Below are 64,465 nucleotides of genomic sequence, written 5' to 3'. Positions count from 1 at the left end.
GCTGCCCATGAGGATTGTCTTCTTTTGATCTTCAGCTACTTTCAAATGGTTGACCACCGATCTAGGTTGATTTGTGTAGAATATTGTAGTTTAACATTTTCCTCTTTTTGGGGGGGGGGGGGGGGGGGGGGGGGGGGGGTCTGGCACTGTGAATAAATCAGAAACCCAAATTTGGATCCATATGATGCATATGAAGCCCACAATTATTTTAAATAAATTCTAACAATAGTAGAATGATGACCTTTCATTGTAGCGGTGTATTTCTCATGATCCACGGTGAGCTGACGTCTTCTTGGTGAGGTAGTCAAAGCCTGTTTGAGGACCCGGGCCACTGTGGATTGTTCTTCGTCTGTGCAAAGAGAGCACACAGCGGAGCGCTGAAGTCATTTGTTTTGCTACTTGATGTGGAATGCCCTCAAAGAGAGAAGCCATTTGGAAAAGACAGACATGGGGAGAGAGGGCGGCAAAACAAGCGTTTGAGCAGCTTCACTAAGTGTTGGCAGACAGGGACAGCAAGGAAGAGTGTGAAAATAAAACACGTTAGACTAAACATTTACACACTGTCTGCATGGGAGCTGGCTTTCCTACCAGAAGTTGCAGTGTTTCGTGGCCCTGTATTCTACAGTTTGCAAGAATCACGGTCTCCATCAGAGTTATGGGCCCTTTCAGACTATTCTTCTTTCTAAGTGTGTTAAGGAAAAGCCAGTATTGTGAAGGGTTAGTGAACGTATGTGTTCCGAGATATATAACACACGTTTAGTTAGGAGACAGAATAATTTTTTAATGAGACGCTTTCCGGCAGGTTGGGGTATGTGTGTGTGCGACCAGTGTTGGTTGTGCTCTATTGCACTGAGTTAGGTGAACGCATGATGTGGATGGGGTGAATGCGTTCATGGAGGTCAGGAGGGCGTGAACTTTGTGTGAGGCTGTTGTCTTTGTATGAGAGCAGAAGACCTTTACATTTACAAGGCCTGTAGGAATGTTGTTCAGAGGGTAACAGGCTTGTAGAACAGGGGTTGCCTAGGACAAAATCCGAATGTAAAACACGTCCCGGATTTTACAGCCTTTTCATTCCTTTGATTTAGTGTCAAAGTATAACAGTGTCCATGTTTTCATATGCAAGAACATAACTGAATAAAGTGCCAGATTTTTCGTGCCTGTAGATTTTAAAATCCATCTCACTATTGGTCTATTGGTCCAGAAGTGTTGAGGAGAATTCAGAAAATGCCAAAACACCAGTGGTTTGTTGGTCGATGTTTTAAAAACCAAAAACCAGCAATTGATTGCCAGACGGTCATCAACATGGCACACATCAGAACCGTTTTTAGATTAATGATGAGTAGATGGATGATATAATCCATCAATGAATCAATCCAAACAATAAATGGCACTGTTACTCGGACGTTTCCATTACAGAACAAGAATGCCTCTGTGAGATGGTTTTAAATGGGATCCAAAGATTGTGACATTCTATCAGTCAATTCTATTGCATGTGGGAGAAGTGCTACAAAAGCCTTCCTCATCCACTACCACAAACACACTATGTAGAGTTTACATTAGGTGTTGGCCATCGCTCACAAATGTGTGAGGCTGCTTTGGCACAAGCCCGTTCTCCAAACAAGCTTCCAACCACTCCACTCAGATAATGAACTAATGGCAGTCTTCAGTCAAGGCTTTCATTAGCTGAATCAGTTCTTGCCTTGAGTTGGCTGATGTGTGCTAAATCGGTGCCCACAAAGGCCCCTCCTGAAAGTGAGAGTTCCTGCCTGTGAAAACGCCATACGGTCAGGGGCGGTTCTACACAGGGGCCTACAGGGGCCAGTGCCCCTGTAAAAATGTCCCTGCTCCCCCTGTGTTTTTTTTACACGTTTTTCTTTTTCTAGTAGTCATCATGAAACGAGGAAGGGACATTGCAGCCTTTTTTGCCCCAGTAAATAAAAGTGAGAGAAACATATCAAGGTATTGAGAGAGCTGAGGAGCTGGAAGAGGGAGAGCCAGAGCCGTTTGTATGATTTTATTGTAAAGCTAAATTAAAGTATTTAATGTTTAAATATCCTATGTTTCCGTTTTTTAATGTGCCCCTCTGATTAAACACTGGCCCCAGTAAAATGTGTCTAGAACCGCCACTGCATACGGTAACAGTTAGAGGAGGACTATGAGAGGCCATTTTGACTCTGACTTCAGGAAAAGGAGCTGCTGAGTGTCACGAGGGGCTGGTTCATCTGCGTCTTACCGCTTCCACAGCAACTCTTCAAAGGATCGGCCAAGACGACAATCTGATGGTCGTAAATACCGGGCCCCGAGTGTAGCACTTCAGCGAGGCTTGATTGATGGTAGGAACTGTGGGGTGTGTACACTGGCATGTGTCTTTGGGGGGTGGGGGGGATCAGGGGGTATTTGCCTAATATGCGTCTTGACATATTTGTGGAGTGGAAAGGCTCATGCACTGTCTGAGGGGCTCATGGCCTTGGTATTCTAAAACAACCCCAGTCCCCCCAAACACACACACCAACGGCAGTTAACCTCTGCCTACTGTGTTACCAGCTGCAACGGGAGAATATTTAGGAATAACTAAGTGCTGTAACTTCCACAAGATGTTTCAATTGTGATATAAAATACAAATCTGTAAAAGCTTTCTAGAGCTGTTGATGGCATGAGGTTTGGATGGGATAATGTACACTCTAATTTTGGAACTGGTTCTCGCCGTCCTAATCTACTACAGCATTGGATGAAGTAACTCCCATCCTTTGCCAAATAGATCTGAAACTTGATAGAAGCACATTGTATATTGTCTGATGGAGAATCCCCTCTCGGTAAACATATTCAAGGGAAATCTGGGTTTACTTGTGCCTGCTCCATCCCTGGACACACGGCCGGCCATGCGGCATGCCAGTGTAAACTTGTTCTACTGGCAGGCAGTGAGAGAACGCAGTCCATCAAAGCTGAGTAAACAAAGAGCCCTGGCCTTGCCGCGGGGGAAACTATGCCCTCCTGGAGGCTGACTGGGCACACCAAATGTCCTTAAGCCTCTTTCTTCTTCTCCACATCATCATTGTCCTGGATGTCGATCTCCTAGCTCTCTATAGACAGGTAGCTCTTCAGCAGTGTGTGGTGTATATCCTGCCAAGCAGCCAGGCAGCAGTGTATATCCTGCAATGAGCTTCGAGGCCAAGGCGTATGTGACCTCAACGGTGTGGTAACAGAATGCCCGGGTCAGTTTGCTCTGGTTCCCCAAGGAATTCACGGAATTGTTTGCACTGTCTCAGTGCTGCTTCTGACTTGGCCAGTTTGATACTTCCACCCTACGGCCTGTCAAGGCATTTATGATTTTGTGTTTATCTTATGCGTCCAAGACCTTCAGCGGTTGATAACCACAAGCTGTTATACATGTGTTTGTCTTGTGTGGTGTTGCAGTGGCTTTATAATGTGTGTGTGTGTGTGTGTGAGAGAGAGAGAGACAGAAAGACAGAAAAGGAAATGGATAAAGAGAAGAGTATATTTGTGTGAGTGTGTGTGTGGGGGATGGAATGCTCCTTGTTCCTAAAGACACAATCTTGGAACCAGTTTGCAACTTTAAAGGTTATGTGGTTTGATTGGAGAACATAATCCGTGAGTCTGTTTTGAAGCGATTGATAAACACATTAAACCACAGCATAGACTCTTAGTTGTACCAAAGGATCTGATTCCTATTATGTTGAGATTTACAGTTTATTTATTAATGTCTCAATGTTTCCATTATTAAAGGGACAGTTCACCCCAAAATGAAAAATACATATTTTTCCTCTCACCTGTAGAGATATTATCTAGATAGTTGCGCGTTTGCGAGATATTGGCTGTGGAGATGTTGCCTACTATCAAATAAAATTGAACTAGATAATCTAGAGCCCTTTTCACAAGCAGTTTCATGTAGGAACTATTTTATTTCTACCAAACTACACCCGCCAACCGTATCCCTACGCGAAAGAAAGCGTGCATTTACTCCCTAGTGATATAGTTGGCGGGGACTCTGTATCTCACACCAAAACAACGTAGATGGATAATTGGCATTACAGGTAAGTATTTACATTTTTGAGTGAAGTGTCCCCTTTTAAGTGCTGTCCATTGAGATCCATCCCACATTCTTCCCTCAACACTTTGTTTATTTAAAAATGTTACCCAGTGTGACTGCTTTTTATAAATGAAACACAGCAAATGCTAACATTATTTCAAAGGGAGATTTGTTTAATGAGGGTTTTAAACAATCTGCTCTTTGTACTTGGATCCTTGATGTCTTGCCGCTCTTTTGGATGTGCTTGCTCGCTTGTGTGCCTGAAACAGGCTTGCTTTGTTTTTACGGTACGTTTGTCTGTCATGCACACCTGAAGCATTTATCTACAGATGTTTTCTTCAAGTTGGATAACGCAAGGTTCCTGTGGATTTCAGGTTTCAGTAAAGCTAGCAGATCTTGGTAGAAATACTGTATTTCTTCTGGAACTGTCACAAGTAACTGAGATAAGCTTTTTTTTTTTACTCCTAGGTTCAATGGAACCTGTACATCATATAAGAAGTCCAAATTCAAGGGCTGTCGACTACATTCTGAGATGCTTGAAAAGTGTGAGAAGGGTTGTGATCCCCCTCCCTCCTTCCCATTCTGTCTTAAGGCATGTGTCAGTCAGAAGATAGGCTTGTTCATTACAGAGACGTGAAGGGGGTTTGTGGTGTGTCCAGACACCTATTTTGTCTTGTTCAAACAGCAAGCCCATGAGGAACTCTACCTGGGCCCCCTTCGTCTCCCTCTATAAGGAGGGGATGGTATGAGAGTTGAGAGTGGCATGCTGAATGGGATCAACCTAGTGTATGATGCAACCTTCAGAATCAGCATTTTCCTACTGTAGACATTTGTAAATGATGCAAGTCACAATGGAAGGCATCATAGAAGGCCTGCATACACAATAGAGAAACGGCAGTTTTTGTTTATTTAATTGCTTAATGTTATCTAATACTACATTATTTGTGTATTATGTAAGAAACCTCCAACATTTATCTTTACCTGTTGGTCAGTGTGATCAGATTTAAGATTTTCACACTTGACATTCACAGACAACAGCATCAGGCATCAGAGAAACTAATTGCAGCTTTCAATTGCCAACTGGTTGCTATGAAGGAGACCATCTCAAAAGGGAAGAGAAAGAAAAACAGAAAGAGCCATAGTGGAGGACAGACGAGTCTACTCTTCCTCACCACCTTGCTACGACTTTGAACTTCTCGCTTTTGAAAACAGTCTCAAACATTTACTTCAAACTTACTTTGTCCAGACATTGGCCAGACAAGGACCAACTATTTGACAATGACTCCGCAGCTTTCAGTGTTACCAAGAGTTTTTCGATCTACTTTAGTGTAGCCTATTCATTTACTTCCCAGAAAACAGTTGCCAGTTAAAATATATGGCAGGCTTTCCAAGGGCAGTGTTGGAATGAAAACCTAACCTAGGATAGCTGGCTCAGGGTCATGGACAAATAAATACACCATTTTTCAAGAGAGAGAGAAAGTTCCCTGAATCCCATGATATAATCAAAGACTATGTCATAATCTGATGGTCAGGGATTACCTTGACATTCAAGGCAGTTTTGTACAGAATAAACCAAATTAACAATATGTAGTCAATTCTGTGGGATTTTTTTCTTTAAATACAATGGTAAACTATGGTAACATTATCTTGCACACCTAAAGACAGACGAGAACAGAATATTATATTACTAGTGATGTTTTTAACAGTTTGACTCACTGCCTGCCATTTGAATAGGTTTAAATAACAAGTATAAAACTGTCTTGAAAAACAGAGCAAATAATAGTGGGCAGAAAACAGTGTTTAGGCATATCAATACAAAGTTTAGAAGTGAAAAGGACAAGGATACCTTTTGTGTCAAAGTGTGAAGGGTGATCTAATATAGTCTTCAATATGTAAAGGAACCGGCTGCCATCCATAAAGTTACTCTGAGAATAGCCCAGCCATCAAGGGTTTGTAGGGTTTAGCGTCACAAGGGGAGATATTTCATTAATTTTGCCCTCACTTTTTGTTTCATGAACTGGTGCCCACGGCAGGAAATGTCAGTTAAGGCTAATTGTCTGTTTCCTGTTACCTCAGGTGTGTTTGGGTACAACTGCTGTTTGGTTTGCCCTCCAGCACCCTCTGACCTCACCAGATAAAAACACATTGAGGCTGAAAGGTACAGAGGGCATCTGTGATGTTGACAAACTCCTAGCGGGGGTCATGAATGACACCCACTGTATTTATGCGGTCTTTACAAATAGGGTGAGGTGTGCCCAAAAAATTATGTTAAAGGTTTTTCATAATCCATTAAAATGTGACTTCTTTGTTAAACTTTATGAAAAGTAAAAAAACTCACCAATTCAACCATATAAAAAGACCTACAATCTTATGAGACTAACCATGGATTTAAGAAAATCTGCAAATGTGCACTGCATATAGTATTGCTGCCTATACTAATATGCATTTCTGCAGTGGGACATGCTGACGGTATTAGAAGTTATAATACTTGCATTCATTCCATTCATGAGTCCTGAATCTGAAACACCAAGGTCAGGTTTAAACTAGACAATGCTCATGGTTTTCCATGTTCCTTTCGTTCAGCTGCTAGTGTTGCTTTGGCTGCAGTTTCCTCTTCATAAAGGAGGGAGTTACGCCTGGAGGGGGTTGAGGGGGACCCCATGGATGAGGGATTGCACCCCGGTGGAAACCAGTGGCCAAAGCTCTGTGCTTTGAATGTCTGTCTAATTTATCAACCTTGTTGGATGTTACTATAAGTATTACTATGCAGTTACAAGTGGTAGTTACTGTTACCTTAATGTAAAGTGATGCCGAACCGGCTGAGTCGGTTTCCAGTAGAACGCTCTGTCTGGATGTTGGTAACTAACTACACTGTAAATGTACAGTACACACAGAAACGTATGCGTTCAAATTTGCCATTATATACAGAGAGAAAAACCTCCCTCCACCATCACTGTTAGCAGAGGGGAAGCCTCCACTTAAACAGACGGTCAGTTCCTCTGCACCCAACATCATCGTCCTGGTGTTCAACACGGATGGATGACACAGGCGTCAGACTCCATGCCAGCCCCAGAGACGGGTGATTAACAGCCGGACAGCAAATTCAGGCTCTACCCGCTAGCAGAGGTTACCGGGTGTAAGCAAACAACTGGCCAGACTTTCATACCACATAAAGGTTTCCAGTGCAAAGCCCCTCCATCAGTTTTACTATGTCACTGTGAGGAAGTGGTGAGTGCAGTGCAGAGTGATGTATTGCATTTACATTAAATTCCATGCATTGTGAAAACAGTCTTTTTTTTCCTTCAATTTTTTTATTTCACGACATTAAGTGAGCATGAATGCAGTTTTGCCTCATTGCTTTTTGACATGCGCCATAGTCCAAAAGGACATTTGTGCTGCATCATTTAATTTAATAACGTCATGACAATTATAATTGAAACCTTATCATGACGGAAAGATTATTCTTGAGCTAAAAATACAGACATAACATTAAACAGACTTTTATTGTGATTCAAAAGTTTATTTCACATGAACTACTGAGGTGAGTTTACTGTTTACTGCCAAGCAGACTCACTCTTTTCACAGCATTGGATGCAGTTTTTCTACAGCATAGGGCCCAAACAGTCTGTTGACAATTAGGAAATGACTGAATCCTGTCCTAAAACCGTTTTCGTCATTATTTAGAAACGTAAACTAGATTATTTATGATGCACGACACTTGATATTCGTCTGTGAATGTGAGAATAATGACTGCAACCTCCTGTGAACAGACAAGGAATTGATGCAGAAAGTTTATAAATCTCTCCACAAGACCTTTGAGTTACAGGCATACTTTACTAAATACAGTCTGGAGCTTTTGACAAATAGGCCAATCTGAGAAATGGCTCAGTCTTCGCAGTCTGTTTTCCAGTTCTAATCCTAGTGGTATCTGTTTCAGGTCAAACCTCACACTATAAACGTATATATGGACATGGTCTGTGGCATGTTGTGACCATGTGGGTGGAAGAGAACCAAAACATGGTACATCATATCCTGAAAAAGGTATAATTTTAAAATGTATAAAAATCCACAAAACAATTGTAGATATGATCTACCGTCAGAAACAATGAAATAACACTTTTTCCAGGTAAGCAATGTGAATGGACTGCTTTACAGCCTGCTTTTGAATTAGGCTTTGTGTTAATTACTCCTTAAAATGCATTGGGTTCACCAAGCAAGTTCTGCTCTATCTTGGCCAGTAGTGACTTCACCTGTTCAGTCATGAGGTATCATACACCACAGCCAACAACCACAAACTTGTATAGGCTAAGCCATAGAAATATGTCATTGGCCTGTATTTGAGATGTCTAAATTTTCCAGTCTTTTATTACTCTGGAGTCTGGAGTTACTTCACTTTACATACCAATGGTGTATGTGGCTTTTACTTTCTATGCATACTTTACTTCCTGGGATCGATATTAAAATGACCAGTTATTATTAAGGTTTCATCAAATCAGACACATATTTACAAATCACTCTGACTCTGGCGAGCTCTGGAAGAAGGGACTGTCTGCATTTTTTGAGGAGCACATGGCTGACTCGATGAAATGTTCTCAGAGGGAAACGTGTCAACTCAACAGCCAAGCTTGACAGCTGTACTTCTCCTAAACGGAGGCTAAGTGCTCAACCCAAGCATAACTTGGTGGTGCTACATTACAAATCCTTACCTTTTTTCTCCCTACGGAGCCTTGGAAACCAAGAAAACAGTCTAAAATGTATCCTGTAGAAGTACCACTCCAGTACTACAGAAACTCCTCCAGAACATTTATCTTTTCGTAGAATCTTTTGGTATCATTTTTAATGAAGCACTTGATCACGTTAAAGGGAACATGACTTTTGTGGTGAAGGGGTAGGCAGACAAAACACTTTCTTATGGTGCACTCTGACTGAGAATGGGTTCACTCAATGGTGATAACTGTTGGCCATTGAGTATGATCATTGTTTTCTCGTTTTGACAGGTACAGTGCCCTCCAAAAGTATTGGAACAGTGAGGCGAATTCCTTTATTTTTGCTGTAGACTGAAAACATTTGGGCTTGACATCAAATAATGAACGTGAGACCAGAGATCAACGTTTCAGCTTTTATTTCCAGGTATTTACATCAGGATCTGATGCACAACTAAGAAAATATCACATTTTGTTTGAATCCACCCATTTGTCATGTGATCAAAAGTATTGGAACAGATATACTTAAAACATATTTAAGTGAATAAGACTTAATATTTAGTTGCAAATCCTTTGCTTTCAATAACTGCAGCAAGTCTGTGACCCATTGACGTCACCAAACTTTTGCATTCTTCCTTTTTGATGCTTTCCCAGGCTTTCACTGCAGCCTCTTTCAGTTGTTGTTTGTTTTGTGGGGTTCCTCCCTTCAGTCTCCTCTTAAGCAGGTAAAATGCATGCTCTATAGGGTTTAAGTCTGGAGATTGACTTGGCCAGTCTAATACCTTCCATTTCTTGCCCCTGATGAACTCCTTTGTTGTTTTGGCAGTGTGTTTTGGGTCGTTATCTTGCTGCATGATGAAGGCTCTGCCAATCAGTTTGGTTGCATCTTTCCTTAAATTGGCAGACAAAATGTTTCTGTAGACTTCCGAGTTCATTTTGCTGCTGCCATCATGTGTTACATCCTCAATGAAGATTAATGAGCCCGTCCCAGAAGAAGCCATGCAAGCCCAAGCCATGACATTACCTCCACCGTGTTTCACAGATGAGCTTGTGTGTTTGGGATCATGAGCAGTTCCTTTCTTTCTCCAAACTTTAGCCTTTCCATCACTTTGGTAAAAGTTAATCTTTGTCTCATCAGTCCATAAAACTTTGTCCCAGAATTTTTGAGGTTCATCTCTGTACTTTTTGGCAAATTCCAGCCTGGCCTTCCTATTCTTCTTGCTAATGAGTGGTTTGCATCTTCTGGTGTAGCCCTTGTACTTTTGTTCATGAAGTCTTCTGCGAACAGTAGATAGTGATACCTTCACTCCTGCCATCTGGAGGTTGTTGCTGATCTCACTAACAGTTGTTTTAGGGTCTTTCTTTACAGCTCTCACAATGTTTCTGTCATCAACTGCTGATGTTTTCCTTGGTCTACCTGTTCGACGTCTGTTACTTAGTACACCAGTAGTTTTCTTCTTCTTCAGGACATTCCAAATGGTTGTACTGGCTATGGCCAATGTTTCTGCAATGGCTCTGATTGATTTTCCATCTTCTCTAAGACTCACAATTGCTTGTTTTTCACCCAAAGACAGCGCTCTGGTTTTCATGTTGTTTTCACCTCTGAATACAGTCTGCATAGACAAAACCTATCTTACCCAATCTGAACCTGAGTGTAGACATTCAGTGGTATTTATTGATTGAATAATGTATGTAATAGGACACACCTGGGCAACAAAACACACCTGTCAGTCACATGTTCCAATACTTTTGCTCACGTGACAAATGGGTGGGTTCGAACAAAAAGGTGATATTTTCTAATTTGTGCATCAGATCCTGATGTAAATACCTGGAAATAAAAGCTGAAACGTTGATCTCTGGTTTCACATTCATCGTTTGATGTCAAGCCCAAATGTTTTCAGTCTACAGCAAAAATAAAGGAATTGGCCTCACTGTTCCAATACTTTTGGAGGGCACTGTATATTGTGTATTGTTATTTAATGGTTTATATATATTATTTTTTTTATCTCAGATCAGGGCGATAGCTTTGCTTACACAGCATCATCCACCTGCTTCCATTAGTCATGACTGCAGACTGCCATCTGTAAGATTAAAAGAAGCTGATCAAGCAACAGGAAGCATATTTTAATAATGGCCAGTGTTCTTCGCCTGCTCTGACATTAAGTCAACCACTTAACATGTTACTTAGATCTCAGAGCCAACTACACTAACAGGAAGTCTAGACAGCTATGATGTCAATATTTCCATTCGGCTGGCTGTTCAATGTTCTGAACTGTGGCTTTAGCTTAAGTGAATATGTCTACATGACATTAATAATACTTGTAATTATCAGTTGATACAAACAAGGGTGAGTTGGTCCCTCTTTACAGTTTAATCTAAGACAGCTGGTAGAGTAGGTTCACAGTCAAACAGTTGATTCAAAACTGGGGTGTGTTTGTGAGAGAGAGCAAAGAGGGGAGTAAGAAGAAAGAGAAAGATAACAAACTATTTGCATTATGATTTCTCGTAACGAGACAACCTCATTGATGTGAAACAGGTATAGAGAGGCTGACAGTTAAATCAGTGGTGGTTCTCATTACGTTTTCTCAATAAGCCAGATCACTGTGGGGAGGACATGTCAAACAGCAACATTACAACGCAAACAAACACAGTATTTCCAATTCAGCATTCAATTTGAACCAGCTGTGTCCTTTTGAATTTGTCCTCGACCTCCTTGGGTTCTGCAGAGCTTTTGTTTGGCAGCTGACATAGGCGAGAGATACTGTACCAAGGCGCGGCTTTCCAATCTCCGGTATGTTCTATTGTTTTGATTGAGGAGCTTTATAATCCCTAACACCACAAGGTTTTACAGCAGTATCCTGTCTGCAGGAAATCATCATGCAAAGAATGGCCCTTCGGAGATCAAGTTGGATGTGGATTGTGTTTGCCTGGAGTTTGGTTGTTTTAGCGTAGTGTGAATGATGTCCCTTTGTCTATCCTCTCGTCTGCCTCTTTCATTCTCATTCTTCCATTTCATTCTCTCTCATATCTCTATTTCCCTCTCCCATCTCTCTCTATCTCTCTCTCTCTTTTTCTTCCCCCTCTCTGTAAGGAGCATGTCTCAGTCAGCCCACTTTTTTGGGAGGAACGGTGGAGCTCCACCCACCTGTACATATAAACTACGTCCATGCTGTCTGCTGCTGCTCAGAAGTCTGTACCACACTTCTCCTACTCCTGTGATACTTCCTCCTCGCAGAAACACTCTGAGCAAGGTAAGAACAGCCCGGAGGTGTTACATGTTCTGTGATATCGCTGTCTTCAGGATCGCTGACGTACATGCTTGCAAGTGTCACCGTGGAGGGCTTCATTGACATGAGTGTTTATTTTTATCCTCTTAAAATGGGTTGTAATAGCACCTCACTGTTGTGCTTTAAATGTCTGCATTCTTTCCTCTTCCGTTGACTGTGTTTTGGAACAAAGTGTCACGCACACTGAGGGAGATTCTCTGCAAGTGTCTTGGCTGTTGAGGTCCTAAGTGTATGAAAGAGCATCTGGACAAGAAGATCCACATAATATGCGGCCCACATAAAATTTGACATGTTTGGAATCGGCAACATATAAGAGCAGTAGCCTCAGCTGTCCAGTTTCTTCAGACAGCATATATTTATATTCATAATAATAATAATTTACGTAAGCACTGTGCTATTACTGCAGTGTCTGATGGCAACACAAATATTTGTAACATTGCCTTTTAGAAGAGTTACAGGGGGTTGCAACTACTGGGGACATCCACACTATAGTCAGGATCGGATCATGTGCAGCTGTGCCACTGATGTCATTGCCAGTGCCTGATGTAGCAGCTACCGAGTAGCTCTGTTGCCCTGTGTTTCCAGATAGCACCATGGCTTCTGGCTCATTCATGTCCAAACCTCCCCGATTTTCCTCAGCTCCTCTGGCAGAGTTCTCTGACCTTCCTCCCTGAGGCCGTCTGAATCCTCCTGTCCCCAATCAGAGCATTCCAAAGCTTTCCCACAGAGCACATAAAAGGGCTGCTAGGTAACAGGTCGGCATTTCTGTTCAATCTAAATGATGGCTGAATTTAAACCAACAATCTGACAGTTACACCGGAGGGGTTTAAAGATGAATAAATCTGGTATTGTTTTCTTTCTGTCTTTCTCTCTCTCTCTCTCTCTCTCTCTCTCTCTCTCTCTCTCTCTCTCTCTCTCTCTCTCTCTCTCTCTGTCTCTCTCTCTCTGTCTCTCTTTCTCTTTCTCTTTCTCTGTTTCACTTGTTGAAAATAATGTATTTGGCTCAAAGGACTGGGCTCTAGGGTGCCAATGATAAAAGCTTGCCTGGCTGCCAGCCTAAACCATACTACCTAACAGCAGCGTTTCAATTTGTCTACCAATCAGCAGGTGTCTTGTGTTTCCATAGCACGTGAGATGTGGCACATATCTTTAAATTCACTTGGAAGAGGAAGAGAGCCTAACTGAATCCGCTGAACTGAATGATCCAAGTTCTGCAATGAATCTAATGAGAGATGTTAGATGGCATGTGTGGTGTACATCACATACATGATCAGTCAGGCCACCTGACATTTGATAGCATGACATTCAGACAACACATCTATTTTTGTGTCGCTGTTCTTCCACAATGAATGCTGTAGAGATACTGCAGAAATTGACTAATTCAGACAGTCTGTTGTGCGGAACTTACATATGAGTTTAGGGATAGAGTTTGTTGATCCATGGAGCTTTTCATTCGGAATTGTGCCCCCAAGCGAAATCATTACCTGGGCCCAAATCCCACTCTGAACACTGTTCACAGTGCCTAACCACACCGCTTGGACCACACCTCAGTGCTACTTACAGTTACTTCATTTTTTCAGGATAATTTGTCCAATTATATTCACACAAAGAAATACTCTTGTACACATGTGACTGGGAATTTCCTTACACTATCATTGTCCAAATCTTGGACCATAGTGTTTTCATAAGCTTCTTGGACACAGGATGATCAGTGTTGACACAGCCAAAGAAAATGGAGATATGATTCTGCATATAGTTGTTGTCTTAATTTTTGTCAACCACCCAGTTCCTAGTGAGCCTGAACTTCCTCTCCTTCTCCCTCTGTTCCTCTCCATCTCAAAATAACTCACCTCTCCCCCCTCAATCTCCCTTCTTCTCTCTCTTTCCCTCCCACTCTGGTAGCCCTCTGGCATAGGCAGGCTGGTTAACCTTGTTGACTCAGTTAAAGTTTGGGCATCTGTCAATGCGGCCTTTTCAGTCTAACAGAAAGCTGTTGACCTGCTTATGTAATTCTCATTCCACCCAGGGCTGACCCCTGGCTCCTGTTCTGTTCGGCAAAGAAAGTGTCTATGTGTGAAGGAATGCTGAAAGCAGGAGGCACACAAATGATTAGAATCAGGCAGCAGACTGGACTATCGTAACAAGGGAAGGGTTGGTAGAGGCACTGACCTCTGTGGACAGGTATTTAGGTGCAGTGGAAGGACTGTTTGCAGGGGGATAAAGCGATAAATCATCCTGACATGGCCGTGTGGATGTCAATATAGCCGCTAGCACCATAGAGCAGCTTGATGAATTCCAAACACACCCAGTGAGTTGGGAAATCTTAGCGGAGCTGCCAAAGTGGTATGGCAAGGAGGATGGCTGAACCGATATGAGGATATAAGAGGACAGTGGGTTGAATCGTTAGGCCCTGGTTTAGAGGGAGGAGAAAACAGGCAGGCTGGGTGGAGCAATAGAAAGAACGAAAGGAAGAAAGACAACAATCTCAGCATCAGGTGACCATCAGCTCTAATTGCCTCTTACTGACAACTGTTTAGAGAGAGGACATTGGACCACAACAATTCTCCCCATCCCTGCTACTTTTGCGATCAGGGAGGTAAAGAAGAAGGTGTTAGGTATTGTAGAAGTAGAATTTGGGATGCAGATGGGAATGGAGGTGATAAATGGGGGTTAAAAGGGCCAACGTGTTTTACAGTCCCCAGATGTGTGCTTGGCTCCTGTTCCAGGTGATCCTGTCAGTCATGTGTGGGTCTGTGTGGATCTGTGTGTATGTGTGTGTGTGTATGTGTGTGTGTGTGTGTGTGTGTGTGTGTATGCTTGTGTGTGTGAGACCATCATGATCTGTAGGTCTTATAAAGGGTTAGGGTTAGGTCAGATTATTAGTGGTTCTTTTGTTGTGTGTTTTGCATCGTCTTTCTAAAGCATGTTGTTCTTCACTTGGTGATGAACAACATGGTGTCTGGATTCATTGGTGGTGCTGGGCCATTTGATATAGATTCATGTAATTTGCTTGCCTCCCTCACTGTACTTCCCCGATGAAGAGAGACATAAACCAAACCAATCTGGTTGAAATACAGAGACTAGGTCCAACCGCAGGTAATTAAGGAGGCAGATATCCATAAGCAATGACATGGCCGGTATTCTTGCATGCTTTCCTTCACGATTTGTTTATCAAGCATTAGAGTTCCCATCTGGAAGCAGTCAGCAGAATACAGAGGAGAAATGGAAATTTGATTATTTTCAAAGCAGAGGAGGGGCAATAAAAGACTTGTGGCTCATCACCAAGCAGACCACGCTGCGGTTGTAAGTATTGGCAAAATGTGAAGAAGAATGTTGACATCCTGTAGGTTACGTGAACTGCTTTTGTTGTGTCATTACTGTATGCAGCTGTGGTGGTTTGGTGACAAATAATCCTGCTTGAAATGGTAGTGAGGGTGTTTTTAGACCTAATACCAATGACAAGGCTTTAGCTCAGTGGGCTAATACGGTTGCTTGTTCATTTTCACAAGTTGGCCAAACCTCCTGATGTTCTGCTTTTTCATCTTCACACGATTGAAACAATACAACAGATGTTACAGAGAGTGTTGATATACCTGCTCTTGAGAACTAGGTGAGAATTATCTTGATGTCAACATCCGCTTCCATATCTCTTTTTACAAGTCACCTAATTGGTGAGTGTCTGGATGTAGGAAGCATCCAGAACGGTCTGTATACAGTATAAAAAGACGAGCCATGTCTGTCTTTCACATGGATCCTATTGTCACCCGGAATCCAGTCTCCATGACGGCCAACAGCGAGTTTCCCGGTCCCATCCAACGTCTATAAAGCCGAACAATGGATTTTGGTGTTTCAAAACCCATTGACACTGTATGACTATGTTTAGCTTGTGTTCTGCTCCTCTCTCTTACCAACCGTCTCTGGAGGAGGGGATCCCTCTCTGAATTGCTCCTCCCAAGGTTTCTTCCATTTTTTCTCCCGGTGGGAGTTTTTCTGGGAGTTTTTCCTTGTCTTCCTTGAGGGTTTAGGTTGGTTGAGGGGCAGTTCTATGGGCGCATGTGAAGCCCTCTGTGACATGCTTGCGTGTAAAAAGGGCTATACAAATACATTTGATTTGATTTGATTTGATTGTACACACTGGAAACCAGGCACTTCTTTGTTAAATGACCTTCAGTATACGTATAAACTGTGAGAAGATATAATGTGTAATTGAACATATGTATTTTTGTGTGGTTCTTCTCAGCAGGCTGTTGAGATATCCTTGTGGGTTTGGTTAAATCATGTGTCTTTTTTGTTCTCATGGCTTGAGAGTGGCACCTTTTACCGGTAGTGGCACCTTTTACATAAAAACATTTAAACTAAGACAGGTACTAAGCCAGGTAATTGAGGTTATCTGGTGATTGCACAATGTTGACACTTGGTCCAAAGGCTTGTCTCTTAAGTCTGACTGATCAGTACTGTCCAAATCAGGACTGGCTGAAGCACTGCCAGTATTATTTTCAAGAATCAAAGTGCATGGAAAGCTTTCTCTTCTATATTTAGTCAGTCTGAGAATTGGTTATTTTATTATTATTGACTATTAAATGGTAGGTACAAATGTATGTACAGGAAGGTACAGATTAGTATATGGACACACACTCTGGTGAGAACAACATGATATGCTATGTGCAGACGCCCCCTGACCCTCCGAACTCAAAGACAACTGTCTGGGCTGTCCGTCTCACAGATATTTTAGGGTTTGTTTAAGTGAATGGATGACTGTAGAGCAATCAAACTGGCATGATGAAATGTACCTGAATGATCGGCGGATACGTGTACCTTAAGATGGGTGTGCAAAGTCACAGTTTGACGAAAACAGGCATGAGGAACACCATCTTCCCGAACCCTAGAACGGTCTCCTACAGAGGACACCCTGCACACCCTTCATCAATATATCCTCTACTGTATATACAGTGGAACACCAACAAGCAGAGGATGATTTGTGATCAAATCTTACTTCCCAGGATGGATAAATCTGAATTTCTTGCATTATTGAAATTTCCCTTACTGAGGAGGAGTGCCTGTCTGTCCTATACCAAGGCCAAGTTCCTTTAGGTGGTGGAGATGGCAGCTCAGTGTTAAAACACCAGCCGCCTGAGAAAAGTCATGGTGCATCAGCCTCTGCCATTCATCATCGTTTTCACAGGGCCTTCGACTCCAACAGTCAGCCAGCCAGCCAGCCAGCCAGTCAGCCTGCCGGCCAGCCAGCCAGCCAGCCTGCCAGCCGGCCAGCCAGCCAGCCAGCCAGCCAGCCAGCCAAACGGACCTGTGGCTAGAGTCCTGCACATGCCTTGGGCAAGCCCCGACGCAACCCAACACGAGGGGAAGCAGACTAACCCAGCCGGAGCTGGGCCAAGCCAAGTCAGACAAACAGCCAAGCCAGACAAACAGCCAAGCCAGACAGACAGCCAAGTAGACAGAAAGGGGACCTACCAACTTCATCCTGAGGCCTTTGCTTTGAGGAGAGGAGACTGAAGGGTAAGCGATCATTAATGCATTATTGATATGTTTTGCTAGGCATGTGCCACAGCTGATCAGAATATGATGTCACAGACCAGGCAAGTGTCCCATGATCGAAGCTAGTGTGTGTGAAAGTGAGAGACAGAAAGGAAAATATTTAGCATGTTTTGTGATCGTTTTTTGGTGTGATAACATCTTTCACTATGCAACATCTTTTGGGGAGATGTGACCAGTTAGTGTCACCAACCACTTGATGTTCGTTAGCTAAAGTGGTTAGGTTAAGATAATATCTCACTCTTATAGTGCAATATAGTATAGTACAGTACATCTCCCCATAATACCCACCTTTAATTACGGGGAGGAAACATAAACTTTAAAAACTCCTTGTTTGTTTCTACACTGACCAATCGGCCCCATGTTGCTGGTCCCCATACAGGGTGGACATGTTTTAAGGATTAACACACCCAATGTGAGTGCTCTGCGGTATAACAGTGGGCCCACAAGGCACCTCAATTATCCCCCATTTAGCAACACATCCTCCGTGTACACACACTCCAATGGAAAACGTGACTCTTCTGGGCTCAGTAATGATGAACAGAGTGGATATAATTGAGGGCAGAGGAGAAGAGGAATGCACACGTCTAGGAGGTAGAGGGATTTGGCTTATCAAAAGTGTGTATGTGGCTTGGCTGGTTGACCGCAGGAATATCTCTTGTTCCTGTAGTGTTGGTACTTAAGGCATGAACAAATGTCAACAGAAAGGTTGGTATGCTGGAAGAGACAGGGGTGTAATTGTTAGGTGTGGAGGATGTGCCCTGATCTTTGACCTCTTGGGTTGTTCTAGTAACATCAGTTCTAATCCAAGCAGAACATGAGAAGGGGCATTGTACTACAACATTTACATAATGGTGTTGATTTATATATTTTTCTGAAACCAATATATTATGATAAGATAATGTCAATCTGTCATATTCTGCACTTCATAACCTAATTGTTACATCTGACCAATGTCTCATACATGTGTACTGGTGGTGAGAAAAGGCTCAGTCCTTTGAACAGCATACTGTAAAATAGGTCCTCTGACTCCCTAAATAGCGCCCTCCAGTGGTAATACAAATTATTATCCTAAACATGCGCACACACACACACACACACACCTGCATATATTTGTTTGGTCAACACAATTTGGCAAATCTTGAAGGTCAGTTTTTGTCTTTTAAAGAAAGTGTTCCACACAAGAATATGCCAAAATGGCAGGAGAGGTGACTGTGAGGACGGTGTTTAGGGACCACACATTCCAAGTGACTTTTAGAATTGCTTTGAAGCTTTACAACAACATGTAACTTGTATTTATTGCCACCCTGCTTGTTAATACTTCTGTATGCATCAAAATATACACAATAATACCATATTAATGCATTTTGTCATCCCATTTATGGATTTATTTAATAATCCTCTGATTGTAACAATTCATGCTGGTTTAATCTACTAATGTTGCAGTAAGAATAAACATGCATAAACTTTTGCAATATAAGACTAACACATACACAGCTGTTCATTCTCATTCCCTTACTTTGATCCAGACGGGGCTAAAATAGCAATAATATGAACCTGATCTGCCTGATTTTCATATGTAACTAATCAGTGTAATGAGTGTTATCCTTGGAAAGTAAAAGCTAACCTTACTAAAAAAATACTTCCACTCTTTAACAAATGCTCCTTAACACCATAACTAAAATGAGTGTTTAAAGGATGGTCATCAGTTAACATCTAATCCAAGACAAGGACATGCTTTGAGTAGTGTTTCTCAGACTTTACATTTATTATATGAATCTGTGTCCAAATTGGTCAAGTCACAGATATTTTTCATTTACACAAGGAATTAGCTGTACTCGTCAGACCCATAAACAACCTTTCAATGCCATCTGGTCATAGACATGGAAATTTTAGCACCAGCAGTGGTAATGATCTCTGTTGGCTCCACAAACATTTTTCTTCTCGATTCTGTGAAGAAATTGTGTTTTGTATGTATTTGTCATGTCATGGTTTAAGAGATTCCTGGAAGCTTTTTGCATGGCATGTGCTTAGAAACTGGTTTGAGTATATGTGCTTTTTATAGTATGCTAACTGGGTCTATGACTATGAGGTGCAGTAGCTTCCATAATAAGCTAGTGTTTGTTTCAGTTGCTGTGAATAAGAATGGCTGTGAATGTTGTTCTTGGCTGGAGTCTACTCTCAAAGCTAGTTAAAAGACAAGGACAAGCAATTAAGTGCTCTTTGGAAAGTGTGTTTGGTGTCATAAGAAACCATCAATCTTGTCCATGAGTTCTCTGGCCTCAGACATAAAGCTATGCTGGGTGGTTTCTGTATCCATCTGGTTCCAGGCTGTTTGTGGTGTGAAACACTATGCACCTTCGCATATGTATGAAAGCATGGGTAGTTAGTTCCCAAAAGCTTGTTTTATCCAATGGTAGTGGCATTTAACATGAGCTACCAGGGTAGATTAATTATGCATAAAAAGATCAACACTGAAAGACAAGCTATTTAATCCAAACCCCAAATGAGTTGATTCTAATCAAATTCCTGTTTATAAAAAGACCCTCTATAATTTAGTGTAAATTCGGAAGAGTTTGTCCTTGAAGAGTGGTGCTTCTGTGGTACACAGATATTTATGTATTGGGGACATACATCAATTTAATGTAGTTTGAAATGAAATACTTGTCATACTTTATCAATACAGTTGTAGGGCTGCTATTTATTTGAGGTGTGTGAAGAGGGAATATATACGCTTAAAGGTACCACTGACCAATATCCTGTGCGATACTGTACGATTCTTTCCTTCATCTGTTAGTGAATCAATGAAGCATTGAATGCCATACATGCTACCCTCTCTCCTCCACAGGAGAAGGCCATGCCCCACCTGTCTGCTCACCTCCTGGTGGTTGCACTTCAGCTGTGTGTTCTAATCCGTGTCCATGGGGGGGCATACTATGGGCACAAACAGCATCCTCAACAACACCAACCCTTGCCACAGTTACCTCATCTGCCCCTTGGTAACGATGGCCAGCCACAACAACCATATTTGGGAAAGGAGATGCCACATGCACCATATGGAAAAGAGATGCCAATAATGCCCCAGTATAGGAAGGAGCTTCCCCAACTGCCATACATGGGCAAAGAAAGGCCGCCAACTGAGGGCAAAGGTGAGACTTGTGTTCTTTCAATAGTAGTAAAGAAATAGCCCATTTGAAAATTGTACTATTACTCTAACATTTTGGGTCATCATTTTGAAGGAACCTTTAACACATTTTAAATATACTTGTTGACCAACAATGGTGCACCCCATTTTAGTGCCATAAAAAAACTATGATAGCTATGTTTTCTTTTAAACCTGACTATGTTTTTATGTTGTAATCCATAGGTGAGACGTATCCCAGAGGTAATAAGGGTCCTCCTCCAAGAGAAGGTCCTCCACCTGAGGGACCCCCAGGAGTTCAGGGTCCTCCCGGACCTCAGGGCCCACCTGGGTTGCCTGGCCACGGAATGCCTGGACCTCATGGAAAGCCAGGTCCTCCTGGTCCTCAAGGCTATCCTGGTATAGGAAAACCTGGATTTCCTGGGATACCTGGCAAACCTGGAGGACCGGGTTTACCGGGCCCAAAGGGTGAGCTGGGACCTGGCGGGGGTGATGGACAAATTGGGTTGCCTGGTCCATCTGGTCTCCCTGGGCCCCCAGGCCTTCCAGGTATTGCGAAGCCAGGGGGCCAGGGACTTCCAGGGCAACCTGGGCCCCGAGGGGAACCTGGACATAAAGGTCTTCCTGGAATCCCCGGCCTGCCTGGGCCAAAAGGAGACAAAGGGATTGGTTTACCTGGATTGCCAGGCTTGAAAGGGCCTGGTGGACCACCAGGACCTTCAGGTCAAGGTGGTCTTCCAGGGATTGGAAAACCAGGTTTGAATGGACTACCAGGAGCACCAGGTGGACCAGGTAAACCTGGCCCTCCAGGAGAACCAGGATTGGCAGGGCCACCAGGTGAAGGAGGAGAAACAGGACCATCTGGTCTTCCAGGTGTTGGCAAGCCTGGACAAGATGGTCTACCTGGTCAACAAGGATTTCCAGGAGGAAAGGGGGAGAAAGGCCCACCAGGTTTTCCAGGGGGGCCAGGCTTACCTGGTTATGGAAAACCAGGATATTCCGGGCCAAAAGGTGAGAAAGGACACGGTGGTTTTCCTGGTCTTTCGGGTCCAAAAGGTGACAAAGGTCATGTAGGTCTTCCAGGAATTATTGGTCCTCCAGGGCCCAACGGGCCCCCAGGCTTACCAGGTCCTATAGGACCACCTGGGGGACTTGGTTTTCCCGGGCCTAAAGGAGGAGGTGGAGCTGGAGGGCCAAAAGGGCCACCAGGTTCTATTGGTGAGTCAGGGCCTCCAGGACTTCCAGGACAACCAGGTTTACCAGGGGAAGGTGGGCAACCTGGACCAAGAGGGCTTCCAGGTCCACTTGGCCCAAAAGGGGATAATGGACACAAAGGTTTGCCAGGTCTGCCAGGTGCTCCAGGGTTACCTGGACTGAGAGGTGAAGGTGGACAACCTGGCGAAAAAGGTTACCAGGGACCCAAGGGAATTCCAGGAATCACAGGTCCAGGTGGACCAATTGGTCCTCCTGGTCTTCCTGGGCCAAAAGGTGAACTTGGTCCACCAGGCAAACCAGGCTACCCAGGTGAGGGGAAACCTGGAGTTCCAGGCCCTTTAGGTCCTCCAGGTAAACCTGGCATTAGTGGTCCTTCTGGCCAGCCTGGACAACCAGGAAAACCAGGTCCCCCAGGCCCTCCTGGCCCCCCTGCTCATCCACCTAGTCTTGGACAAATTCTCCCTGAAGTGGGTCCAGGTCTAAATGGTCAGAAACCAGGTGGTTATAAGAAACCAAAGCCTGAGTTTGGTGGAAGAAATGGCCTGGAGATGCCTGCCTTTACGGCTAAGCTCATGAACCCATTCCCTCCTGTTGGTTCACCTGTTGTCTTTGATCAGCTTCTCTACAATGGGAACCAGAACTACAACCCCCAGAATGGGGTCTTCACCTGTAGCGTACCAGGAATCTACTACTTTGCTTACCATGTGCACTGCAAAGGAGCCAATATCTGGGTAGCTCTGATGAGGAACAATGAGCCAGTGATGTACACATATGATGAGTACAAAAAGGGCTTCCTCGATCAGGCATCTGGGAGTGCTGTACTCCCCTTACAGCAAGGAGACACTGTGCATGTACAGCTTCCTTCTGACCAGGCCGCAGGACTTTATGCCGGTCAATATGTCCACTCATCTTTCTCTGGATATTTATTATACCCAATGTAAACCTCACAACAGACATTTAAAAAAAACACCCTCTAGCTTACTTTTGACCAATTTCAAACTGTTGACCCAAAGAGGTAAAACTACTAACTGCTAGGCCTGGATGAGTTAAATAATTGAATGGAACAGTTCAGTATACTTATGTTTATATAACTGTATAGGGAAGAATGCATGTGGGGGAAGATCGTTCTGCTGCTCTCACTAAACTCAAAAGAAGTTGGTTCAGTCAGTGCCCGTAGAGAAGATGCACTTTTGGGACATTGTGAATAAATACATTATATAATAATAAACATTTTGGTTGGTTTTAGTCTAAAGTAAACCATTACATATTCTCTGTCCATCAGCAGCTCTGTGCATATCAGCAGCATACATGTTATTTCAATTCAAACCATTAACTTAATACAGGAACATGTCTCTCTGTTTAACCACGTGCTATGCTTTTTTTCTTCAACACTTAACTAAAAAAGCATACCTCTGTGCCATAATCCAGTGTGCATTTACTCTTAGTGCATTTAATGCTACACATCATAAAAATACTTGTTTTGTTTCTTTTTTTGGACGGGAAGGTTAGGACAAAGTAACATCCACCTTTTTCACTTGTTCTCGATTATATTGGGTTTTCTATTATTGTTATTTATTTCAAGTATATTTGAGCTTCTAACTGTACAACGTTATAAACCACAAACTAGATATTGAGACATTTTAACATAAGGTTGAATTTGGTCTACAAGCCAGTACAAGGCCCATTTCAGATATGTTAATCATCACCGATTTGCAAGTAACTCCAACAATACAGTAATTGAAAATGAAACTATTATTTAGTGTCAAGATTTGACATACTCTTTGTTAACTTGTTAATCTGTCCACAATTATGTATGTAATATAATTAAGTATGAAACATATATTGCCTCCTTTTCAAGCCATCATAATGTACATCCAGTAAAATAATGCATATTTAAGTCCATATATGCAGTAACATATCACACTTAATGAAGGTATATATCAGTATCTTTTTCCTGTAAATTATTTGTTTGACTACTGATTGTCTGTAATTGTGTGTAAATGAGTCTGCCTTAAAGAAATAATAAAAAATAGTTGGAAGATTTTCTGAACCTGGCAAGGGTGCCACAATGTATATGCAAATGGTAAACATAGTTTAACATTTTTATATTTCTGTTCTTGTTTTTTTTAATAAAGATGAAGTGATTCAAAAGTGACTTTTATCTCCTTTGACTGTAATTTTGACAAATTTACAAATGAAAATTATAAACTTGTGTCTGAAGTATGTGTGTGTACATATAAATTGGAATTATGGATTAGCACTGATTTGTACTCTTCACTTCTCAATAAAAGTGTGTTAAAAATAATATGCTAGTGTTCTTGATAAGTGTTAATACTAAAGGTGATTGTTATAAAAAGACTGCCCTCTAATCTTTGATGCCAGCTACAGTATTTGTATGTCATGATATAACGTTGTAGACACCCCAAATAGGCAAATATAACTAAGGGAATATAGTAATATTTAAACTGGCTGAAGGCTGAAAGCCTCAAGCCTTTTTTTTTTTTCATTTTTACAATGACCAAATAAATTCGTTTGACAAAAGCAAAAATTACACAGAAAAATACAACCATCTCTTTCAGTGGGGAACATCGTTAATTTAGCGTTAATTATCTTAAATCATACACGAAAATTTTAGCAGATGTGTAACTATTGACTTCCGTTGTCTGCCCAATCCCAGGCTGCACCGTCATAACTTCCGGATTTAACACTTCGGCTTGCAAGTTGCAAAGCAGCTGCAGTTACATAGAATGTGATCAAAAAACTTCTGCACGCCTCTTTCTTTTTAATTTCTTTGATTTACTAAATGAGTTTGAGAACAACGATATATAATAAGACCGTTTTGGGGACTGTACTGAACTAAAAGTAAGTAGACTACCACACTGGTTTTATGCAGTGAGCATATTGATAGATTATCGTACGTCGACTCTTAGGTACGGTAACGCTAATAGTGAGACTGAATTTAACGGGTATGCAAGGCTGTACTCTTTCATCGACAGACTGTCAATTGTAACTACACTATCTAGGATAATACTTAACATGTACAGCTGATACTGTAGCATTAGCCAGCTAGGTAGCAGATAGTCAAGTGCAAGCCCTAACGCTCCACATCAAGTGAAGCTTGGAAACTGAGCTAGCAATCTAGCCCTTTTCAGCATTAGATTCAGAAGGTAGCAGAAGTTGACTAAACACTTAAGTTTGGTGGAGTTCCCGCTGCTACGATTGTTAGAATGTGCCCAATGTCAGTCAAATCAAAGCATGTTTAAATATTGACGCTAACTATTTCGTTTTATGTTACTTTAGCCTAGCAAGCTAGCTTGTCGTCCCGTCCCTACTCACCAGGTTGCTAAAAGCAAGACCACTCGTAAGGTTCCCATTTAATGCTGCAATTGCTGCCAAGAAAGACAGTAGGAGCTAAATCTTTTTTTGCGTTTTGGAGTAGGAGCTAAATCTTTTTTTGCGTTTTGGACGTCCATATGGACGTCCATAGACTGACGGCGATGGCTGCTGATCTTTGTATGGATGGACGGACGGCGATGCTGTTCAGAGTGCCGTCCATAGAGGGAGCAGATATTTTGGACGGCGATGGATTAGCAGGGACGTCCCTCGTGCCGTCCATAGAGGGAGCAGATATTTTGGACGGCGATGGATTAGCAGGGACGTCCCTCGTGCCGTCCATAGAGGGAGCAGATATTTTGGACGGCGATGGATTAGCAGGGACGTCCCTCGTGCCGTCCATAGAGGGAGCAGATATTTTGGACGGCATCATAGCCGTCCATATGGACGGCGATGCTGTTCAGAGTGCCGTCCATAGAGGGAGCATATATTTTGGACGGCGATGGATTGAATGTTTAGCAGGCTGTTGAGCTAACAGAACTGCCGAAGGCTACCATAGCATGTAGCTAGCTACATTAACTTTGGATGACTCAATCTTTTGTCAAGTTAATTTGTATGAATTGCATGTTAGTGCAATATTTACGCCTTTATTCTGTTTTTTTTACATAATCAGCAGTATGATCTCATGACAATATAGACTTGAAAAACAATATGTTATGGTTTGGGTTTGCCTATAGGCTACATTTATTTTAATTATTTCGAGAATTGTTAATAAAGACTCATTTAAAAGGTTAACATTGTGTTATGACCCTATGAAATACATTGCCATTTAGGTCTTTTAAACCGTCAGTTTAAAGTGTTTTATGGGTGGATTTGAAGCCACCAGTCAGTAGCTCCAATCTTGCGCACGAACTTTGCGCACGGAGACAAACGCAAAACAACAAACACTCGCTTGGAGCGGAGACCAATGCAAAACACAATACGATGTGTTGAGCCAAACCAAAGCCGTCAAAGGCTACCATGAATGTAGCTACAGCAACCGTGGATGACTCAATAAGTTTTGTCACGTTATTTTGTATTAATTGCATTTAAGTGAAGGCTATATATTTACGCCTTTATTTTATTTTTAACATACAAAAGTAGGCCAATCAACAATATAATCTCATGACAATACAGACTTGAAAAACAATATGTTATGGTTAGGGTTTGCCTAGATATAGGCTACATATATTTTAATTATTTCGAGAATTGTTAATAAAGACTCAATTAAGATTTTAACATTGTGTTATGACCCTATGAAATACATTGCCCTTTAGGTCTTTTAAGCCGTCAGTTTAAAGTGTTTTATGGGTGGATTTGGAGCCACCAGTCAGTAGCTCCAATGTTGCGCACGAACCACTTTGAGCGGAGACAAATGCAAAACGTAATAGCCTATGGGCCTAACACTCCAAATGTTAACCTTTTAAATGAGTCTTTATTAACAATTCTCGAAATAATTAAAATAAATGTAGCCTATAGGCAAACCCAAACCATAACATATTGTTTTTCAAGTCTATATTGTCATGAGATCATACTGCTGATTATGTAAAAAAAACAGAATAAAGGCGTAAATATTGCACTAACATGCAATTCATACAAATTAACTTGACAAAAGATTGAGTCATCCAAAGTTAATGTAGCTAGCTACATGCTATGGTAGCCTTCGGCAGTTCTGTTAGCTCAACAGCCTGCTAAACATTCAATCCATCGCCGTCCAAAATATCTGCTCCCTCTATGGACGGCACTCTGAACAGCATCGCCGTCCATATGGACGGCTATGACGCCGTCCAAAATATCTGCTCCCTCTATGGACCGCACTCTGAACAGCATCGCCGTCCGTCCATCCATGCAAAGATCAGCAGCCATCGCCGTCAGTCTATGGACGTCCATATGGACGTCCAAAACGCAAAAAAAGATTTAGCTGCCTCTCAAGAAAGAGTTAGCAAAATCCTCATGATCTCATCTGTCTAGATTAGGAAGGGATTCATATATTTAACTACAGAGCTAACAACGTCAATCACATTGTGGATGGTAGGGACATTTCATAAACGACACAGTCACTTGTGTTGGCTGCTTTAGTCTTCGATCACAGCAAATTAGTCTACGAGGGTTGGTGTAGTTAGGATATGTAGTAGAAGAACATACTTTTTCACAAATTGAGCATGAAGACGGGAAGGACGTTTAGAACCCAATTTGACCCTTAGCGTGTCTGTTCTTTTCTTTATAAAGGTATCTCTCATGGCCTCAAGAGCTGGCCCTCGGGCAGAGGGCACTGACGGGAGTGACTTCCAGCACAGAGAGAGGGTGGCCTCACACTACCAGATGAGGTTGGCATGCTTTATTTTTCAATCAAGCTGTACAAAGCAGCAATGACGTATGTTATTCTTAGTGTATCTAGTTTGGATGATAATTTGTAGTCCACAATCAGTTAGTTATCTCACTTTAAAGCGTTGTTTTTACCAACTTGTGCTCCTGTCTTTCCCTTAAGTGTGGCTCTCAAATCTGAAATCCGCAAACTCAACATCGTCCATCTGCTGATCTGGGTACTGCTTGCTGCCCAGGTGACAGTGAGCCATCTGAACCTGGTGTCCCACAGTGTGGTGGCTGCACCCTATCACTGGGAGTACCCCTACCTCCTCAGCATCCTGCCCTCCATCTTCAGCTTCATGGCCCTGCCACGCAACAACATCAGCTACCTGGTCATCTCCATGGTGAGCGCCGGGCTGTTCTGCGTGGCTCCGCTCATCTACGGCGGTATGGAGATGTTTCCTGTGGCACAGCAGCTCCTCAGGCATGGCAAAGCCTACAGGTTCATCTTCGGCTTCTCAGCTGTGTCAGTTATGTACCTGGTGATGGTCATTGCCGTCCAAGTGCACGGCTGGCAGATCTATTACAGCAAGAAGCTGCTGGACGCTTGGTTCACCACTACGCAAGATAGGAAGAAGAAGTGATGTGTTAATCGAATTGAACAATGACATTTTACTAACACTGCTTGTGCCACAGTCTTACCCTGCCTCTGCTCTATCTAGCCAATCTATATTTGAATTCTAGCCCCCTTTACTGGCTAATCTGATGAAACCTTGATGGCTTCAGTGAAGGTTGTCAGGTCGTTACCTCCTGGTAAAGCTCTCTATCCCCCTCTTCCGATACCTCGGCTCTGGACAGATTAAGATTTGAGTTGCTCATCTCAGACGAAAGGGGGGAATTAACCCTTGCGGCTTAACAATGACCCCAGACATTAGAACCTCTTGCTCTTGAGTCCTGATCTTTAGATCTGCCATAAAAGGTAGTCAGTTTCCTGTCACCCTTAGGCGACTAGCAGAGCCTATTGGTGCTCTGGTACAATTTCTTGATGTTGAATGTTATCAGCGGTTCACACTTTCAAAAAAGATATTGAATAATATAAAAAACTAATGTAACTCGACTAACTAATAAAAGTCCTGAAGTCAGTTTGGTTCTGTTGTCTGTTTCAAGGATTACTAACTTGAGAAAGTACTCTCACCCAATGTGTGTTTTGGCATTATGTAAAGAATGTGTACCACACAGAACTGCATACAATACAGTACTGTTCCATCGACAGGCTTTGAATGCCTATCCACAAGCCCCTACTGTTGGTGAAATCATTATGTACTTCTATAGTAGGGAAAGTAAGAGGAAGATACTCAACACTGTTTAGTAGCAGTGTGGTTGTCTGGTGTTCTTGACTAGTAGTCTAGTTCAGTGTTCTAGACAGTGGTTGATTTAAAGACCAAAATGCCTTGCCAAGTTCTCGATAACCTTTGTCAAGGAGTGACTTGCAAATGTTTGTGTATAACTAGCTCTAGAGCTGACTTGGGGTTTTCATTTGTAACCACCATTGTGTACCATATCAAATTTTCCTACTATAGAAAACGTCAGTTAACTATTTGTCAATGAGAAAACCACACCACATTGTGAGGAAAAAAGTTTTCCTTTGATACATAACGTCATATTGTGTAGCAGACAAATGTTAAAGTGTTTATCAAGTCCAATATATTTTTTATTCCTCCAGATGAGCTATATTATTTTCTCCTTAGATGTCAGCTATGACAAATAAGTCAAATAGGGCACCCCTGGATGATGTCATCAGCATTTGCCAGTTAGACAGGTGCATGCCTGGCATGCTCACCTGTCTGACACGGAGTTGAGTTCAAACAGTTTTTCAACAAACTTTGCTTTATATTTTAACGGTTTCATTTATATGGACATGGAGTAAAAGTTTGTGTTTACAATAGCTTTCTTTTTTTAATATCAGCAATAGCTTACCATTTTCACAGCTAGTCTACAAGCATACGGTCACTCATTCATCCTCAATCATGAAGCAGTCAACTACCGTGAGTACCAAATACAAAGTCAAACTAACTAGGGCCTACGTGGAGATCGTATTCAAGGAAGCTTAGTTTGGTTTCCAGCAAAGCTCCATGCCTCCATCACTGCTTAATATTTATTCCGAAAATATTTGGGCCGATTTAAGGAGACGTGTATGCGTGTGTCTTGTGTGTGTAGTATGGAAGGCCTAGAGCAGGGGTGTCAAACATACGGCCCGCGGGCCGGAACCGGCCCCCAAGGAGGTTCGATCAGGCCCGCAGGATAATTTGAAAGTGGAAAAAATGCATAAAAGACATGGAATTAATATTTTTAATTCGCTGCAATTCATGGATTATCCGCTAAGGGGCGCACTCTTTCCATCAGAGTAGAAGACAAGCCGCATCACTGAGACAGACTGAAAACAGCAGACGGTATCAATTAATACCTTGGTCTCTACTAGGGATGGGCGAACGATGCCTTGTGAAGCTTTGATGGTTTCTTCCGGATTGTGCCGGCCCAAAGAGCCGAACTATCGGCGCTTTGAAAATGAACAGCGTCATCTAGCAGCCGTTTAAACTGGCTGAATGAGGCGTAGTGGTTGTCTCCGACGGTAGACTACCCTACGTTATTCAATATTTAATTAAGGCTACATGTGTTCATTTTGATCTGATATTAGTGCTCACACATTAAAATGTTGTGATACATCCGTAGGCCTTTAGAATTATGTCATTTTCTCACAGTAGAAGTTAAAGAATATCGTACGAGATTCACTGGACTGGGGCGCGAACTTGGGATCCCAGATTCGCATTAACAATATGTAATCGTACATCGCTTTAACCAACTACACCACCTAAGAGATCATTACTTGTTAATGCGGTTGGACGGACTTTATACGATATGGTCTTTATATCAATTAAACTAGATAACACAGAAGAAAGACATGATATTTTGGTTATTTATAGCAGAGTATGGTATAATTTTAATGGTCCGGCCCACTTGACATCTCCCTAGGCCGTATGTGGCCCACGATGCGAAATGAGTTTGACACCCCTGGCCTAGAGCCATAAATAATAATCCTCCCAATGGCTCTGGGAAGGCCCAGTAGCAATGTGTTTGTGTTGCATCTTGTGTCCGTGAGTCGTGTCTCTGGGGAGGTAGATTGCTAATTAGCAACAAGCGGGAGTTAACAGCTAGAAACCAAGGAGAGTGTAGGCGACTTGATTCTTAAAAGTCTTTTAAACTTTTTTCGAGAAACCTTCCTCAGAATGGAACAACGCGTCACCTGGAACTAAGCAACCGTATGTTATTTAAATTAAGCAATTTTTTAAACATACCCTGTTATCTGAGCGTCCATTAGCTCATTTGTCAGCATATTGACTTCATGCCGTATCTCTCTCGACTATTGCTGCAACAGAGGCTCCAGGAAAAATGGAGGGACTCGGAGCGCGTTTCCTATGCCCTGGCCCTGAGACACCCCGTTCCAAAAGCGCTTAACTGCCTACCCGGTCTGCAGCTTCTCCCTATTTCCATGCTTATACTGATATCAGTGTTGCATTGGTATGGAAAAAGGGTGAGAGGTCTAAATTTAAGAACTTGATCATCTACGATATATTCATTTGATAACCAAATAATCATATAGCTTGATAGCATTCATTGTAAACATGTCTAAAGTTTTTGTACTTAACTTTGTCCTGCTGCAGATGGCTCTAGTCCGTCACCCAACACCACCACCAGGGGGCAGCTCTGTCGATGACTTGACCCCCTCTGCCACTTCCAGACCGCGACGTAGCAGAGCCAGCCTGGGTTACCCCCCTGGCAACACGCCTATCGGTAGGGACAGTGTTATTTTGCATATTTCCCAATACAAACTGCAGTACGACTGTTTCATGCAGTCCTTCCTCTCTCCTCCAGGTATCCATCACACCTTCAGATCTATCTCCACCTGCCACAACTCGGGGCCCATCATCACCATCTGTAGGTCGTCCATCACCAACACCACGCAGACTGGGTCTCGAGCTGCAGCTGGACCTGGGTCGAGGACTGAGTCTGGGAATGGTTCCCGGTTCAGGTCTGGAACTGGGGATAGAGTAAGTGCTGGCATAGGGGTTGACCCAGGGTCCTTATCCCAGTCTCAATCTCCCTAGTCTGGGTAATGGACCCTGACACACACACTATCTGACCTGGGCTACGGACCTCCACTCTGAACCTCCCATTACAGGCACAACATACTTCATCCCAATTAAAAATACAACATTTTACGAGAACGTTGTAGAGGTAAGATCATTATTGTTTGTATTTTAATCGTTTTTATTATTGTGCATGTTGGTGGGCAGATGTGTCACTTCCGTGTTGGAGTAAGCTTGACCGCCTCTGTAACAAAAACAAATGTCTGCCATGGTCAGTCTGTGACCCTGGACAAATTGGAACACTGTCCAGACAAAGCAAATGACATTAGATTAGTGAGTATTGGAGTAGACAGACTGGTGTGGTAGATATGCCTCTTACTGGTCTACTTAAGCATTGTGTCATTGTGAAATAATTAGAAGAATATTCTTGAGGATTAATGAACTAAAATGTGTGAAATACACACATATACATTTTTCAAACTACAAACATGAAAGTGAAGAGGTAAAGAAAGTGCATAATTATTAATGCAAATGACTATTGGCCTATACTGGCTCTTGCTAGAGAGTGTGAATTATACAATGATAATGGGGGGGGGGGGGGGGGGGGGGGGCGGTCAACTTCTCCAGGGCATAAAGTAATATTTACGATTAGCCTACAGCTAAGAATGATATAAACAACTTGTATCGTGGATTGTGCATTCGTGGAATGAGCAACACAGCTAACCGTGTGGGTAGCGGCCCAAAATGTGCAATATGTCCCCTGCAATATTCTTCTGTTAGTATTCACTCTCGTTTTGAGTTGCTTGGTGGATTGGATGATTGCACTCTCCCACAGTAATAAGGAAAAAATAACACATTGGCAATTTTTACACTTTATTCGTTTTACACTGTCAGGGACCTCAGTAGCGCGTGGAAGATCATATGCAGCCACAACAGCTTGGCACCTCCTCCTAGTGCTGCTGCTTATTACAATATAATGTGAGACTTCTGTCTCCCCTCCGTCTGGTTGCAATATCAAGACGACATCCTTCACTTTTTGATTCTGAGTGGTACACGCGTGCTCCCGCGTAGGGGTGCCTTTCCAGAGAGCCGTGCATCAGATGGCACAACAACGGCTCAGCTGTAAAGTGCTCCGGTGGTCGGTTGGAATCTGGCTGGGGGACTCGGTTATCCCTTCTTCCAGTGTCATGCTTCCCTTCTCTCACTATCCAATAAAAAGGCAAATATTCTGAAAACACATTTTAAGTGTGCGAGACCATATGAGCCAAATGTTTGAAGCAAACATAGACAAACATTAAAAAAAACTGACTAGAGAAAGGACAACTGCTCATTTTTAAAATTGTTTATTTAAACTTTAAAGTTACATTGTGGTAATATGAAATGTGGGACTTCACCTTCACATTGTTTCATATATATCGTCTCCGTCTTCTCCGCCAAACGCTTGTTAATATCAGGAAGATTCTCTATAGTTTAGTTTGGTTCTAGCATATAATAATTTAGATATTTGTATATTTTTAAGTGCTCATAAAACAAGTTAAACATATCATCCCATGAACAAACTCCAAGCTATTCAAATATAAAGTTGAGTTTTTCTAATATGATGAGTTAAAACGTGTGGAGTAATAGTTTAGATATATTCATTGTCCATTGTACACCCGCATTTTTCCACTATCATGTTGGGAAATTCGGCCACCTCAATCTCGGTGTAATCTCCCTTTTTCACCAGGTACATGATGGGTAATGGCGCACTCTCCGTCACCGTGCACCTCCTCTCCCCGTAGCCATAGTAACGCTTGGGTTGCTTGCATCCTCCCGCACAACGGAAGCCTTGGTATCCCGCTGGTTCGATAACCCAGAATTGAGTCCAAGTGAGTTCACGGAAGTTCACGAAATGTTCTTCCCTGCAGCACATTCCGTTGTTTTTGGGTGAAGCGCAATCTCCGCGAGGCCTGGGTGGAGGAAAAAGGTAGATGATTAGCCAGATTTTTTGCAGGTCGATCTGGTCGATTCAAAAAGCCAAAAACACGCAAACTGATTAGACCTCGTACCCGTATTCTTCCAGGTTGAGAGTAAAAAGATGTAGCACCGGGTTTCCCTTTTTGCTGTCCAAGCCCCCATGCGTGGTGAAGCGCACACTCCTGGCCATCTCCGCGGCGTAACTGCCCGGTCTCTCGCCCTCAATCCACAGCTCCAGGTGCAACGGGGTGTCTCGCGAGCCTTTTGACCAGTATTGCACCGCCTGTGTGACGTCAAAACTCTGCCACCCAGCCTTGTGAATCGGAACTAGCCTGTAAGACAAAATTGGTTTTATTTTAAATAAGAAAGTGCATGTATATATCTATTGTTGTTAAGTGTCATTTACGTTACAGTCTGAAATCTAATGATGGGCTTCACAGTACGATTCTCACCTTGAATCTACCAGCGATGTTCGGTTGGATCCGTCTGCCTGAACCTCGACCCAATGCACGCTGACCCGTGCGTTATTGACAGACCGACTCTTTCTCTCGGCCACAGACAGTTTGCGAAGGGCGGTCTTGAAGAGTTTGAGTTCGGCCATGGTCAACTCGCTGTTAGCAGGGATCCTAGCGGTCATGTCGAAGACGAGGCGCTCCCTGGTCGCGTCTGAATAGACGATTTCCCCAGAGATATCTACGAAAAGAATTGGGAGGACCCGTTAGTCTCTAAATTGGCATGGAGCATTTTGGATGCTGAGGATGACAGGCCTACACAAAAGTTACGCATATAGGTCTAAGGCTATCACTTAAATATAGGCGAAACTTTTATCTACAGTTTTTCAATTTTGTCGTTGTTCACCTGAGTTCCCCGGGATGCCTTTGAGTATTCCGGCTAGGCTTGGCAGGGACCTGCGCCTCCGATTGTGATGCATCTTCAGCATGGATAAGTACTTGTTTTGGAGATGTGTTGGAACCACTAATTTCTCCAGGTCCCTCTTGTGGATCTTCGGTAATTCCTTCAGGCCCAGTTTCTCCAGCATGACCTCTTGTAGGTATCCCTGGCTGAAGCCCTGAGTCAGAGTAATCATAGCACAGGCGATCAGCAGATGAATCATAATACAATCCATTATTTTAAAGGAGAATACCGAGTCAACAAAATCCAGCGACGGTGAAAAGTGAAGTGCTGAGGGTTCTTAGAAATTAAGTACCGGCACAACGACACAATACAGGAGCCTGGTATAAGTTAACTCAGATCAGAGTCCTTTTATACATGACGGACAGTCCATATACCGCGGTAGGGCGGGGGCAGACATCAGAGAGGACGCAAAGGTGGCACTTCAAACACTGCGCGCCATTTATGGGCTGATGCAAGTATAGGTCTTTACTCATGGACATCAAAACCAACCCTTCCCAACCGCTTTAAATGCAGATCCCAGAAAGTACCAGTGAGACGTGTTGTTAAAAGGTAAACTTTTATTGTTCTCACCTGAGAACGCCGATGGATTAGACACATCGGTTTGTAAAGGTGATTAATGAAAACGATTAATTACGCGCTAATCCCCTCTGTTCTCATATCAGAGGTATCAATGTTTTGTCGGGACCTTGTACGCTACTGCCTAATTGCGCCTTTCATTTTAGGCTATAGCCTACTAGGTTAGGGGAAGACTCCATGGCAATTAAGTTAGCCTACTGGTCAGTTTTTTTTTCCAGTTTGCTAATCTAATATTAGTCTAATTGGATAAAAGTGCTTGATGCAATGAGGCATTACTGTGTGAGGAAGACAGACTGCAAATAGGTGTGTGCATGCATAGAATAGTCTATTGTGAACTTCTTTTATATATTTTTTTTACTGAAGTAATTGGTAAAGTACAGGCAAAATGTATATAATGAGAGAGAGACTTAATTCATGAGCAGGTGAATAATTATTTAGTTAGTGTCTGGAAGTCCTGTCTGTATTGCGGTACAGTGTTGACATCTGCTGTCTAAACGGGCCTTTCTCAGCCCACGGTGGTGCTGGTCAAACAGACGCATGTGTATTGAGACCTGGGCTCTTCTCTCTGGTCCCTAGGGGGAGATTAGTCAGCTGACAGTGGCATCTCTCACTGCGTGTGTGTGCTGAAGGATGCGGATTGGAGGGTTCTTCATGCAGGCCTGATAGTGTTTCTATTGCAGGAACACGCAGGAGCAGTTTTTAGTACAAACACCCACAGCTGCATCCTCCAGTTGGAGAGTCGAGTGTGTATTGCAAGCTGCAGAACACACACATTTACATTTTAAATGTGTGCATAAGCACACAGAGTTAACATGCAGGAAAGGGCGGTTGACAAAACGATGGTAGGCATACCACCAAACCCTGTAATCATGTCATTAACAGTGTGTGTGTTGTACTGGGTACAGATTTCACATCAGGAGGTGGCCCACCCACAAACTCACACCTAGAATGTCAAATTAAAGGTAATTTCAAATCAAATAAGATAAAAACTACCTTACTTCGGACCTGTACTTGGTGCTGCAAATACTTTAGTATCATAGCACAGTTCAGGCTTTTAGGAAGAGAGCAGTTTTATACAATGTTGGATACGCAAAATAATAATGGATATACAATGCAAATTTGTAGATGGGGAAATAAAATGTTACTGTGTAAAAACAGCAATAGTACACTAATTTATATTGTTACATCATGTAATATTATATTTCCATGATGTCATGTAACTTGGTTGTTACCAACAGTATGAGATTCTGCACCAGCACTAAATAAAATGCACATCCATCAGATCTCCTAAATTAAACATTGTCTGATCTCAATCCATAGCACCAGGGCTGAGCTCTAAAGATTCACCTTGCCTGTGATGCCACAAACTACCACCGGGGCCTACTGGGTTAAAGGGCCAACAGCTGGGGTTCGAGGTGAGTATACAGAATGGTATGGTTTAGGATGGTATAGTTTTCCACTCAAACGTGTAGTTTGTTAGTTTGACTGTTGGAATTGTAGTTATTTGCAGCCTGTTGGCTTCTGGGAAGTCTAGTCAAGTGTGCATTGGTGCCTGTGTGCAAGAACAATAACATGACAGGAAGGGCCGTACCATGTGACAGGGACAAGAGGGCGTATTTGCATATTAAATCCAGCTATCACAGTTGTGAAAATGCCACAGCAGTATCAGTGGATTAAGAAAAGGTTGTGACGTGCCTAAGCAAACATGTCATTTAACAGCGTGAGATGCCTAACAGGAGAGGAGTATCTTGAGTGCATCTCAGTTAAAACTTATAACACTATGAATGTTCCTTTTTATTACAAAGAGATTTATTTATTCATTATCATCATACTCCACAATTCAATAAGACATCTGTACACATTCAAATGGGTAACCGTGGATATAAAGTGCTGTCTGAAGCCTTCTTCCTGGGTAGAGTGCATGGACATCCAAGCAGGCTGCATGAGGGGCGACCATTGAAAGATCGATACTTGATAACGATGACATTGCGTCATTCGTTGGTCAGTTCTAATGGTCTGAGTCATCCACAGGAGGTACAGAGTATGAGGTGATGTAATACAGTCGTTTTTCCCGGTGTGTGTGGGTATCTTCAGTTAGCCAGAGCAGGGCACAGAGGCCTGTGGTTAGTGTTCTGGATAGGTGGGAGCAGGGTATCCTGTTGAAACGAAAGCATTTGAAATGACTTGAACGGACTCAAATGACATGTTTCTGAAGTGACTACAGGCCTAGTATCTGATCCCATTCCAGTGGACAAGATCATAATGTTGATCCTCCTCATGTCAGGACTCTGGAGGACAGAGGGGGCGAGGAAGAGCTCCACCCCAGGAGCAGAGCAGGAGCAGGGGACTCCACCCTCAGCACACAGCAGCATCTGTGGATCCACTCAGTCCAGGATGGTTCCAGTGGAGCTCTACAGCAAAGCACCATGGGTAAAGTGTTTGGCACCTTTCAGAAAAGGAGTGCTCAGTAGTACATTTACAGTGTTGGGACTCCCTCACTCACACTTTTAGCAGCTGTGTGTAGAGGCAGGCAGCAGGTGAGACTGAGGTGTAGAAGGTACCTGTAAGCTTGTGAAACAGAGAGACAGGTAGAGAGACAGGCAGGCTGGCACAGGTGGTGTGGGTTTTATAGGCAGGTGGAGGTGGGTGTGATTTTCTAGGATCAGAAGGCTGGGGTGGTGTGCATGTGGGAGGGGGTTCCACAGGCAGTAGCAGGGCTTAAAGGTCCGGTAGGCTAGGATGAAAGCTGAAGGCGCAGGGTGAGGTAGGCTGAGAGGAGGCAAACCACACCAACTTAGGTCCAGTGTTACAGAGGGAGAACCAGATACAGAAAATCAAGAGAAGCAAAAGAGAAACATGTAAGATCTCCTAATTTCCCTTTGAATCCCGTTACAAATGTAAATCTTACTTGATCCCCCCCACTCAGATTCATATTTAAAATACACAACTCTTTCAGTAGCATAAACACAAGCTCTTTATCCCATCCTTAAATATCTCAACCCCCTAAAACAACCTATTTTCTTCCCTCTAATCCCTTTCTACTAATTTCTCTCTCACATCCCTCGTCTTTGTCCACTAGGGGGCAGTGGAGTGCTGCATCATAAGCTTCACAAGCACGTCAGTACACTGCAAGTACAGACACTCATATGCCAGTATTCACACACAGTACAGTAGCTCTTCCAGTAGTTTGCACAGAATGTCTTCACAGTATGAAACAAGTGAAATATTTAGTATAGGACTGGTCAGTTCACAGAGGTCTAGCATCATAGAGATATTCACAAAACATTCAGAGATTTATGAAGATATTCATAGAGATGAACATGTATACTGTTGAACTTCCATGAGAACCACAGACACAGCGAGTTGTCTGGTCCCAGCTCTAAGCCCAGAGCTGTCTGCACCAACCGTTAGCATCAGGGCAAAGGTTGGGCTTATACTTCCTGTCCAGGGAGGAAGTCACTGGCGGTCAGAGAGAAAACGAACAACGAGGTGTTGCGTCCATCCCTTCTGGGGAAGAAGAGCCTGTATGTCCATGACAACTTCCTGTCGAACGGAGCATCAACTTCCTGCTTTTGATCCTATGCACTGGCTCCGTCATCAGCACCGCCACCGCCGCCCGTCCCGTGAATGATGAGGGTGGGTGGTGCCAGGGAGAGGTCTCTCTGGCTGCTGTGCCGTGATTGGCTGTCAAGGCGGTGCACGCTGCTGTGAGTGGACAGTGGGTGGTCAAGGTGGGGCATGCTGCCATGGAGGGAGGGGCGCTCCTCTGCGCCACGGTAACCAGAGGAGGTGTGTCTGGATTAAGAGGTGAGTAGGGGAGAAGAGGGGGAAGGAGAGAACATGGGAAGAAAATAAAATGTTCATCTTACTTGGCAGTGTTCTCTTTATACAGGTAAACACCAACTATACCCTGGTCTCTCTCTCTCTCTTCCCCCCCCCCCCCCCCCCCCTTCAATCCCCCCCCTTCAATCCCCCTCTTTCCCCCCTCCGTACCGTCCGTCACGGGAGCGATGCAGGCTGCCATGGTAACTGCTCTTGCTGTGCAGGCTGCCCGCCTTACTGCGGGAGGTGGGGGCGTGGTAAGGCCCACGGTCGCTAGGGGCAGGGCCTGGGTCGTCAGGCTCATCAAGGATGGCCAGGTGAGTGGAGGAGGCATGGGTGGAGGTTCCCTGGGGGAGGAAGAGACAGGGAGGAGAAGTGGAGTGAGGAATAGAAACAAGAGGGAAGAACACCATCTAGTCTGCTTCTTCTTCATGATGTAATCCAGTTCAGTAAATCTTCTTTAGGATAACATGGCTAGATGAGTGCCTGTGACAGTGTAACTAGCTGTCACCCATCCAGTCAGTTTGAGGTCAGTCATTTCTGTCTCACCTGTGTGGAGGTTCCCCTGGACTTCCTGATGATGGGGGTGTGGGGGTCCCTGAGCAGCGACTGGGCAAAGTCCGGCTCCTGCAGCACCTGCCTGCTCTCATTCACACCACTACTGGGGGAGGACGGGGGAGAGGGGACACACACGGGGGACGGCAGGGAGGCGAGAGGGGGGGAGGGGTGGGGAAGTGGAAGGAGGGAAGGGAGAGGCGTATGGGTGGAGTGAGGGTGAGATGGGGGAGGGAGGAACGGGCGGAGGGAGGCAGGGAGAGGGGGAAGGTGGAGGGGTAGGGGAGACGGAGGGATTGGATGGACAGATGGAGGAGGGGGAGTGGAGGGAAGGGAGGAGTGGAGGGGGAGGAAGGGGTTAATGTTCTGTTATTGAGGGTGGGAGAACATGGGTGCAGAAAATAGCCTAATCACCATGGAGACAGGGTTATGGGACGTGTCTGTGTCTGGGGAAATTCAGTTATGACTAACAACTGTTACTGTTCGCTCAAAAGGCAGAATACAAAATGTAGAATTCCACTTACTTCAATATCGTAAAATTGAGCAACTGTAAAAACACACACACTTTCTCTCCCGACACACACACACTGTCCCTCTGTCATACAAAAATACACACACACACACACACACCCTCTCTACTTACTCTTTGCGCCTGCGTCCTTGGAGGAAGCTGGCCCACTCGAAGCAGGTCTTCTTGCTGCCCACCCAGAACACTGAGGGGATGCCCACCACCAGCAGCATCAGGTACTTGATCATGAACAACACCAGGTCTGGTCTGCTGGTCTGCTCCACCTGGTGGGGGAGGGGGGAAGAGCGAGGGAGGGAGGGAGGGCAGGAGCAGAAGGATGAGTGAGTCAGAGAGAAAGAACGACAGACGGATTCAACTCCATCAGAGATGCAGAGAAGCTAGCCTGTTCTCCTCCACCTGGAGAGGGTTAACAGTGTGTGTGTGAGTGGGGCCCTCCAATAGCACAGCTGACTAGTCACAGACAAGTCTCTGTTCTGCTCTCCTCTGCCAGCCTAAACAATGGACACCAATTAAGCTGTGCATTCTTACGTAGGCGCACACACACAGGCCCCCACAGGAATGACCGATCAGATGGCGAGCAGCATTATTGAAAATTCCTCAATTACACACAAGGAGTCTCAGAAGAAACACACACACGGCCAGTTCTTGCACCTGCTGCGCTTATATCTCATACTAATCCAGTCTCCTCTCTTACAGGCCAGTGTTGACAGGCCTGTGCGTGCACAGAAAGCACAGATGTTTTACTTGGGTCGTTAATGTAGTGCATGATACAAAATTAAATAAAAATACCCTATCCCACCACACATACACACTCCATAAATGTTACAAAGACAGCATACAATACAGGCAGCTGAGCGTGACTGAACAAGCCCTGAGAGGGAGGGGGGGGGGGGGGGAGGAAGGGAGTTACAATAGGATGTTTTCTGATTGAGAGAGAGGAGGCAGTGAGAAAGGAGGAAGCCAGATCTAGATGCAATGATGCATACTCACTCTTCCCTTCCCCCAACACATGCTCACTCTCATTCTGCATACACCCACTCTCTCTCTTTCCAGGTGCTTAATAATTGAGGGAGGACTACAAATGATCCCTGACGAGGGTGGGAGGTGAGGGGAACCTTATCCTCAGCATCAGGGCACAGAAACATTACCCTCTGGTAGAAGGTGTGTGTGTATGAGAGTGAACTTGCGGGTGTGGGTTGCTATGACAAGTGACTCCCCTTTGCCCACTGGAACTGAGCGCTAGAAGCAGAAAGCCTATCTAGAGTCAAGTGCCACAATAGAGAGAGAAGCTGAGTAAAAAGTTGCAGTGAAGCTCAGTGCTGGGGAAAACGACTGAAATATGTGGAGCGGTATATGACCTGGTACGGGCAGGGGATGTGGTAGTCCCGGCAACGCTCCTGGACCCAGGTGGTCTCCCAGACGGGCCGGTAGGTGTGCTCGTACAGGTAGCAGGCCAGCACGGTCAGCAGGGGGACCAGGTAGAGGACGGAGAACACGGCGATGCGGATCATGAACTTGACCAGCTTCTCCTGGTTCTCCTTCTCCAGGGGGATCTCCATCCGCACGCGGTTTAGCGCCACGATGCCCGCCAGCAGCAGAGACACGCCCACCTGGACACACAAGAGGGCCACACACACACACACGCGCCACAGATTAGTTTGAAAACGATAACCCCCCACACCTCTCATCATGTCAAACGGCCCACATGGATCAGTAAACAATGATGGACTGGTAGATAAGCGGGCAGACCCACCGCCACGTCCAGGCAGAGCGGCGCCAGCACGAACCATCGCAGCGTAGTGATGTCATAGAGGCCCACGAAGCACACGCCGGCGAGGGCGTCGCCCTCGATCTTGTTCATGGCGAGCAGCGTGATGGTGAGCGCGCCCGGCAGGCCCCAGGCACAGGCGTGGAACAGGAGGGCTTTCTTCTCGATGGCCTCGCTGCCCCACTTGGGCACGGCGGCCAGGAACCAGGTGATGGTGAGGATGACCCACCACACGCTGCCCGCCATGGTGAAGAAGTAGAGCACCATGAAGAGCAGGGTGCACATCTGAGAGGAGAGGGGGGACAACGTTACTCAGTTAGATCCAAATGTGTTTCGATATTTTTGGGGTCCTTTTCTGTTTTATTTATATAGAGACAGGAAAGCAGGGAGCGAGACAGGAAGACATGGCACTAAATGGCCCGTGACAGAATCAAACCTAGGCCCCTGCGTTCAGGCTTACAGCCTTAATGGTACCTGGTGAACCACCAGGGCACCCCAGACAACTTTGTTCTTTAACAACTCACAAAAAACATAGAATATCACAACACATAACTTCATAACAGAGACAATCATCTGTCAATCATTAGAAATAAACCACCAGGTCAATAGTAAGTGATTGACGGGTCTCACCTTGTTGTGAGACCCCTGGGTGATGGTGGCCGCCCGGAACTCCGCAGGGCTAGCAGCGTTGCACGCCACCTTGTCCTCCAATAGGAAGCCCAGGAAGAACGCCAATGACACCATCATGTAGCAGACGGCGTAGAAGATGATTGGCCGCTCCGGGTAGCGGAACCTGGTGACGTCGATGAGGAAGGTGAGGAAGGTGAAGAGGGTTGCCGAGAGACACACGATGGAGACCACGCCTACGAAGTAGCGTGCGAAGGCCAGCTCCTGGCGCTGGAAGTACATGCTGGGGCAGGGGGGCGAGCAGTCAGACGTGCCCAGGAAAGAGTAGCCCAAGTCAGGCTGGATCTTGAGCTCGCGGGGGCACCAGAAGCCATAGTCTCGCTGGACCTCCAGAGAGGACTGGTCTGTGGGGTCTGGCTGGGTCTGGAGGTCCACTTCCCTGGGGTAAGGCTCATCACAGTCTGGGAACCTGGGGAGAGCGGGGGGGGGGGGGGAAGAAGGAGAGAGAGTGAGAGGCAGATAGTCAGGGTACTAAGAGGGCAAGTGGGGGATCAAACCACTACCCTCTCTTACACATTCTACCTCAAGAAACCAAAGAGATCAGTCAGGGTTCTGTGTCTGGGTGTATTGGTGAGGGGTCAGGGTCGTAAGGGATCAGACCTGCTGCAGTCCATCTCGTCGGGCCAGCTGACCCCAAACATGTCCATGAGCTTATGGCAGTCCCTCTTGGCGCGCTGGCACAGCGCCCGGCAGGGCAGAGACACACGGCCGTACTCAGTACACACAGGGGCATAGAGGGCACACAGGAACATACGCAGGTCCTCCGAACACCGGAGGTTCACCATGGGGTGGAACGGCTAGAGGGCGAGAGAGAGAACGAGAGACGGGAGGAAGGGGGTGGGGGAGAGGTAGAGGCACAGGGAGAGAAGAGGGAGGAAGGGGGTGGGGGAGAGGTAGAGGCACAGGGAGAGAAGAGGGAGGAAGGGGGTAGGGGAGAGGTAGAGGCACAGGGAGAGAAGAGGGAGGAAGGGGGTGGGGGAGAGGTAGAGGCACAGGGAGAGAAGAGGGAGGAAGAGTTAGACATCTCTACAAGCCTTGGGTTACCCACGCTAGATTAAATCTTTACAGCACACACAGTCTCTCAGCACGAAGGAGGGGGGGGGGAGAAGAAAGTAAAACATTGAGAGGGCAGAGATGGAGATGGAGAGGGGACACTGATTCTATGCTGTCGTCAAAAAACTCATCAATACTTTTACAAGTGCGATCATGATTGTAAATACCCACTACCTACCCTCCAGAAGAACATGAGTCTGACCAGATGCCTGACTGAAGTGAAACGCAATCCACACATACATCTAGTCACTGATGTTGTGAAAAAGGATTAGATTCAACACACACACACCTAATTCACCCTATCTGTTACTGATGTTGTGATGAAGGATTAGACGACACACATACCCCGAACCTGTCACATCTCGGGGCTGATATCATCCTCAGAGTGATTGGCTAAGTGAATATCACCCAGACACATAGACAGGGGATTAACTGACTTACATTGCTCGAAACATCAAAACATCGTTCCACAAACATACAAACCCTGTGTGTGTGTGTGTGTATATGTGTGCCATAAAGACACATATACAGATCAGCACAGTCCTGAGGGTAAGACTCAAGTGATGCGCAAAAGACATTCCATCTACTCAAAGCTGGATATTTCCTCCTCTCTCTTTCTCTCCCCCCCTGGCATCCCTCTCTTTGTCTCGGCCCTCTCCTCCTCCGCTCTGTGTAGATGCACTCGGTGACCTCCTATAGACTGAGACCTGGCCTTCATTACTGTTCATACAGCCTCTGTACTCCACTAACTAGGCTGACTGCATCTCTCCTCAGAGCTCAGCTTCTGATCACCATTAGACCAACACAGAAGGGGAAATCACTGTACCCAGGACCCTGTCCTTCCTCCACCCCCCACTGTGTGTGTGTGTGTGTGTGTGTGTGAGTGAGTGAGTGAGTGAGTGAGTGAGTGAGAGAGAGAGAGTGTGCCTCAACTACTGCCCTGATGAGTTTGTTTTGATCGCCCTCAATTGCTGTGTTCCAGATCTGTGCGCTCGGTAAAAGTGTCCCACCCGCAACTGGGTGCAGCCACGCGTGGGTTCCCTGACATGCTTTTGAAGAGCTGTACAGCCCATCCACACACACACACACTCTAAATGTTGCATGAACTGTAGTGGGCACTTAGGCATGTGTTAATGCTTTGTGTGTGTGTGTGTGTAAGAGAGAGAGATAGAGCATGTAAGCTTCTATTCACGGGGCTACAGCTCACAGCTGAGCATGTTGGCATGGCCCTTTCCTCCACCTCTCCATCTCTCCATCTCTTCACCTCCCAGGAGAGAATGTGAGTGAGCATTAAGCTCTGTCTAGATGCCTCTATATATATATACACACACACCTGGATATGCATGTGTGTGGAGGGGAGGGGGGCTTTGGTATACAGTTTGGCTGATACACACACACTTTTCTAGCAGGGCCCGAGGGTACACTTAACACAGCAGGGTCCAGCTCAGAGGACTCTCTACATGAGGATGTTCCACTGTTCCCACTAGTGGCCTGGTTCTGCATGCCTGGACTCTGACGCTCCTGCTGTGTGCATCCCTACCTCCCCTCTTTCCCGTCTCATATGAATGCATCCTCTCTTGTGAATGCATTCCTCCTGTGTGTGTGTGTGTATGTGTGTCATCCTCACTACTTACATTTATTTTGTGGCCCAGTGATTTCTGACAACCAGACCCTCCCGAGCCCCCCCCCCCCTCCACACAGAGAATATTGCTCTTAAGCGGTTGAGGGGGGGGTGAGGAAGAGATAGGGGGATGGTGCAGATCAATCGTCTCTCTTCATGTCAACTTGATTTTATCTGTTCAGCACTTTGTCATCTCTTAAGTGCTTCCTGACTGACACAAAGAAAGGCAGGACTGTGGACGTTGCCCCAGGCAACAGCAGGCCTGGCTTCTTCTCGTCATCCCCAAGATACAGGAGGGATGAGGGAGGAAGGATGAGGAAGGATGAGGAAGGATGAGGAGAGCGAGATAATCTGTCTATCCAGGCAACAGCCATACAGGGGATGAGAAGGGCATTTGACTGCAGATCAAAAGGTCCCCGGTTCAAATACATGAATACATTCATATTATTACCAACAGACCCACTAGCACTACAGCTAAAATCCCCCAATTGATGTTGCTTTGGATAGAAGCATCTGCTAGATGAAAACATTTGTATTATGATTACCAATAGACCCAGTAAACCAGCACCATAGCTAAACTCTGATGCTCCAGGCTGATCTTCATGGAAGATGGTTTTACATGATACTGGTGAAAGAAGACAGCGACAGCCTCAGGTTGTCCTCTCCACGGCAGATGGGACTGGGGGCTGGTGTTATATGTTGCCTCTTGGAGAGTGGGCGAAGGGCAACGTGTGTGTGGACAGACGGTTGTGTGTCTGTACGTGCATGTGTTGGGCGGAAAAAAGTGTTCATTTGGAGGTGCCTATTTGCATGTGTGTGTGTATGTTCCTGTTTGTGTGGGGGACGGTGAGGGGTGTGAAATGCTGGTTTTCTGGCAGCAACAGAGTAGAAAAAGACCCCAACTGTTCCTCCTCTCCTTCAATAGATGGATTAAGTTTCTCTTTCTCCTCCTTCTCTCTCTTTCTTAGAGCCAGTGTGGTCTGAGTAAAGACTGACTGAAGAGAGAGCAGGAAGAGAGCAGGACAGACACGACAAGGAGAAGGAGAAAACGTGATCCCCATGCTACCTCCCCCCTTCTCTCTCTCTCTCAGGTAAAACAGTGAACAGGGTGGGGCTAACATTCACTCGCTCCTGGTGTTTCTCAGCTGTGTGTGCTGTACAGGTGGGTCCCTGGAAGCTGGGTGTCGTGACAGGGGGAAGCTTAGGGCACAGTAGAAAAGCCAGTTTGCCAACTCTGCACAATGTGTCGAGCTTCAAACGGAGAGAGGGAATGAAAGAGAGTGGGAGCAAGGGAGGGAAAGATGGAGAGAGGGAGGGAGAGAAGTTGGGGGAGAGTGGCAGTTTCCAGGAGGATTAGGAAGTCAAAAGGGCTGGTCTTTAGAGTGTGAGAACGTGCAATGGCTTGCTCATATGCGCACACACAGGCATGCCCGCGCACACACACACACACATGGCAGCGCATTTCCTAAAACTTTTGTTAGCTGTGTGATTATTCATCGGTTGTATTGTGTTCTGTCGCAGACTGGGCAGGTCAGGTGACTGGGCAGGTCAGGTGACTGGGCAGGTCAGGTGACTGGGCAGGTCAGGTGACTGGGCAGGTCAGGTGACTGGGCAGGTCAGGTGACTGGGCAGGTCAGGTGACTGGTCACACACACACACACACCTCAAACACAGTTGAGGGCCATACAGCTCTAGAAGTACTAGCAGGAAGTTCTTTGCTAATGCGATTGACTTATTTCCTAACAGATTACAACAAATCTTAAATAGAAGGTTGCCCAGAGTTATTCACTATTAGTGCTTCCCTTTGGTGGAAGCTTCTCCAGGCCTGTGGCGTGTGTGTGTGTGTGTGTCTCACTACAGCCCAAACACTGTCAGGCTCCATCAGCTTTTCCTCCATCATCTACAGTATGTACCCCTCAGTTCTTTCCTCCATCATCTACAGTATGTACCCCTCAGTTCTTTCCTCCATCATCTACAGTATGTACCCCTCAGTTCTTTCCTCCATCATCTACAGTATGTACCCCTCAGTTCTTTCCTCCATCATCTACAGTATGTACCCCTCAGTTCTTTCCTCCATCATCTACAGTATGTACCCCTCAGTTCTTTCCTCCATCATCTACAGTATGTACCCCTCAGTTCTTTCCTCCATCATCTACAGTATGTACCCCTCAGTTCTTTCCTCCATCATCTACAGTATGTACCCCTCAGTTCTTTCCTCCATCATCTACAGTATGTACCCCTCAGTTCTTTCCTCCATCACCCAGCACCCTGAGTTTCTCTCTCTCTTCCATTAATGACATCATCCCCATGTCATACAGAGAAGATTGTGCGCGCACGCACGCACACACTATAAACCCCTCTCAAGCGTAGCTAAGAGAAACAGGCAGCCATGAATTGAGGAGAAGAACAAACACACAGTTCCGCCTCTCTAATCTTCCCTCTTTTCTCGTCTACTGAAAAGATAGCCCTCTCCCACACTCCCTCTCTCACAGCCTCATTCATTCGTTTCTTCATCCCTCCATCCCCCCCTTCAGTCAGGACCTGACAGAGCCGTTCCTGTCGTTCTTCTACACAACGACTTCCCCTCCTCCATGGTTCTTTCACTTTCCATACTTCCATCCCTCCCTCCTCTCTTCCACTCATCTCTTAATGCATTCCTATACACATCCAAATCCACTCCCCTCCAACCCTCTCCTCCTCACCCACTTGTTTCCCTCCCGTCCCATTCCTCTCCTCCTCCTCCCTCTGTCCTCCCCTACTGGGTTTTTTCCTCGTGCATTTCCTCCCTGGCTACTATAGCAACCAGTGATGAGGGATGACTAGCCAATCACAGGAGAGGGTTTTAAGAGGTGCTTGTCCCTATCCAGGGGTCAGAGGGCAGGAAGCACACAGAGACACACATCTCCCTGTGTGAAAGAGTAGTGAAGAGAAGTAAAAGCACTACAGATGACCCACTAGAGAGGACCCACCCCAACAACCCAAAACTACAACACACACACCAGGGTGAGCTCTCTCTGTTGAAGCTGCAGTTCTGAAACACACACACTCTCACTCATGCATTTGCCTGTTGATGAGGTTTCAGAGGACGGCATCTGTGTTTTTGTGTTCAACCCCTTGGTCTAGAAAACGAATTCATGAGTGCAGAGCTCAGACTAAGACTATAGATAAGGACAAAGTATATTCAGGGTTTTACCAGGGATGACCTCAACATAAACACCACTTGGCTCAGTGCCCACTAACAACAATTAATCTGGATAAACTGTATCCCTATCACAGAGAGAGAAGTATGGAGAAGGGGAGGGATGAAGGGAGATATGAATGGAGGGACAGTTGGAGACAGGGACAGTTGGAGACAGGGATAGTTGGAAGAATAAGTAAAAGGGGGGGAAGGGATGGATTGAGAGAAAGAGAGGGGGAGACAGGAATGGATGAATGGATGGATTGTGGGAGAGATAGATGGAGGGAAGGATGGATGGATGGATAGATGGGGGAGGGATGAATACATATTAGATGGATAGAGCATTAGAGTGTGGGACACTGACCTAATGCACTTACAATGTGGATTCAACATTGGTGTTGTCATCCCACAACACTGCAGCAACAGGCATCAGACTAGCTGGTTGGTCAGTTATATACCCCCCAGGCTGTTAGGCAGTCTAGTAAATAAGTCCATTCGTTAGACTAGTTTGTTAAGATGAATATTTAGTCATCTATTAGGTGGTCTAGCTTGTTAGTTAGTTAGGCTACTTGGTAATCTGCAAGGTACTCTCAGACAAAGCCGTCTGATTGGTTTCCTGCCTGAACTCTCTAGACGCCCTTCATAGTGAACAGTGTGTGGACTAGAGACCTGTCTCTATAGGTGCCCTCCATACACAACTGTGTAGACCCTAGATCTGCTCTTCATTAGTCTGACACAGTGAGGGGATTATCGCCCCAATCTGCATAGTAAGCACCCCCTGCCAACACGCACACACGTGCAGACACACATGCGTGCACAGACACACCCATGTACACGCACACACACTCAGGGGAACCCAGTGTTGTTGCACAGGACCCCATGGTGTCCCCTGATGAACAGAGGGTGTGCTGAGGGACAGGACCCCATGCTGGGGGAGAGACAAACACTGTGCTCCAGTCTAGGGCCCTGAGAGAGATGTACAGACAGGCAGACCACACACACACACACATTCCAGCCCTCTCTCTTTCTGTTTCTCTTAAACACTTGGCCCTTTCCTTGGTTTGCTCCCTTAAATTACTAACAAACACCGCCCCCCCACCTTTCTTTCCAAGTGAACCACCCGCTCCCCCTTCTCCACAACATCCACCCCCCCCAACTCACACCCCCTCTTTAACACCTTCAACCGTCACCTCTCACTCCCCGGACAGCGGAGAGAATCCTCTAGCTGACATATTCTGTGTGTGTGCGCGCCCGTGCGTGGTGATTTGGGGGTGTTGAGTGAGTGCCCATGTCGGCTGTTCTGTTGCGACTAAAGACCAGAATTTGTCTGCACCTCTCTCGCCTCCAACTTTCCCTCTCCCCTTCATTTCTCCCCTCCCTTTCCCTCTCTTCCCCCTCTCCTCTCTCTCAGGTTTAATTGACTGAAGTGATGGAGGCAGACAGAATGGCTGTGCTGTCTGAATCAATCCCTTCATTGTGAGGCTGTGAGAAGAGATTAGTCGCTAGTTAGCACTACTGAATAACATCAGCTGGCACCGCTAGCACTGCTGTCTATCACACACCAAACACACACACACACACACAGGATGCACACGCAGGAAAGACATGCCTGATATTGACACACACACCTGATACACACAGAGACATTGCATCAGCAAAGCATTACAACAGCATCTTACACCCATGAAGCTAGTTACAACTCAAACAACTGTGTCAGCTAACTGAGCCAGCCCTCCCACACACACACACACACACACACACACACACACATACAGCTGAGATGAGGGTGTGTCCAGATGGTGGTGTGCTGTAAGGCAAGGGCAACACATGAGCTCCGTTCCCTCAGGCTTTGCATGTGCTGACTGGTGTGTGTCTGTGTGTATGTGTGTGTGTGTGCGCAATAATTTGGGTATGAGTAACTGTTAAACAACTCTATTAATGTAAATGTCACACATAAACCTACCAGTGACAAGAGACATTAGTGAGGCTAGAAAATTGGCCCCACACTGCAAGAGAAACACACACACACACATCGGAGATGGTATACAGCCATGGTATCCCATGAGAGATATTATTAAATTTCCTCCCAGCATTTTTTCCTTTCATTAACAGAAAGCGACACACACACACACGCAACACACACATAAGGGGAAGGCTGGGAAGCCACGGTGGTTTGTCATTGTAGCGTCTCTTGTTGTTCATTTGTAAAGCTGCCTTCCTTTCCGGAAGGCTTCAGTTACCTCTTTAGTGGGTTAAACCAAGTTCACAAACACCACACATGGTATTCTGTTGATACATGGTATGGCCTGACATAACACATTTCTCAAACAGGGTTGACATCTCCAGGCAACTGTACTGAAACAAATTGTATATGATATAATTATTATTTTTCTCTCCTGGTGATTAGCTGCAGTAAGGGAAGCCATGGTTTCTCTATCTCGAGATGTTGAGTTAGCTATTGGGATTCCATTTGCTGTGTTGTGTTAGCAGTGTGGGGTTAGCAGTGTTGAGCTAGCTGTATTCAGCCAGCTAGTCAGTTAGCTCTGTTGAATTTGCTGTGTTGAGCTAGCTATGTGCCATTAGCTGTGTTGAGTTATCTATGTGCAGTTAGCTATGCTGAGTTAGTAACGTGCAGTAGCTGTATTGAGTTAGCCATGTGCAGCTAGCTGTGTTAAGGTCGCTATGTGCAGCTAGCTGTGTTGCGTTAGGTTTGTGCAGCTAGCTGTGTTGAGTTAGCTTTGTGCAGCTAGCTGTGTTGAGTTAGCCTTGTGCAGCTAGCTGTGTTGAGTTAGCCATGTGCAGCTAGCTGTGTTGAGTTAGCTTTGTGCAGTGGCTGTGCAGTTGCTCTTGACAGCAGCACCAGCAGCTTATCCTGAGCGGGAGGAACAGCTGGACGAGGAGAAACCCTATTTAAGCTCTCTTATTTCATCATACGTTTTCATAACCAAGTTGTTGCAAATATTGAAAAAACAAGAGACAGTAGAAACATTTGTCTTCCCTTAGTAAAAGACATAACTAAGTGTCATTTTAGGTTCTCAGTGTAGCTGTAACGTCCTCTAAAATCCATATTCCTGTTGGTCTTAAAAGGCCAGATAAAGGAAAATAATGAGTATTGAACCGAGGATAAAAGATAATGTGTCAGGCAAACCATCTCATATTACTGCCTAGTAACCGTCTGTATAAACTATTGTTGTCGCTCTAGGCAATAGAGGGCCAAGTGTCTTCACCTCAGTGCAATGAACATGTAAAGAAGGGAGCGTTGAATACGTCATAGCACTGGAGCAAGGAACATGTAAAGAAGCAAGTGTCATACATTTACATGATGCTTTACTTCTAACACTAGCAGCTATGTAAAAAGGAAATCTCACAGGAATGTCTTCCATTTACTACCGCGAGCCACTCAACGTGACGTATCCAACACTTCCTTCTTCACATGACACATAGGTGCTGTGACCTATGACGCCTCCTTTTTTGCATGTTCCGTGCCACAGTGATGAACAGCTGACCAGAGACGCAGCGTCACTGTCCGTCTGAACCATTCCATAGACTATTATGGTCTGCCTCTCACAGATAGATGCCCCACAGCCAAACCTCTTAAACAAAACACTCTCCACAGTTCAGTCAACCAAACACAGTACTGAAAAACAAGCATGTGCACAGACACACTACACCTAATAATCACACACACACAAACACACACACACCACACGTCAAGGCCGTAGCCATGGAGTCAACATTGGGGGGGACAATTTTTTTTTTTTTTATGATAATTTCGGACCGCGTGCGTGGCTGCCTGTTGTAGCGTAGCACATTTATATTTTTATATCAATATATTGGGGGGGACGTTTTGACCAGATTTGAATATTGGGGGGGGGATGTGTCCCTCCCAATATGTATTATGATTACGGCCTTGCCACACGTACGCAAGCACCCCCACACAAACACACACACACAGCTGTACCTCCATGGCGAGGGCAGCAGTCTGCTGGTCGTAATGGTTCAGCAGGTTGGGCATGAAGGTGGTGTTGTATGGAAGCTCCTGGCACATCCTCAGTCCAATGGGCTCGCAGCTGAACGCACTGTGGCTGTCCTCAGACTCCACATGGATGGACGCGCAGGGGGAGAGGAGAAGCAGGGAGATGAAGAACAGGAGCTGCTGCTGGTAGTGGTGGTGGAGAGCTCCACGCATCTTCACACCTCCGTCAGAAACCCCCATGATGGCAGGAAAGGAGGGCTGCTGCTTCCCATTTGCTCTCATTCTAGAATGGATGTTTCTCAGTTGATGGATGGGGAGGAAGAATGCGCTATTCCTCTTCAAAACTACGCTTTGGAGATCTGAGGAGCTCATAGAGGGTTCCTGCTGGTTCCATTCCCCAGCTGAGTGCACCCTGCCTGGCAATAGGTCCCACCTGGCCAACCTCTGTCCTCCAGGGCCTTCTTTCCAGATCTGTACCCAGAGAAGGGCTCTGATCTTTGACCAAGGTGAAAGGCTGTCCTTAGACAAGAACCTGTAAGTGTAAACACTAATTAACCAGACAACCAGATAGGGTGACTTCTGTTCAAAGTTTTGATCAATGGATAAACGTATAAACGTGCAAATAACCTGGAACACGGCAACAAGTAAGAGAGCTTCATGACAAACTACATAGATTAGTAACTGTTGCCGCTGTGTACATTTATCACATTATAACAACACAATAAAAGTTGTCGCCAACTGTCACCAATTGAGTGAGTCCTAGCCAGCAATAACATTGTTATTTGACTCTTTAAAATGACAATGGCCTTAACCAATTGTATCATTTGTATTAGCAATGTAACCAAGCTATGCAAATTAAGTACACAACTCTACACGGGGCTTCAACTTGTGCAGGGGCAATTCATTCTAATGATCGAAACACAACCTTGTTGACAGGGCGTAGCTACCACCCGAGACTGAAACGAGGAGAAGCGAACACGCCCTTTAAGCCGTTTCATTCCATTCGACCCAGCCGTGCATGCATCCTCCTTGTATTCGGTTTCAACGCTCCATTCAATCGAATCTCTTTACTCACTGCAAACCGACCCACCGGGGCCACCAATCCCCCCGCCACCCATTGCTTCTCCTTGCGTCCGCACATCAGTGAGAGGTTGGCCAGGCAACTAGCGTCCCCTCGACATGTTTCGCACTAGATGGCTTGATTGCCATGATGAACCGGTGCTGCTGTAGCTGTATGTATGCCATGATACTGGCATTGTGTGCTCACTGTGCTGTAGTAAAATATGCGTGCAAATGTCTAATATACTCGATGTAACATCGTATTTTACCAACACAAGCCCTTTAAGTCTAGCAAGCTCACCGAGTAAATTTGATGACCAGTGTCCTTGCAGTTTTTCACGTAACGATACAGCTCGAGCTTGCAAGGTAAACTGGTGCTGACGAACGTGTGTACCTCTGTCATGCTTGCTCGCCGATGCCAAAAGCTTGCACATGACTCGCTGGTTAAAAGGATAAGCATATAGATAACTGGTAAATAAGTTTATCCGCTACGGTTAATTAGCGTGGTGGTGATTTGGGCTTGATCTCCACTGGCTCCCAATCCATTGGCTGGCTCTCAATAACTGAATATCAGTTCCCAACGTGTCGCTCCCTCGGGCTGTGTTATCCAGACCACAGCGTCTGTATATAGCTAAACAGGCGGTGATCGCACAACCCGGACTGAGAATATCTCCACACTAACTATTAAACCAGTAAAACGTGAACTTTACCTTGTATCAATATATTTTCTTTAATATCCGCCGTTCTCTGTCGCTGTCCCTAGTCCTCTCAGTCGTTAATGTAAGCGTGCGCTCTGGTTTCTGCGGCTGCGGCTTGCACACCACTTGCAGCCACCTTCCTTCAAGGCTGACTGGCTCCTCGGTGCCGGTGACGCGCGTACACGTGTGCGCGCACTTAGCGACCACAATTGTTCCCGCGCATTGACGAGTTTTGTTGGAGTTTTTTAGATAGGCAAAACTCAAATCGGCCTACAATTATTTCACACTGGAAATGTCTATTCTGTGCATACACGAAAGCATCCGACAGTATAATAAATTATATTCTCAAGGGGTTTAGGTTTGGTCTTTGGTGTTCCAGGGATCACATCGTAAAAATATAAAAAAAATATTTGCGACACCGCTAGTGAAAAGTGAAATAGCCTAGGCTACAATTTTATATAAAAAAACGTAATTAGATGTTAATGTGTGAAGAAGTGCTGATTAGGCTACTGATAAGATAATCAATTATTGCTCGGAGAGCATGTAGTTCAAAAAGTATGACTCTTTAATGTTCAAAAATAAATTACAAATCACAACTGCATTTAATTATAAAAAATAGTATCAAATTGATTAAAAAGAGTAATGCATAGTTACAACTAAATACAAAATACTGCCAAAACAAAACCATACAAACATACCAAATAAAAAATATCACTGGGCAAATGAAGAGCTCAATGCAAAGTACAGGCTATCCTTAATCCTTGCAAATCCACAAAACTGCTGAACAGAGAAGTCAAAAAACATCTCTCTTTATGATCCAGCTCATTCGGATGCCTGGACTAACAATCCCAAAAAAGAAAAGGGGGGTAATTTAAATATACTGCAACCCTACAGGGACAATCTTCATATCGGCATGCACAGGAAAAACTTCATTTGTTTTGATGGTGTAAGTCACCTCCTAGTGTCAATATTTACCCGCCCCCATCGGACCGGGGATTAACATTGCGTGCCAAGATTACAGATCGCTCGATTAAGCATAGCCTGAGATTAACTGTTCTACTGCTGGTCTTCAGGCTGGAAGGCAGTGGGGTTGAAGCCATCAAGACTGCCCTACATACTGTGTTCACTTTGACACTCACAACATTTGGCACCATCCATTTCAGTCAGACTCACATTAATTACTTTGCCCTCAAAATAATAAACTGACCAGAAGACGTGGTCAACAAAGGCCAGGTGGAGTGCTCTGTATTCTTGGGAGATCAGGAAGGTTATATACATATGTAATTCTACAAGGCTCCCCAACCCTGTTCCAGGAGAACTTCCTCCCGGTTTATACTCCAACCCCAGTTGTGGCAAACCTGATTCATCTGCCATCTCATTATTAGAATCAGAGTTAGTTTAGGGTTGGAAGAAAAATCTAGTGTGCTAAATATATTGGAATAGGGTTGGAGCCCATCTCTACTGGTTCGAGAACATCTTTGGCTGCACTGGACCACCGGGGTGCATTATGGGTAGTCAGAGGTTTGTCCAATCAGGCTCAGCCCAGGGCGTGAGAAGTCAGGATCCGCTACTGCCCGATTGGTCAAAGCCTCATCTTCCAGCTACAACAGAGAACAGAGGGGGCGAGGAGAGTGTGGGAGAAAATGAAAGCGTCAGTGTGGGTATGATTGATACAACTGTGTAACGCCATCAACCACGTTGGACAAAGTGTGTGTCTGTGTAAAGTGAGTCAGTTTGTCTGCGCATTACCTGTTCTTTGATGTAGCTATGAGCACAGGGCCCCAGGCCTCGAAGAGTCAGACCCACTACAAAGCACCACAAAGACAGGCCTACCTCCAGGGCTGCTAGCAGCACACTGGGGATCCACAGGGACAGGGTTGTGTCCTGCATAAATGGGGATAGAAAGATGGGGTGGGGGGTTGACAGAGGCATGGAGAGAGGGAAAGAGAGATGAACACATTTACTCTGAGGTATATACTCATTCTCTTGAGACAGATCATCAGGTATAGAAAAGTGTTCTACTTAAATCCCCCCTCCTCACCCCTCCTGCCATCAGTGACATCATGGTCTTTCGTTATTGTTTCATCATCCAGCCCCCCCCCCCCTCCCCTCCGTCCATCTCTGAGTTGATCCCATCATCTATGTCCGTTTTTGAGAGGCAAACATTTACATTTAGTCATTTAGCAGACGCTGTTATCCAGAGTGACTTACAGTAAGTACAGGGACATTCCCCCCGAGGCAAGTATGGTGAAGTGCCTTGCCCAAGGACACAACGTCATTTGGCACGGCCGGGAATCAAACTGGCAATCTTCTGATTACTAGCCCGATTCCCTAACCGCTCAGCCACCTGACTCCCTAGCACCTGACACCTGACTCCAAACTCACGTAGATGCGAGTGGTATCGAAGGGGCAGTCCGCCTGGATCGGCTTGCGAGCGCTTAGCTGAGCCTCAGTGGTGTTGCAGCCCTGCATCAGGGCCCGCCCATCGTACGCCACAGTGTGGCCAATAGCCAATAGGAGGCCGATGCCACAGGCCGCAGACAGCAGGGCGTTCAGAAATGAACTGATGAGAAGGCCGATGTGCTAGAAAAAAAAACAGGAGAAAGTGAGACGTGAAATATATTAAGAAAGGCAAGGAAAATGTGCATGTCACAGACAATGTAAAGAAACAGCATAACAAAAAAAATTACAAGATAGGTAACCTACCAGTTTACCGTTGGATAGGTTTCTAGACACCAGTATGGCAATAATCCCAGATGCAATACTCTGCAAACATAAAGTCAAAACTGAGATTTATTTAGAGATACGTGTGTATGAGCAATATGTGCTTCAGCTCAGCTCCACTAACCCAGCCCCTCTTGTCTTCTACACAAATACATCTTTGACATTTTCACTGTGAAAGGCCTGGAATAAAATCCCCAGAATCACTGAGAGTCACTGATCTGATCAGCATTATAATCATTATTATAGGGAAGACTAAATTATCTGACCAGCAGCCCCGAGGTCACGGAAATTATGTTGGCGGCGGTGTACTGGGTGGTGATCCTCCCGTCGGGTTTGGAGATGTGGCGCAAGACGCTGCCGTGGACGATGGCGCCAAGCAGGAAGTTGATATGACCCACCAGGATCAGAGAGATCCCCTTCTTCATCAACCAGCCAGGGCCCTTCTCCTTATCTGCCACACACAAAGTTTATAGTAGCCTACAACTGCTGTGTCCTGTCATGTCCTTGATTTAAGTTGAACAAGTCTAGCATATTTTAGGTGAATAACCTAAAGTTCACCGATGTGAAGTTATCCTGTAGGCTATATTTGATTTTTTGTCCATAAAGTCTTGCAATTTAACATGATGTTAAACGCCTGTTTCTTTGTTCGAAAAGAACAACTGCAGACCTACACAGCAAACGCCGAAAGCATGACCACCTGCACAAACTGAAACTCCAATTTTCCTAATCAAGTAGGCTAAATAAATGTAGAATGGTCAAACAAAATGGAAGATAACATACCGAAACCACACATTTTGTAAGAAATCCACCAAATGTCCTTCAAGTAACAAGATGGTAAAGTTTATTTCCCGTTTTCTTAAAAAGCAAAAGCGCTTTTCCTCTTCGGTAAGCCGTGACGTAGCTGAACTCACCTGTTGCCCGGAAATCTAATGAAGTACATTGTCTCGCGTGATGATATTCTGACTGGGGAGCCCAACGCATAAACGAAGTTCTATAGACCTTCACCCAAATTAATCTTTTTCCCAGGCATATTTTGTAAACTGTCAGAAGACCAAATATTGGTGTACGCAAATTGGTGTTTCACCAACTAAGATTCTATTTTAATCCCTACGGAATCAATGTCCATCCATTATTTATTTCGGATATTGAACTCGAGTGGGCCTATACATAACCAACGTCTACGTCAGCTACGTCACGGATGTCTGTTCCACATAATACCGTGAATTCAACGTCACGATGCTACTGATGCATTTTGACACAGGTAGTGGTTTTCATGTTTATTTTTATTAAGTAGGTACCCAACCATTTTAAAAGAAGCAAATGTCATACATTGCAGAGTCTGTCATTACAAAGTCAAAACAGCACACACACACAAGTGGCCTATACTGTACTTTTTTAGTACCACAAAAAACACTCAATGAAAAACATTAGGAATCTCGCATACTTGCTCACTCACACACACACACACAAACCAAGCAAAAACAATCAGCTCTTAACAGTTATAACTCATTCTATCAATGACTCTTAACAAGTGCTGCTTGAATTTAAATGCTAGTTGTATTTCACAGTACAGATGGTCAGACAGACAGAGAGATAAGGCTTCAGTGACAGTCAGGTCTAACCTGCTGAGCATTCATTAACACGTTTCCACATTTTCCAGCGAAAAAACATTCAGTTTTGGAGAAGTTCGCTGCTTAGAAATACCTGAAACATGGCTTTCCCTCAACCCTCCCTTTCGTGGAGGAATCACTGATTTCACAGGTACTGGATGGGTTGCAGCTGCTCAGTAGAACACAATTGACTCATCCAGTCGTGTTAGATCAGAGATTACAGATAAAGGGAGGTAGGGAGAAAGAACACACTTTCAGAGGATTTAAATACAGCCAGAGAGAAACATTTGGGTGAATTTAGCCTGAAAGCTTGACCACAAACAGTATATATGTACTTCCTTACACCAAATCATCTTTGGATCGTAAACCTGAACCACTCCTCTTACTAAGCAACAATACCGTGATTACCTTAAGTCAGTAACTTCTTCAAGAAAGATATATATTTATTTGATCAGATAACCGCACTTAAATTAGGGTGGTCAATCAGTGTACTTTTAAAGTATAGCTGAAGTTATATCCAACAATCAAAGGCAAAGATACTGTAAGTGTTAACCAAGGCCAAAAATTCCAGCCATTGGATATGTCCTGTAATTGTATGAGCATACAGCAATTAATAAAATCCTCACCCCTCTCATTCTATTGGCTCAAACTCCATTGGGATGTGGCTTTGTCTCCAGTAAACCAATCAGATTGAGAACAAAAGTGAAGAACAAATAAACCAAAATGACACATTCTTTACTTAAATATTGATGTTTGACCCCATATGATATCTGGATAAAGACAAACTGCCACGTCACCCAGAGTAGGAATCACAGCAGACACTGTGCACATCCATCAATGACCACAACAAGATACAAAGACGTGAACCGTTAAGTTGTTTAAGGCAAAGTGGTGCGTGTGCAGCTACTGGGAGACAAACGGTGAAGATCGTGGCAGAGCAGGAGGGGGAAGGGGAGGCAGGGGCAGGCAGGGGAGGGAGGGGAGGGAGGGAGGGGAGGGGATTTTCATAATCTTTGAGGTGACATTGATGTCCTGATGATACTGTCACTCTTTTAGCTAGCTTCCTTCCTTCATCCCGGCCAAGCTAATATGCAAAGAAGGACGCATCAAATATGCCACATCATCAACAGACACCGGGGCACTGAGTGGAGTGTACGTGTGTGAGAGTGTGTGTGTGAGAGTGTGTGTGTGAGTGTGAGAGTTAGGAAGAGACGGTGACGGGGTTGAGGGAACCGTTCCTGCTGAAGAACTTGGTGAAGGCCTCCTCCAACACTGAAGCCAGCCTTGTTTGGTCCACCTATGGAACACACACGCACACACACACGTGAGGTGAGCACTGGAGAAGACAGCACACACATGCTTGCAGGGTACAGAGTGACTAGTTGTGAGTTAGTTGAGATTGAGTGGGTGGCTCAGTTTGTGTGTGTGTGTGGTCACTAATTCCAGCACATAATCATTCCCTCTCGTCTACCACTTTCAACACTTAAAATACCACACATCCATTTCCACACACACTTGCTTTATCTTCTACACCCACACATCTCTGCCTCTCCCACACACACTCTCACCTCGCTGATGAAGCCTAATTGGACCAGCTCCACAGCCAGCTCCTGAACATTCTCATCTGGAAAAGAAACACAGGCAGCATTGTCAGTGGTGACAACACACACACATATACACACACACACATTATTGTGATTGCCCTCATGCAGTGACAGAGCTCAGCAGAGGAAGGCAAGGGGCCTGTTTCTATGACACTAGCTGTCAGTCAGTGAACTTCAGACTCAAACACACATCAGGGTGTCCCAGTTACATGGGGGGTTGATTGACTTTGGACTTTTAATTGAATCTCTTATGTTCCTGATAAGAGCAGCTTCAGACACACCTCTAGATACCAGAGCAGGGCTACATGGAGCTTCATGCTGGATATGACCTGGGTGGGTATGTACATGTGTGCGTTTGTGTGTGTCAGTGTGTACTGTATCCTTACGTGTGTGTGTGAGTGTCGTCTATGCCCCTGTGTATGTGGCTCCAGATGACTGACCAGAGATGTTTGACCGTTTTTGTGCGTCTCCCATGTGTGTTTCTGTGTATTTGTATCCCTGTGTGTGTGTGCTCGTGCATCCCTGTGTGTGTGTGCGTGAGTAGTGTATCCCTGTGTGTGTGTGTGTGTGTGTAACCCAAGCAGTGGGATGGCCAACTGTACCCCGAGGCCCAGGCTCAGCTGTTGGCAGCCTCCACACACGCCTGACATTCTCAACACGCCTGTAACATCAGACATGCCTGTCATGTGTGTGTGTATGGGATGGGAGACAGTTATGTGTTTTTACCTCAGACCACTCCCCTGGGTACAGTGACAGAGTGTGGGTACAGTACTGTGTGTGTGTGTGTGTGTGATGCGTGTCTAGGCTGGGTCATAGAGAACTAAGGCAGGGCTGCTCACGTACAGAGTATCACACTACAGACCTTGCTGGATGGGCAAAGTCTTCCCATTCCCAGACTAGACACACATTATGGGATGGGCTCAAATGAACAATGCCTCAGATTCTATGGACAGAATAGAGTCTTAATCTAAATACACATTGTGTTGAGATAAGGTGTTACCAGTGAAAGCATTCACGCACGCGCACACACAATGTGAGATTAACAAACATCTGTCACCCGTGGCTGACACAAGGTTATGAAAACTTCAAATAAAAACATTGTCATACTAAATATAATAAACAGATATGGATGTAAAGTCACTTACTGGGTAACAAGTCACAGCTTAGATGTCTGTTCAGTTTGTCCTCCAGTTTCAACAGTAAGGTCAGCTGTAGAGCAGTGGAGGAAAGAGAGAGAAGAGGTTAGAAGAGGAGAGCGGGATAGGGGAGGTCAGAGAGAGCAAACAAACCTTCAGACTGATACAGGAAGTTGTACAGGATTGACCATTTTAAAATGAAAATGAATAAGAAGTTACAGTTACAGTAGAGAACTAGTTATATAGACATTCTAAAGCTAGGTGTATAGACAGTATAGAGCTAGGTGTATAGACAGTATAGAGCTAGGTGTATAGACAGTTTAGAGCTAGGTGTATAGACAGTTTAGAGCTAGGTGTATAGACAGTTTAGAGCTAGGTGTATAGACAGTATAGAGCTAGGTGTATAGACAGTATAGAGCTAGGTGTATAGACAGTATAGAGCTAGGTGTAAAGACAGTATAGAGCTAGGTGTATAGACAGTATAGAGCTAGGTGTATAGACAGTTTAGAGCTAGGTGTATAGACAGTTTAGAGCTAGGTGTAAAGACAGTATAGAGCTAGGTGTATAGACAGTATAGAGCTAGGTGTATAGACAGTTTAGAGCTAGGTGTATAGACAGTTTAGAGCTAGGTGTAAAGACAGTATAGAGCTAGGTGTATAGACAGTATAGAGCTAGGTGTATAGACAGTATAGAGCTAGGTGTATAGACAGTATAGAGATACATTCACTCTACTCACGTGGGGCTTGGCTCCTTCTTCTACTGGCTCTATGTTACACTGCATCTGAACCACCTGCACCAGACACACACACACACACACACACACACACACACACACACACACACACACACACACACACACACACACACACACACACACACACACACACACACACACACACACACACACACACACACACACACACACACACACACACACACACAGGATGTAAACTTAAGATTCTGTCCATTTAAACATGAATGAAGGTTTAATTAAACGATACTGTATGGTTTTGCTAACTAATAGTAACACCCCCCCCACCTTGCGCGTCTCCAGCTCGGCAGGCTCAGGGGTGGGGGTCTTGACGGAGGGGGTGACGATGGGGGACTTGACCTCCTTCTGCTGGGGCTGGTGGGGGCAGGGGACCCCGAAGGCTGTCAGAGGATAGATACCATTCCTGATGGAGGAAGGGAGGGGGTAACAAGGAGAGAAAAGAGTGAGAGAGAGGTGGGAGAGACAGAGGGAGAGAGGACAGAGCTGTTAATACACACATGACATTTTCTTTTGTTGAAAACTACTGCCACCCAGTGGCTGTTCAATGTATAGTAAAGTTCAGGGTCAGTAGCAAAATGATACATTTGATGAAATAAATACACTTAAAAAAGACATCTATTGTTCTCCTTACCGTACATCCTCCAAGAACTTATCCAGCTCCAGAGCTGGGAACTGAGACAGCCTGGGGGGAGAGAGAGGGAGAGGAGAGAGAGGGTTAGGGTTAGATAGAGAAACAGCAGCAGCAGTCAGGGGGAGCCAGGCGGAGCCAGGCGGAGCCAGTGCTACGGCGTCTTACAGCAGCTGGGTGCCCTCCTTCCTCTCAGCGATGACCAGGTTAGGGTCCATGTTCTTGGTGATCTCCTCCAGGGCGTTCTCTGGAATCATGTCTGGAAACGCAGAGGGAGGTCAGTCAGGGTGTGTCTGGAGGTGTGTGTGTGTGTGTGTGAGACAGACACAATAGTGTGTGCATTTATTTTCTGTGTCTGTGCAAGGAATATAGAGATTTACACGTGAGTATGTGTGTGTGCAAGAAATAAATAGGTGTTATAGGTCACTGGTTCTGTGTGAGTGATAGTAAGAGTGAGAGTGAGGGTGAGAGTGAGAGAGAGACTCACGCTGGTGACTGACGATGCAGTGAGCAGCCAGCAGCTTGAGCAGGGGCACCTCAAACAGAGCCTGGTGGAACAGCAGCTCCCTGGCTGTGGGCCTCTTGGTGGGGTCTGCCTCCAGGCATGTCTGGATGAACTCCTGTACCACACACACACACTTCAGGGACGTAGTAGGCTATCATAACTGTATATGGCTATAATAAAATGCATATCCCGACATGCACCCAGTACAAACACACACGCACACTAACCCTCTGCAGGGGGTCTTCCAGGGACTGGATGGCACTGTTAATGGCCTCCTGGGACACGTAGGACGACTCCCCGTTCCCCTGGATCTCCAGCACGGCCATCTGAACACACACACACACACAGCAAAAACACATTTACAGAGAACTTCAATGTAGACAGTGCCATCCAATCCCCTCAATCCTCTCCAATTCCGCCCCCTCATCCCGTCCATCCTCCCCCGTTTGTGACACAGGCCCCTCACCTCTAAGGCACACATCCCAAAGGAGTAGATATCCACAGCAGTGGTGACGTCTGCCACAGCTGCAGACACAACACAGGAGCACAGGAGGGGGGAGAGACTCAGAGACAGAATCTGAACGTGTGGAGTGTGTGAGAGGTGGAGGACCCCCCTCTGGCAGGGTACCAGAGGCGTGCTCCGTCTCCAGGGGAGAGTGGGCATCTCCTGCTGTCTGGCCTCCAGATGCTACCTACCTCCATATTCAGGGGCAAAGAAGTGCAGGTTCTTCTGCTCCTCAGTACAGGTCTTCACATGGTTGTTAATGGTGTCTGGAGCCACTGGGGGAGCAACACACACACATATCAGTCACCAGGCCTCATCTTAGCCATATAGGTATGTGGGGGGGGGTCAAGGTTCTGGCAGGCTGGTCTTGAGGACGGGTACCTGATCCAATCTTGATGAGGCCGTTGTGCTGGATGAAGATGGTGTCACAAGTCAAGTTGCCATGGGTGATGGGCGGGTCACAGGAATGGAGGTAACTGGGGGATGCAACACAGGGACAGCCTTGGTTACAACACCAGTGGTAATCAGTCTACTGGGACACAAAGACCATTTCTATGCTGCTACAAAGTGGACCTATAATCAGGTATTCTGGTTGAGTTCAGCTTGTTTCTCTGTACTTCTGTGTGTGTTGATGTGTATGTGTGTCAGTGTGGGAGCCTCATGACTGACCTGAGAGCAGACAGGATCTGTGTGCACCATCTTTTCCATGCCTGCAAAGGATCAAACAACCAGCGATCAGTCAGAGAACAGACTTCACCTTCACCCTAACCCCTCCTGTAGGATGGACAGTGCTGTTATAGAGCTCTACAGTGACGGACA

At 45.0% G+C, this 64,465-nt stretch overlaps 6 protein-coding genes across 10 annotated transcripts in view; 2 read left to right on the top strand and 4 right to left on the bottom strand.

Moving 5' to 3' along the window:
- The first annotated feature begins 11,938 nt into the window (after nt 1–11,938).
- On the top strand, nt 11,939–24,100 carry col8a1b (collagen, type VIII, alpha 1b). 2 transcript variants are annotated; one of them, XM_047031239.1, is made up of 3 exons: nt 11,939–12,002; nt 20,437–20,737; nt 20,956–24,100. In XM_047031239.1, the coding sequence occupies exons 2-3, from the start codon at nt 20,446–20,448 to the stop codon at nt 22,884–22,886; spliced, it is 2,223 nt and encodes a 740-aa protein (XP_046887195.1). In that variant the 5' UTR covers nt 11,939–12,002; nt 20,437–20,445; the 3' UTR covers nt 22,887–24,100. The 2 variants fall into 2 exon arrangements, with proteins under 2 accessions (XP_046887195.1, XP_046887194.1); XM_047031238.1 differs by lacking the exon at nt 11,939–12,002 and adding an exon at nt 17,072–17,552.
- A 527-nt stretch (nt 24,101–24,627) lies between these two features.
- Nucleotides 24,628–28,767, top strand: LOC124475058 (protein jagunal homolog 1-B). Its single transcript, XM_047031575.1, has 3 exons — nt 24,628–24,807; nt 27,547–27,644; nt 27,806–28,767. The coding sequence occupies exons 2-3, from the start codon at nt 27,556–27,558 to the stop codon at nt 28,266–28,268; spliced, it is 552 nt and encodes a 183-aa protein (XP_046887531.1). The 5' UTR covers nt 24,628–24,807; nt 27,547–27,555; the 3' UTR covers nt 28,269–28,767.
- Nucleotides 28,768–33,168: 4,401 nt separating this feature from the next.
- Nucleotides 33,169–34,974, bottom strand: LOC124474830 (left-right determination factor 2-like). Its single transcript, XM_047031279.1, has 4 exons — nt 34,584–34,974; nt 34,178–34,418; nt 33,818–34,057; nt 33,169–33,718 (listed from the first exon to the last, which is right to left on the bottom strand). Exons 1-4 carry the CDS (start codon nt 34,849–34,851, stop codon nt 33,397–33,399), a joined length of 1,071 nt encoding a protein of 356 aa, XP_046887235.1. The 5' UTR covers nt 34,852–34,974; the 3' UTR covers nt 33,169–33,396.
- Nucleotides 34,975–37,032: 2,058 nt separating this feature from the next.
- fzd3b (frizzled class receptor 3b) lies at nt 37,033–54,319 on the bottom strand. Of its 3 annotated transcripts, XR_006956874.1 has the most exons (11): nt 54,175–54,319; nt 52,391–52,937; nt 43,178–43,374; nt 42,521–42,986; nt 41,876–42,175; nt 41,481–41,732; nt 40,237–40,385; nt 39,588–39,699; nt 39,210–39,385; nt 37,720–39,011; nt 37,033–37,627 (listed from the first exon to the last, which is right to left on the bottom strand). XR_006956874.1 is itself a non-coding variant. In XM_047031523.1 (10 exons), exons 2-10 carry the CDS (start codon nt 52,775–52,777, stop codon nt 38,795–38,797), a joined length of 2,256 nt encoding a protein of 751 aa, XP_046887479.1. In that variant the 5' UTR covers nt 52,778–52,937; nt 54,175–54,319; the 3' UTR covers nt 37,033–38,794. The 3 variants fall into 3 exon arrangements, 2 of the variants coding, with proteins under 2 accessions (XP_046887479.1, XP_046887480.1); XM_047031523.1 differs by having other exon boundaries at nt 37,033–39,011; XM_047031524.1 differs by having other exon boundaries at nt 37,033–39,011; nt 39,588–39,696.
- A 387-nt stretch (nt 54,320–54,706) lies between these two features.
- LOC124474579 (keratinocyte-associated protein 3) lies at nt 54,707–57,822 on the bottom strand. Its single transcript, XM_047030880.1, has 6 exons — nt 57,667–57,822; nt 57,153–57,337; nt 56,869–56,928; nt 56,548–56,745; nt 55,912–56,046; nt 54,707–55,763 (listed from the first exon to the last, which is right to left on the bottom strand). The coding sequence occupies exons 1-6, from the start codon at nt 57,677–57,679 to the stop codon at nt 55,668–55,670; spliced, it is 687 nt and encodes a 228-aa protein (XP_046886836.1). The 5' UTR covers nt 57,680–57,822; the 3' UTR covers nt 54,707–55,667.
- A 329-nt stretch (nt 57,823–58,151) lies between these two features.
- Nucleotides 58,152–64,465, bottom strand: part of LOC124474823 (nuclear receptor-binding protein-like) — a 9,307-nt gene continuing 2,993 nt past the window's right edge. The window contains exons 6-18 of one of the 2 annotated variants that reach the window (XM_047031270.1): nt 64,316–64,356; nt 64,028–64,122; nt 63,838–63,921; nt 63,608–63,666; nt 63,363–63,467; nt 63,124–63,256; nt 62,805–62,895; nt 62,640–62,690; nt 62,276–62,411; nt 61,973–62,026; nt 61,246–61,309; nt 60,065–60,120; nt 58,152–59,793 (exon numbers count right to left, since the gene is read on the bottom strand). In XM_047031270.1, coding sequence (XP_046887226.1) covers nt 59,698–59,793; nt 60,065–60,120; nt 61,246–61,309; nt 61,973–62,026; nt 62,276–62,411; nt 62,640–62,690; nt 62,805–62,895; nt 63,124–63,256; nt 63,363–63,467; nt 63,608–63,666; nt 63,838–63,921; nt 64,028–64,122; nt 64,316–64,356 — 1,065 coding nt within the window. In that variant the 3' untranslated portion in view covers nt 58,152–59,697. The remainder of the gene's footprint in view (nt 59,794–60,064; nt 60,121–61,245; nt 61,310–61,972; nt 62,027–62,275; nt 62,412–62,639; nt 62,691–62,804; nt 62,896–63,123; nt 63,257–63,362; nt 63,468–63,607; nt 63,667–63,837; nt 63,922–64,027; nt 64,123–64,315; nt 64,357–64,465) is intronic. The other variant, XM_047031271.1, reaches the window with a different exon arrangement.

The sequence above is a fragment of the Hypomesus transpacificus genome, chromosome 12 (genome assembly GCF_021917145.1).
Source record: "Hypomesus transpacificus isolate Combined female chromosome 12, fHypTra1, whole genome shotgun sequence".
NCBI classification, from domain to species: Eukaryota; Metazoa; Chordata; class Actinopteri; order Osmeriformes; family Osmeridae; genus Hypomesus; species Hypomesus transpacificus.
Note: the sequence above shows the minus strand (reverse complement) of the source record. Positions and strands in the feature narration are given on the sequence as shown.

Coding starts and splice junctions, on each gene's coding strand:
- col8a1b (XM_047031239.1), top strand. CDS start 20,446: ATGCCCCACCTGTCTGCTCACCTCCTGGTGGTTGCACTTCAGCTGTGT. Junction 20,738..20,955: donor GCCGCCAACTGAGGGCAAAG/GTGAGACTTGTG, acceptor TGTAATCCATAG/GTGAGACGTATCCCAGAGGT.
- LOC124475058 (XM_047031575.1), top strand. CDS start 27,556: ATGGCCTCAAGAGCTGGCCCTCGGGCAGAGGGCACTGACGGGAGTGAC. Junction 27,645..27,805: donor GCCTCACACTACCAGATGAG/GTTGGCATGCTT, acceptor CTTTCCCTTAAG/TGTGGCTCTCAAATCTGAAA.
- LOC124474830 (XM_047031279.1), bottom strand. CDS start 34,851: ATGGATTGTATTATGATTCATCTGCTGATCGCCTGTGCTATGATTACT. Junction 34,058..34,177: donor ACATCGCTGGTAGATTCAAG/GTGAGAATCGTA, acceptor TTTGTCTTACAG/GCTAGTTCCGATTCACAAGG. Junction 33,719..33,817: donor CTCAACCTGGAAGAATACGG/GTACGAGGTCTA, acceptor TCCTCCACCCAG/GCCTCGCGGAGATTGCGCTT.
- fzd3b (XM_047031523.1), bottom strand. CDS start 52,777: ATGAGCTCCTCAGATCTCCAAAGCGTAGTTTTGAAGAGGAATAGCGCA. Junction 42,176..42,520: donor CCCAGGGGTCTCACAACAAG/GTGAGACCCGTC, acceptor CTCTCCTCTCAG/ATGTGCACCCTGCTCTTCAT. Junction 40,386..41,480: donor ACATCCCCTGCCCGTACCAG/GTCATATACCGC, acceptor CTCCCCCACCAG/GTGGAGCAGACCAGCAGACC.
- LOC124474579 (XM_047030880.1), bottom strand. Junction 56,929..57,152: donor CCGTGACCTCGGGGCTGCTG/GTCAGATAATTT, acceptor TTATGTTTGCAG/AGTATTGCATCTGGGATTAT. Junction 55,764..55,911: donor ATAGCTACATCAAAGAACAG/GTAATGCGCAGA, acceptor TCTCTGTTGTAG/CTGGAAGATGAGGCTTTGAC.